The sequence below is a fragment of the Salvelinus sp. IW2-2015 genome, linkage group LG18 (assembly GCF_002910315.2).
Source record: "Salvelinus sp. IW2-2015 linkage group LG18, ASM291031v2, whole genome shotgun sequence".
Taxonomy (NCBI): Eukaryota; Metazoa; Chordata; class Actinopteri; order Salmoniformes; family Salmonidae; genus Salvelinus; species Salvelinus sp. IW2-2015.
Window position 1 is genome coordinate 47,466,248 of NC_036858.1, and position 72,089 is coordinate 47,538,336.

Here is a 72,089-nt window from a genome sequence, read left to right on the forward strand (position 1 = left end):
TCCTCCAGTATTTTCCCTTACACCTCCTCTGCCCTTCAAGAATAAGTGCAAATAGGGGTTAGGCCTACCTGTAGATGCAGTTTATCCCAGTGATGCCACAAGAGGATGTGAGGATGTGCAGCTGTTGTCAGTGGGGTTGGAGGGGGGGGGGGAATACAGGGCATTAACACAAGGCTCTTTGTCATTAGAGCAGTGTGTATCGATTGGTTTTCCTTTAACTATTTTGGCTATTAATTCATCACAATTGATTTTATCAAATGTGCTCAGGATATATTTTGTTGTCACTTATCTTCATCATCATTTCTTATTATACATATAACCTGTAAGTGCCACTGTTGTCGCACAGTAGGCCTATCAGTAGGCAGATCATTTCTTAAGATGATACTATATTTTTTATCACAGATATTCCCTCTAGCCTCTTATGCCTTAGATGAACAGTCAACCAGGGTAATTGTCAGCCAGTAAAAAGCAACAACAATCAAGCCACACAAAGCTGTATGCCTTTACCCACTGGGCACAGACATCAATTCAACATCTATTCCACGTTGGTTCAATGTAATTTCATAGAAATGTTGGGGAAACACCACTGATTCAAGCAGTATGTGCCCAGTGGGTAGGGTGTAGAATGCAGGTTCAGAACACTATTGTATTTAGAACTGCTTGGGGTGGAACTCAGAACACTTGACTGGAGGGCTCTAAGTTTATGGTTCCAAGGCAGGAACACAAGCTTGGGCGGATAGAGAGAGCAAGTTGTTGTCAGAAGCCTAGGATTCTCACCTCTATCTATTGCTGTATACACACAACCGTTGGTTTATCCCATTTCTCTACGATTAGACTTAATTGGGTGAGTGTGATTGAAGTGACACAACACCAAGCATCAGCTTTTAAATACAGCCCAATGTTTATCTGTCACAGTTTGGTGCCGGTTTCTAGATAATGTCATTTTATTTTTGACGTCACAGGTAATCCAGGCGTGTAAATGGGAGAGGTAATTTATATGGTTGTTGGGGTGAACGTTTCCCAAATGTAGACCTCTCATTAAATATTTAATTAATTAATTAGACGAGGTCTAATCGCATTCCATAGGGAACGCGTTCTGAATAATTCACACTGAAATGACTGTTTAGCAACACGTGTTCCATGTCGTAAGGTATGGTATATCCATAAACCGTAGACCGTTCTTATTAAAAAGGTCTCCCTTACACCACATACCCATTGCACACAATCATACATATTCACAATATTTACAATTCCAACGCAATAAAAACACAATATTTACAAGCAATTTAATAAAAGTAACTTACAAAACATGATCATGAAAACAAACACATTCTTCAGTAAAAAAAAAAAGAAGGTAATCACCCAGCGGTCTAACTGCTCTAGCAGCACCAAAACGTCTAACTTAAGAGAGTTCTGGAGATCATTCCCCAAGTAAGGTGCAAGAAAACTACACGCAGATCTACCTAACTCAGTGGCAAACGAAGGGATCTCCAGAGTTAGTCATCTCTGAGACAGGGTCTGGTAGCTCGTACTTTACATATGTAGGTTAACAATGAAGGAAGGTATGGTGGAAATTTGTGCAAGAGGGCTTTATAAATAAAACAAGTGCAATGCCTCGATCTACGAGACTTCCACAAGAGCCAAACTACTTCCTGATACAGAAAGAAGTAATGTGTACCTGTCGCCCGTAATAAAGTGCAGTGTGCTATGATAAACTGCGACCAATGGTTTCAATATAGCGGCAGCCGCATCATTCAGATGATATCACCATAATCTATAGCCTGTAATATCGTCGGAATGATTTGTTTTCTGCTTTTTAACGAAATGCATGAACTTTTCCTGTAAAGGAAGCCCATTTTAATTCTTTACTTTTTAACTAACTCATCAATATGCTTTTTGAAATACTAAACTTTTCGTCAATCCAGATATTTATAAACGGGGACACGATTATTAATGTGGACACCGTCCAATCCTATATATGCATAATTCATCAGATACATTTTGAAGCTTTTTGGAAAATAAAATGTAATTAGTTTTACCTGCATTAAGTACCAATTTCAGTTCAACCAAGGCGATCTGGAAAGCAAAAAAGGCAGATTGTAGTTCTGAAAGCGCCGTGTCAACACAAGGGGCAACAGAATACACAACAGTAGGGTAGTATTTTCAATTGTTTTATTTAACCTTTTTTTAACTAGGCAAGCCAGTTAAGAACAGATTCTTATTTACAATGACGGCCTACCAGAAGGCCAAAGCCCTCTACTGGGACGAGGGCTAGCGACTGGTATGAGCTGCAACAAACACTCAAACTGGACAGTTTTATCTCAGTCTCTCCATTCAAAGACTCAATCATGGACACTCTTACTAACAGTTGTGGCTGCTTTGCGATGTATTGTTGTCCCTACCTTATTGCCCTTTGTGCTGTTGTCTGTGCCAAATAATGTTTGTACCATATTTTGTGCTGCTACCATGTTGTTTTACTACCAGGTTGTTGTCATGTTGTGTTGCTACCATGCTGTGTTTTCATGTGTTGCTGCCTTGCTATGTTGTTGTCTTATGTAGTGTTGTGTTGTCTCTTGTCATGTTGTGTGTTTTGTCCTATATTCATATATACACTACTGTTCAAACGTTTGGGGTCACTTAGAAATGTCCTTGTTTTTGAAAGAACATTTTAAAAAAGTGTCCATTAAAATAACATCAAATTGATCAGGAATACAGTGTAGACATTGTTAATGTTGTAAATTACTATTGTAGCTGGAAACGGGTGATTGTTTATGGAATATCTACATAGGCGTACAGAGGCCCATTATCAGCAATCATCACTCCCGTGTTCCAATGGCACGTTGTGCTAGCTAAGTTTATAATTTTAAAAGGCTAATTGATCATTAGAAAATCCTTTTGCAATTATGTTAGCACAGCTAAAAACTGTCGTTCTGATTAAACAAGCAGTAAAACTGGCCTTTAGACTAGTTGAGTATCTGGAGCATCAGCATTTGTGGGTTCGATTACAGGCTCAAAATGGCCAGAAACAAATAACTTTCTTCTGAAACTCGTCAGTCTATTCTTGTTCTGAAAAATGAAGGCTATTCCATGCGCGAAATTGCCAAGAAACTGAAGATCTTGTACAGCTCTGTGTACTACTCCCTTCATTGAGCGCAAACTGGCTCTAACCAGAATAGAAAGAGGAATGGGAGGCCCCGGTGCACAACTGAGCAAGAGGACAAGTACATTAGAGTGTCTAGTTTGAGAAACAGGCGCCTCACAAGTCCTCAACTGGCAGCTTCATTAAATAGTACCCGCAAAACATCCGTCTCAACGTCAACAGTGAAGAGGCGACTCCGGGATGCTGGTCAACAACATACCATCTCAGCAACACATGAAACACAGCATGGTAGCAACACAACATGACAACAACATGGTAGCAACACAACATGGCAGCAGCACAACATGGTAGCAGCACAAAACATGTTACAAACATTATTGGGCACAGACAACAGCACGAAGGGCAAGAAGGATAGGATGGTCATCTGAATCAGGGTTAGTTTGGCAACTGTGGTGAAAGCGATTTCGATAGAGGAAACCGAGTCTAGATTTAACCTTAGCCTGCAACGTTGATATGTGCTGAGAGAAGGACAGTGTGCCGACTAGCCATACTCCCAAGTACTTGTATGAGGTGACTTCCCCCTGTAATTCAGATAAAGACCACAAGATGTCTCAATTATTTTCCCAGCACTGTCCTTGGCTGTCCTTCTTGGTGAACAAAACTTTTCTTCTGTGTCAGTCACAACTTTGAGAAATTTCAACAAAATTATTTTGTGTAAGTTGATCTAATTTATTGAACATTTGAAAAAGTTGTAGATATATTCTAATGAAGTTAGATCTATAATATATTTTTTTAAATATACAGTAGGAAAGCCTTAAGATAAATTATCAAATTGTTTAGAGACAGAAATGTAGCTACTCTTTTAGTAAAGTAATACTATAATATGTTGGATGAGTGTGTTGGGGGCTAGTTACCTCTTTATGTCGATGAATGTGTATCTACCTGTCATTTAGACAATGACTCACCCAGTTAGCACTTGTTTATGCTAACTTGATAGCTAGCAACTTCACTAGCAGTAAATGCTAGCCAGCTAGCTAGTTAGCATAAGCTGCTAGGAGTACTAGGTAGCAACCTTACTACCAGATCGTCTGAGGTAAAATACATTAAGATAAGATAACTTAATTTCAGTTGTAAATGTTTCCACTAGTGACTGATAGCTTTACAGTTAATGCAACTTTATAGCCTTTTAGCTATTTTATACAGCATTTTATGTCATATACAGTTGAAGTCGGAAGTTAACATACACCTTAGCCAAATACATTTAAGCAGTGTTTCACAATTCCTGACATTTAATCCTAGTAAAAATGTTCTGTCTTAAGTCAGTTAGTGTCACGTTCGTTAGACTGATTGGACCAAGGCGCAGCGTGCGTAGAGTTCCACATGTTTTAATCAAAGAAACTCACCAAAACAAATACAGAAAACAAACGAACCGTGAAGAAATTGCAGTGTTAACAAGCACTACACAAAAACAAGATCCCACAAAGCACAAAGGGGAAATGGCTGCCTAAATATGATCCCCAATCAGAGACAACGATAAACAGCTGCCTCTGATTGGGAACCATACCCGGCCAACATAGAAATATAAATCACCTAGATGACCCACCCTAGTCACAGCCCAACCTAACCAACATAGAGAATAAAAAGCTCTCTATGGTCAGGGCGTGACAGTTAGGATCACCACTTTATTTTAAGAATGTGAAATGTCAGAATAATAGTAGAGAGAATGATTTATTTCAGCTTTTATTTATTTTATTATCACATTCCCACTGGGTCAGAAGTTTACATACACTCAATTAGTATTTGGTAGCATTGCCTTAATTGTTTAACTTGGGTCAAACGTTTTGGGTAGCCTTCAACAAGCTTCCCACAATAAGTTGGGTGAATGTTGGCCCATTCCTCCTGACAGAGCTGGTGTAACTGAGTCAGGTTTGTAGGCCGCCCTGCTCACGCACGCTTTTTCAGTTCTGCCCACAAATGTTCTATGGGATTGAGGTCAGGGCTTTGTGATGGCCACTCCAATACCTTGACTTTGTTGTCCAGAGGAACCGGACCGTGGGTCGTCGCCATAGGAACCGGACCGTGAATCGTCGCCGGATGCTCCGGACCGTGGATCGTCGCCGGAGGAACTGGACCGTGGATCGTTGCCGAGGACTCCGGACTGGGAACCGTCGCTGGAGGCTCTGGACTGCATATCGTTGCTGGAGGCTCCGGACCGCCGACCGTCGCTGGAGGCTCCGAACCGCCGACCGGAAGAATGCTTGGGGTCATTGTCCACTTGGAAGAGCCATTTGCGACCAAGCTTTAACTTCCTGACTGATGTCTTGATATGTTGCTTCAATTTTCCTGCCTCCTGATACCATCTATTTTGTGAAGTGCACACGTCCCTCCTGCAGCAAAGCAGCATGATGCTGCTACCCCCGTGCTTCACTGTTGGGATGATGTTCTTCAGCTTGCAAGCCTCCCCCTTTTTCCTCCAAACATAATGATGGTCATTATGGCCAAACAGTTCTATTTTTGTTTCATCAGACCAGAGGACATTTCACCAAAAAGTACGATCTTTGTCCCCATGKGCGGTTGCAAACCGTAGTCTGGCTTTTTTATGGAGGTTTTGGAACAGTGACTTCTTCCTTGCTGAGCGGCCTTTCAGGTTGTGTCGATATAGGACTCGTTTTACTGTGGATATAAATACTTTTGCACCTGTTTCCTCCAGCATCTTCACAAGGTCCTTCGCTGTTGTTCTGGGATTGATTTGCACTTTTCGCACCAAAGTATGTTCATCTCGAGGAGACAGAACGCGTCTCCTTCTTGAGCGGTATGATGGCTGCGTGGTCCCATATACTTGCATACTATTGTTTGTACAGATGAACGCGGAACCTTCAGGTGTTTGGAAATTGCTCCCAAGGATGAACCAAACTTGTGGAAGTCTACAATTCATTTTCTGAGGTCTTGGCTGATTTCTTTAGATTTTTCCATGATGTCAAGCAAGGTAGGCCTTGAAATACATCCACAGGTACACCTCCAATTGACTCAAATTATGTCAATTAACCTATCAGAAGCTTCTAAAGCCATGACATAATTTTCTGGAATTTTCCAAGTTGTTTAAAGGCACAGTCAACTTAGTGTATGTAAACTTCTGACCCACTGGAATTGTGATACAGTGAATTGTTGGAAAAATGACTTGTGTCATGCACAAAGTAGATGTCCTAACCGACTTGCCAAAACTATAGTTTGTTAACAAGAAATTGGTGGAGTGGTTGAAAAACGAGTTTTAATGACTCCAACCTAGTGTATGTAAACTTCTTACTTCAACTGTAACTACATAGCAATCTACATTTTTAAGAGAGAGATTTTCAATTGGCATCTCCCCCTGTTTTCAGTCACAGGTGGGGACTGGATTAGGTATGAGCAGTGCATGTGGTTTGCTCATGAGTTGTGATCCAGCAGTGCAGGAGGTGGGCTCATTAGTTGTGCCTCAATTTGACTGGGGATAGCTTTGTTTGTGACCTACAGGTACAAATTAGAATCGTGCAATAGCAGAGCATAAGAGAGTTACCACATCAATGTTACACTAAGTTAATTAGTTAAGTCATTGTTATTTAATGTTATATTCCAATGTTATTTTAATGTTATTATTTATATTCCATTCCAATATTATATTCCAAATAATATTTTTTTAATGAATTAGACACAACTATTGAAAACCTTTTGCTCCTGAATATAATTTTAAAGACTGCTGGGATTTAAAATCTTGCATTATTCAAATAATATTTAGTGTAATTTACATAATGGATTGTATGGAAAGGAACCACAAAGAAAGAACAAATAAAATTCATGTGCAGATAAGTCAAAAAGAGGGACTTTACATCACATCTCCTCACAAAGAATTTAGAATAAAACTGATTAAATGGATTTGAACACACTTGTGTGAAGCCCTATGCCATAGTTACCCTGGTACTTTAAAAAAAATCCCCTTTTCTAAAAACTACATTTCATGAAATAACAAAAAGTGTAAACTGTAGCCATTTAGTTCCCATTATAGCTATTCGCCTAAGTATGACCTTCATCCACATAGCAATTCTTCCCCAAACGTTGCTTTTTTGTGTCAGCAATTAGACATTGTTCTTAGGGGGGGGGCTAGTTACCCCTTTGTACCCTATCTATGTCTGCAAGTGGAGGTTATCATTTCTTACAGCCAAACCCATATTGTTTATATAGATAGTAAAAAGAGCAGAGCCCAAAATCGACCTTTGGGGTGGACACCTTTAGACAGTAATATCAAGGAAACCTGACTTAATTAACACCATAGGAAGAAACACATTGTGTCAAGTCTTAGCCAGCAGCATACCACCCTGCATACCACTGCTGGCTTGCTTCTGAAGCTAAGCAGGGTTGGTCCTGGTCAGTCCCTGGATGGGAGACCAGGTGCTGCTGGAAGTGGTGTTGGAGGGCCAGTAGGAGGCACTCTTTCCTCTGGTCTAAAACAAAGATCCCAATGCCCCAGGGCAGTGATTGGGGACACTGCTCTGTGTAGGGTGCCGTCTTTCGGATGGGACGATAAACGGGTGTCCTGACTCTCTGAGGTCATTAAAGATCCCATGGCACTTATCGTAAGAGTAGGGGTGTTAACCCCGGTGTCCTGGCTAAATTCCCAATCTGGCCCTCTACCATCACGGTCACCTAATAATCCCCAGTTTACAATTGGCTCATTCATCCCCCTCCTTTCCCCTGTAACTATTCCCCAGGTCGTTGCTGCAAATGAGAACGTGTTCTCAGTCAACTTACCTGGTAAAATAACGGTAAAAAAAAAAAAAAAAAAAAAAAAGTCTGTCAGTTAGTTTCAAACCAATTGCAGGCTGCCTGACCCAGGCCACTTTCAGAAAGTCTACAATTAATAATGAATGGTCAACAGAGTGAAAGCCTTCAAAAGGTCTGTGAAAAGGGCAGCACAATGCTGCCTTTGTCCATACCATTTACAATGCCATTTAACACCAAAGAAGCAGCAGAAATAGTGCTACAGTATGATCTGGCCTGAAGCCAGACTGATGGACACTTATACCTTTTTGAAGCTAGAAAATATCTAAGCTAATAAGCCTAGGCTACGTACAAAATCCCAGCAACTCATTTGCGTCAATTAATATTAATAATTAATATATAAACCAATGAAATTCCTGGTTAAAGATCCAATAACGAACCAGGTAACAAAGCATCTAACAGAAAAGTTAAATACTTTTTCAAATAAATTAAAACTCTAACTTTTTTATTTTGATACAAAATATTTTATTTCACAGTATCAAAGGTCAACAGTGAACCCTACAGAGATTCAAAAGGCATCAAGTAAACAAGATAGAGAGCGAGAGAAAAAAACGGTTTTGTTCGTAGTGAATTAAAACCCTCATTCGCTTGCGTGCCTCATGACGCACCCCAGTGTGCGTTGCATATCCAATGAGACTCTGGGTGGTTGTCCCACTGCAAATAAAGGGAGATAACGGGCTCTTAGTAGCGGCGGAAAACTTTTTATACTGACATGTTAGAGCAATGACTTTTGCGTAACGGTAAAAACTGGGACTAAGCTCCCAGCATGATATAGGGTTCTTACGGGAAGAGGAATAAGGAACGATTGCCACGGCCTGGTGGGGGTAAAGAAAGCAGTGAATCCGTTGAAGTTCAGAAAGAGAGAAAGAGCGAGCAAGATTTCCGAAAGTTGAGAGTAATCCAGAAACACAGCGGCGGTGGAAGAGCTAGTGTACCCATTTGAAAGATGAGCTTGATGTCTGCCATAGACACCAGTGCCTCCGTGTACCAGCCTGCGCAGCTACTGAATTGGGTCTATCTCTCTTTGCAAGACACCCACCAAACTAGCGCGTTTGACGCCTTTAGACCCGAACCCAACTCGTCCCACCCGGAGTTGAACTACTGCAAGACTCCCGCCGCGGACTTGAGCTCGTCCCTCAACTCCAATTATCTCAACAACTTTTTTCAGCTCCAGCGGAATGAGGTTAGAGACTGAACCGTCTGTTTGTTAAATGTTTAGTCTATTGCCACGTTAAGTAAATAGTTAATAGCCTACGATCTGTTTTTATTTGCATACATCCCATCGTATGTTGAACGCTGTTTTGCTAAATGTTTGAGGGTTTGCAACATTGACTATTCTGGTAGCCTACATAAAACCGCCATGGATATTACGAATATAGACAGAAATACGTGCTCATCAAGTTGTCAGACATATTACGGCAATATCTGATTCGATCATATTCAAACAGAAATAACGTCCATTTAGTAACAGACCTGAGTGCAACATGGATAATTCAGCATGCACAATTTTAGCAGAACTGGTTTTCTATTGCGCACAATTAATACTAGACTATGGCAACAAAACCAAAAAAGTAGACTATTTATTAAATGAATGCAATAACCAGGGATGGAATGACAAGAAGCACCGGTTCTAGTTCTTGAAGTGTAAAACACGGACTATAACCGTTTTAAACGCCTCAAAGCAAGCAGAATCAGTCCATCAAAGTTATATGTGCCTTTCAATTGGCTGTTAAGATGTTGAGTTAACACTTTGAGAGAAGTGTCTGACTCGGTTTAGGCGGTTTTAAAGGCGATTGTTTTGACTCAATGTTCAGTGCAGGCAAGGCCAGACTCGAGCGTGCCACACGTAGGAGCGTGACGCATCTGGGTCTGTGGTCTGCATGCTGATGTGAGAGAGAGAGAGATCGTAATTTCGGAGCGATGGACGGCTGACACGGAGAGAGATCCAGAGTAGAGAGTGTGGAAACAGTTCGTAGTGTACGGAGGCGACTAGGGTGATTCCGAGAGATGAGAGAGAGAGATGAGACGAGAAAGAGAGAAGAGAGTGGTAGAGAGATGACCGATGACGAGACGAGAGGGAGAGAGACGAGAGATGAGAGAGTTTAATGAGGAGGAGAGACGAGGAGAAGACAGAGAGAAGAGGAGGAGACAGAGACGGTGTTAGAGAAGGAGAGAAAGAGAGAGAGAGAGAGAGGAGGAGAGAGAGAGAAGAGGAAGATGAGAGAGAGAAGAGAGAGGATGAGAGACAGAGAGAAAGAAAGGAGAGAGAGAGAGAGAGAGAGGAGAGAGAGAGAGAGAGATGTATCTGTACATACAGTTGTATAGGTTAACCCACTTCTACCCTACAGGTTTGACTAGTTGTTTTACATTACAAGGATCTATTTCCTCGACTTATGCAAATAGATCAGGTTGTGCAAACAAACACAATACTTGTTTAAACACTTTCTATATTTATGGCATCATGGATATTTACAGGAAAACATGCCTTCAATGCAACTGATGGTCCAGACCATATGTGACTGCAAATGGCACCCTACTCCCTACATAGTGCAGAGAGAGAGCGAGAGAGAGAGAGAGAGAAAGTCGACAAAGACCATCAACAAAGTCGACAAAGACCATCAACAAAGTCGACAAAGACCATCAACAGAGTTAAAGAATTCTGTAGTAAACTGTAGAATACTATACTACACATTGTAGTATCCCTCGATAATGTGTAGTACTTAGAATAGCATTTTGTAGTATACTGTAGAATACTATAATAAATACTATTGTATTATGCACAAAAAAACACTACATTATTTTATATATAGTAAATACTACAGCATTTCATTTGCAAATACCTTGCCCATTCCCCTTCCCCATATCCCAATTTGTGCCACCAGTAAGTGACAAACCTACATGCCAAGTATAGACCATATATTGTGTTCCCTACAGGTTATAGAAAATAGCAGAAGCTCTGAAGTCTCCGTTCAGAACCGAATCCTAGTTACCTACAGGTTATGGAAAATGTGCTCTTTTAATATTTCACCAGTAAGGTTTCTTAAGGAGAAAGCCCCCCACTTATATTTCAAAGATAATAAACAAAAGCACTGTACTAAATATTACAGTAATGTCCCCAAAAAGTAAATACTACAGTATACTACAGGTCTGCAAAAACACTACAGTAAATACTACAGTATACCATACTACAATCTGAAAAAACACTACAATACTACAGTCTGCAAAAACACTGCAGTAAATATTACAGTACACTACTGTCCTCAAAAACACTACAGTAAATATTACAGTGCACTATTGTCCTCAAAAACACTACAGTAAATATTACAGNTATTACAGTGCACTATTGTCCTCAAAAACACTACAGTAAATATTACAGTGCACTACTGTCCTCAAAAACACTACAGTAAATATTACAGTACACTAATGTCCTCAAAAACACTACAGTAAATATTACAGTGCACTATTGTCCTCAAAAACACTACAGTAAATATTACAGTGCACTAGCGTCCTCAAAAACACTACAGTAAATACTACAGTATACTGTACTACAGTCTGAAAAAACACTACAGTAAATACTACAGTCTGCAAAAACACTACAGTAAATATTACAGTACACTACAGTAAATATTACAGTGCACTACTGTCATCAAAAACACTACAGTACATTTTACAGTACACTACTGTCCTCAAAAACACTACAGTAATTGCTACAGTATTTATAGTATAGTCAACTGTAAATACTACAGTATACTGCTGTAAATACTACAGTGAATACTACATTAATACTTCTATTCCTACCATTGTATACTTTTTATAGAGGCTTTTCAGCCATTTAACATAAACCAGGCCTCTGAAATATGGGTGTGGTTTTCATACATTAAAACCCATTGTGTAATGTCATACAATCCTACGATCCCCCTTGAGTAATGTCTTGCACACACACACACACACACACACACACACACACATACACCTATGCATGCAAGTGTGTGCACACACACAGATGCAATCACAATGCACACACGCATGCATGCGCGTGCACACACACACAGTCTGGAAACAGTTGAAGCAGAGGGGGATTTTTTTCTCCACCTCAATGCAACGCCAAGTACAACAACCCATTCCAGAGGCTTGATATGTTGGGATGAGTAATGTGCATTTGTTTTTGTTGTTGTTGTTGTCACTGACTTAAATGTAGTTGTTTTTTATCAGGTTTCCATCCAACCTTTTTAAAAGCACATGTCAAACAGCAAATTTGTCGGTAAACTTTCCAAGTGTCGACAAAACCAAATATGCTAGACAAGGTGGGATCTTTTTGTGTCTATAAAATGTAATATGCGAGAAATGTCGGTGGAAACACCTTTATGGACAAATATTGATATAATAACCATCATATTGAAGTAAACTTGAATCACGAGATGATATGGTGTGTGGTCCTCCCAAAACGACTCGGGAAAGCATACAGTTTATTAGGTTACAGATTAAATAAGTTATGATGAACTTCACAGGGTGGTGAAAGTGCACAGGGAAATGATGATCAATGTTCTGATCCAGAGCAAATAGGGTAAAGCCTTGCTCAAGGGCACATCGGCAGATTTCTTTCACCTAATTCACCTAGGGATTTGAACCAGCAACTTTTCGGTTACTGGCCCAATGCTCTTAACCGCTTGGCTACGTGCCACGCTATAAATCAGAAATGTTTCTGACAAAACCATCAGTAGATTTGAAAATCCGATGAAAACCAATTTAACTATATTTTTTATTCGGTACATGAGAATTTAAACGCAAAATGTATTTTTATGTGCACTACGTCAGCACGCAAAGCTTTTTTATCCGCAAAAGGACAATTTGATGGAAGCATCTCTGGTTGGAAAATGAGCATATTATTTTCATGCATATTTTAGAATATTCGCATGAAAATCTGTCGCAAATTGGATAGAAACCTAGCTAGTGTCTCATCAAATAAAATAAGTAATAAATTAAAGGCCCAGTGCTGTCAAAATTCAGTTTTTTCTGTGTTTATATCATATTGTACAACAGCTGATGAAACTAACACTGTAAACATACAGTTGAAGTTGGAAGTTTACATAAACCTTAGCCAAATACATTTAAACTCAGTTTTTCACAATTCCTGACATTTAATCAGAGTAAAAATTCCCTGTCTTAGGTCAGATAGGATCACCACTTTATTTTAAGAATGTGAAATGTCAGAATAATAGTAGAGAGAATGATTTATTTCAGCTGTTATTTCTTTCATCGCATTCCAGTGGGTCAGAAGTTTACATACATCAACTAGTATTTGATAGCATTTAAATTGTTTAACTTGGGTCAAATGTTTTGGGTAGCCTTCCACAAGCTCCCCACAATAAGTTGGGTGAATTTTGGCCCATTCCTCCTGACAAAGCTTGTGTAACTTTGTTGGGTTTGTAGGCCTCCTACCTTTCACACGCTTTTTCAGTTCTGCCCACACATTTTCTATAGGCTTGAGGTCAGGGCTTTGTGATGGCCACTCCAATACCTTGACTTTGTTGTCCTTAAGCCATTTTGCCACAACTTTGAAAGAATGCTTGGGGTCATTGTCCATTTGGAAGACCCATTTCGACCAAGCTATAACTTCCTGACTGATGTCTTGAGATGTTGTTTCAACATATCCACATAATTGTCCTGCCTCATGATGCCATCTATTTTGTGAAGTGCACCAGCCCCTCCTGCAGCAAAGCACCCCACAACATGATGCTGCCACCCCCGTGCTTCACGGTTGGGATGGTGTTCTTCGGCTTGCAAGCCTCCCCCTTTTTCCTCCAAACATAACGATGGTCATTATGGCTAAACAGTTCTATTTTTGTTTCATCAGACCAGAGGACATTTCTCCAAAAATAACGATCTTTGTCCCCATGTGCAGTTGCAAACCGTAGTCTGGCTTTTGGATGGCGGTTTTGGAGCAGTCGCCTCTTCCTTGCTGAGCGGGCTTTCAGGTTATGTCGATATAGGACTCGTTTTACTGTGGATATAGATACTTTTGTACCTGTTTCCTCCAGCATCTTCACAAGGTCCTTTGCTGTTTTTCTGGGATTGATTTGCACTTTTCGCACCAAAGTACGTTCATCTCTAGGAAACAGAACGCGTCTCCTTCCTGAGCAGTATGACTGCTGCGTGGTCCCGTGGTGTTTATACTTGCGTACTATTGTTTGTAAAGATGAACGTGGTACCTTCAGGCATTTGGAAATTGCTCCCAAGGATGAATCAGACTTGTGGAGGTCTCCCCAAAAATTTCTGAGGTCTTGGCTGATTTCTTTTGATTTTCCCATGATGTCAAGCAAAGAGGCACTGAGTTTGAAGGTAGGCTTTGAAATACATCCACAGGTACACCTCCAATTAACTCAAATTTTGTCAATTAGCCTATCAGAAGCTTCTAGATCCATAACATAATTTTCTGGAATTTTCCAAACTGTTTAAAGGCACAGTCAACTTAGTGTATGTAAACTTCTGACCCACTGGAATTGTGATACAGTAGATTATAAGTGAAATAATCTGTCTGTAAACAATTGTTGGCAAAATTATTTGTGTCATGCACAAAGTAGATGTCCTAACCGACTTGAAAAAACTATAGTTTGTTAACAAGACATTTGTGGAGTGGCTGAAAAACAAGTTTTAATGACTCCAACCATAAGTGTATGTAAACTTCCGACTTCAACTGTATGATATAAAAAAAATCTATGTTATTTCCTGATAGTTGCTGGTTCAAAATACAATTCACACAGGATCTTCTAATCAGCAGGTTGGCATGGACAGGATTTTCGTCTTTCCATGGTGACATCACCATGCGGTAAATTGGTTAATAGACCACTCCTAAAGAGTCATTGCTAAATTCTTGCTTGAGAAATAGTATTTTGCTAGGGGGGGGGCAACTTGGCCACTCGCTGCCTCATAGTATATGAGGCAGGAGAGGGGAAGAGAGGGCCTCTATGGTCACTTTATATAATGGCTAATGTACTGTATGGTTGACCTGTCTTCACTGATTTGATAGTAAGGCATATCAAGGCACAGAAATCTATATATAGAGTGTACACTATCTATACTATTCTGTGTCTATAGGGCCAGGAGTTTTTTCCCACCACTTGACCATGGCCCTTTTTCCTGATCGGGTCACTTTGTCAGTAAACACTCCTGGCCCTAGATAATGTGGCATAATATGTTTGTCAGATAGAACTGGCAACTTCCACAAGGAAGAACAATAGCAGAATATCAACAGGCAGTAGATAAAATCAATGGCAGATGGAAAGCCATGGAAAACATAAAGAAAGAAAGCTAATATTTTATTTATCCAGGGTAGAATCTAGTAAATGAACACGCACACACAAACGGATGCACGCACGCACACACACACACAGGAGCTGATAAGAGTTGATTTGAGCTGCCTCCCGGGCTGGTTAGGTAAAGACTAGGACCGACCTCTGCTACACTGTTGCCAAGTGTAAGATTTCTGTGCTATGCAACATAAGACATCAACAATAACAACATAGGTTCTCCCAAGGAGAGATATCATTCACAAAGACTCCAGTAACTTTCCATAACTCTGACAGTGTTGCCATATAGCTTGGATTCCTTCCATGTCTCAGTTTTAACAATGGACTATTAGGGCTATACATTGAAGAGGAGAGGTCATCATAACTAGGACCTGGAGTTTGTCTTAGGAAAAGCTATAAATAGGCCTAGAAATTAGGGTTAGGTCTCATGGTCATGAAAAACTATGGGCCCTATTACAAGGGTCATGTCACATACAGGAAAAACTCCTGTCCCTCACCGTAAACAGAGGTTGAACCTACTTACCTAATTCATTGTCACTTCTATGCCAATATTTCAATGGAGGACAAAGTGAATAAAAAGGTTTTTAAAAATGTATTCTCTCCTTCAGTTTGCTAATGGAAATTGATATTCAGAGTGCGTTAAGCAGACACTGGAGCACCAATCTCACGCAACAATTGACTGGCACAACTTCTCAGAGTGAGCCACAAACCATCCTCATGGCGTGATACTTCAAACAGATCTGGGAACATAATAGCCTGGTCTCAGATCTGTTTATGCTGTCTTGCCAACTCCTATCTAGCCATTGTCACGCAATACAACATAAACAGATCTGGGACCAGGCTATGAACACCATGTCTCTCTCTCTCTCTCTCTCTCTCTCTCTCTCTCTCTCTCTCTCTCTCTCTCTCGCCTCTTCTCTCTCTCTCTCTCTCTCTCTCTCTCTCTCTCTCTCTCTCTCCTCTCTCTCTCTCTCTCTCTCTCTCCTCTCTTCTCTCTTCTCTTCTCTCTCTCTCTCTCTCTCTCTGTCTGACTGTAAGTCATCCTTCTCTAAAGTCCTGTCTTCCTTTGTGACATCCCCAGTACTTTTCCAGTTCATAAGCAACAGCTGGACTGAGCGCCAGATGTGCTGAATTTAATGAGAGAAAAGACGGAGGGCATAGGACAGTCAACGGAAATTGGTGATTAAACTCAACAGCATCGCAAATGAAAAAATATCCATATTGTTTCATTAGTGGTATCATGTATCCATAGGTTGTCAAACTACTCTGTAAGCATGATAGAGGGGAGTTGCAGGTGTTCTTCAGAAACATACTCATAAAGCTCGGTGCTCTGCCACAAAAGTAATGATGGAATAAGAAATCCTTAAAATCCTGACATTAGGAAGAACAGGCGGCACTTCAAACTTTGCATTAAGTTACTACAATAAAGGCATCATCACCTCATTTTCATATCTTCCTTTATTCTACATTTCTTGTCATGTTTTTTTCCCTGCATAATATGCCAACCATGTTTTCCTGTCTCTCCTTGTTCCAGGCATTGAATAACAGGGTATATAAAAATGTCTCACCATACGACTCGCTCAACAACATTGTTGATGGACTCAACTCCTTGACGGACCACTTCTCCGACCTCTCCCTCTCCTCAGAGCCCCGCAAGCCCAGCAAAAGACCCCCGCCCAACTACCTATGCCACCTCTGCTTCAACAAGGGCCACTACATCAAAGACTGCCCCCAGGTAGGACACAGACAGTCCTTATTCATTCACATGCATGTTTGTTTGTTCATTCATTCATCCATCAATCCATTTTTTGGAGTCCTACCTCTAATTCTATTGTTTCAGTATCTTTTGATTTCAAAATGCTACTGGCTGCACTCGAGAGTCAACATGGCGTCCTTTGAGTCATGTGACCATATTTCCAGCCAATCATGTCACTATTTAAGTTGACCAATGGCTGTGCGGCGGTGGCATCTGTGTGATGCTCTGACCTAATTGTCAGACAGACATTCCTATGTCCTCTGTGATCATGAGTGTGTGTTAGTTGCGCAGACGGACAGACTACTGAACTTCACTATGAGGGAGGAAGAGTAGGGTGAAGTTTGCCCCTAGTTGCTGATCTTGGGTCAGTTTAGCATTTCCCCCACTAATGGTTAATGTTAGGATTGGGGGAGGGGAGGGTGATCCTAGATCTGTACCTAGGGGAAACCAATCAGAGTAAGGAACCAGCAGGGAAGGTAGGTTATATAACGTATGTTGTATGTATACAAAATACATTTTATCATCAGCAGAATTCATTGAATCATTAGCCAGGAGATTTCATTTGTTAAATTTCTTCTGTCATAAAGCTAATCGACCTGGCCCGGGTATCTTGGAAGGATATTGACCTCATCCCGTCAGTCGAGGATGCCTGGTCATTCTTTAAAAGTAATTTCCTCACCATCTTAGATAAGCATGCCCCGTTCAAAAAATGCAGAACTAAGAACAGATATAGCCCTTGGTTCACTCCAGACCTGACTGCCCTTGACCAGCACAGAAACATCCTGTGGCGGACTGCAATAGCATCGAATAGTTCCCGTGATATGCAACTGTTCAGGGAAGTCAGGAACCAATACATGGAGTCAGTCAGGAAAGCAAAGGCTAGCTATTTCAAGCAGAAATTTGCATCCTGTAGCTCTAACTCCAAAACGTTTTGGGACACTGTAAAGTCCATGGAGAACAAGACCACCTCCTCCCAGCTGCCCACTGCACTGAGGCTAGGTAACACGGTCACCACCGATAAATCCATGATAATCGGAAATTTCAATAAGCATTTCTCAACGGCTGGCCATGCCCTCCTCCTGGCTATTCCTTCACCCAAATCCAGATAGCAGATGTTCTGAAAGAGCTGCAAAACCTGGACCTGTACAAATCAGCTGGGCTAGACAATCTGGACCCTCTCTTTCTAAAACTATCCGCCGCCATTGTTGCAACCCCTATTACCAGCCTGTTTAACCTCTCTTTCGTATCGTCCGAGATCCCTAAAGATTGGAAAGCTGCCGCGGTCATCCCCCTCTTCAAAGGGGGTGACACCCGAGACCCAAACTGTTACAGACCTATATCCATCCTGCCCTGCCTTTCTAAAGTCTTCGAAAGCTAAGTTAATAAACAGATCACTGACCATTTCGAATCCCACCGTACCTTCTCCGCTGTGCAATACGGTTTCCGAGCCTTTCACGGGTGCACCTCAGCCACGCTCAAGGTACTGAACGATATCATAACCGCCATCGATAAAAGACADTACTGTGCAGCCGTCTTCATCGACCTGGCCAAGGCTTTCGACTCTGTCAATCACCTTATTCTTATTGGCAGACTCAATAGCCTTGATTTTTCTAATGACTGCCTCGCCTGGTTCACCAACTACTTTGCAGACAGAGATCAGTGTGTCAAATCGGAGGGCATGTTGTCCGGACCTCTGGCAGTCTCTATGGGGGTACTACAGGGTTCAATTCTTGGGCCGACTCTTTTCTCTGTATATATCAATGATGTCGCTCTTGCTGCGGGCGATTCCCTGATCCACCTCTACGCAAACGACACCATTCTGTATACTTCTGGCCCTTCCTTGGACACTGTGCTAACTAACCTCCAAACGATCTTCAATGCCATACAACACTCTTTCCGTGGCCTCCAACTGCTCTTAAACGCTAGTAAAACCAAAGGCATGCTTTTCAACCGTTCGCTGGCCGCACCCGCCCGCCCGACTAGCATCACCACCCTGGACGGTTCTGACCTAGAATATGTGGACAACTATAAATACCTAGGTGTCTGGTTAGACTGCAAACTCTCCTTCCAGACTCATATTAAACATCTCCAATCCAAAATAAAATCTAGAATTGGCGTTCTATTTCGCCTCAAAGCCTTCTTCACTCACGCCGCCAAACTTACCCTAGTAAAACTGACTATCCTACCGATACTCGACTTCGGCGAGGTCATCTACAAAATAGCTTCCAATACTGTACTCAGCAAACTGGATGCAGTCTATCACAGTGCCATCCATTTTGTTACCAAATCATCTTATACCACCCACCACTGCGACCTGTATGCTCTAGTCGGCTGACCCTCGCTACATATTCGTCGCCAGACCCACTGGCTCCAGGTCATCTATAAGTCTATGCTAGGTAAAGCTCCGCCTTATCTCAGTTCACTGGTCACGATAACAATACCCACCCGTAGCACACGTTCCAGCAGGTATATCTCACTGATCATCTCCAAAGCCAACACCTCATTTGGCCGCCTTTCCTTCCAGTTCTCTGCTACCAGTGACTGGAACGAATTGCAAAAATCGCTGAAGTTGGAGACTTTTATTTCTCTCACCAACTTTAAACATCAGCTATCTGAGCAGCTAACCGATCGCTGCAGCTGTACATAGTCCATCTGTAAATAGCCCACCCAATCTACCTACCTCATCCCCATATTGTTCTTATTTACTTTTCTGCTCTTTTGCACACCAGTATCTCTACTTGCACATCATCATCTGCTCATTTATCCATCCAGTGTTAATCTGCTAAATTGTAATTATTTGCTCCTATGGCCTATTTATTGCCTACCTCCTCATGCCTTTTGCACACACGTATATAGACTTTCTTTTTTTTCTACTGTGTCATTGACTTGTTTATTGTGTTATTGGCTTGTTTATTGTTTATTCCATGTTTAACTCTGTGTTGTTGTCTGTGTCACACTGCTTTGCTTTATCTTGGCCAGGTCGCAGTTGTAAATGTCAACTAGCCTACCTGGTTAAATAAAGGTGAAATAAATCAAAAATAAGGTATTTGTAACTGCTTAAACGTCAGACATAAGATGTCTATTGGTCACATCGGTGTGTTGTGTAACTATAGAGGCGATCAGGTTGGTAGTATGCACAACTTTCAAAGAAAAACATTCCTTTGTATCTGTTTGAGTGTGTAATCTTGTTGAAACAGCTTTGAATGCATAATCAAAGTGGCTAGTGTTTCAACGGCAAGGTTTGGACCAAAAAAATTGTTTGATGGGAAGAATATCCCATAGTTCATACTTTTCCCCTCTCGGTTTTCAAATATTTTAGTATTTTATGACGCAGGTCTCTCTGTAAAGAAGACAAGTCTAACCATGGCAAATTAGCAGCGAGTTCCAGCTGTGAGGTCCCATGGGTAACAGAGTGTGACCAATGGGGTCCAAGCTGAGCTCTCCTCTGTTTAACAGAATCAGTACCGGAGTGAATTCATCACAGAAAACGTTTACCGTTTAAGAACCAAACGGAAGCAAACAGAGCAAAACAAGTGTTTCTATTGGACAAATTCAGATAGGTCCCTCCCTGTTTCATTCTGTTTGCTTTTTTTGCAACAGAATAATTTTTTTTTAAATACAAATATTTCACCTTTATTTAACCAGGTAGGCCAGTTGAGAACAAGTTCTCATTTACAACTGCGACCTGGCCAAGATAAAGCAAAGCAGTGCGACAAAAGCAACAACACAGAGTTACACATGGGATAAACAAACGTACAGTCAATAACACAATAAAAAAATATATGTACAGTGTGTGCAAATGTAGTAAGGTTAGGGAGGTAAGGCAATAAATAGGCCATAGTGGCGAAATAATTACAATTTAGATAAAAATAGCAGATTCGTACCACCGACTATTTACATGGGACAAGACGGGACAAGACAAACATGCTCCTACACCTGCATTGCTTGCGGTTTGGGGTTTTAGGCTGGGTTTCTGTACAGCACTTTGAGATATCAGCTGATGTAAGAAGGGCTATATAAATACATTTGATTTGATTTGATTTGAAACACATGTCTGACTGCTACGCCATCTTGGATTTGTGTCAGCATAATGAAAACACCCAGGACTCTATGTTACTAATGTTACTGATATACCCCTAGAAATAGAATGTGTGGAACAGGCTTGGAACATCTGACATTGGCAATTTGACTAGTAAACTCATTCTAGTTTTGTGGATCTACTGACCTATTGATTGGATGATGTACTGTATGTATGCGAGACATCGATTTATGTTTTTTAGTATCCAAAACTACCACAATATATGATAGCCTACTTCTAGTAATGATACATGTGTAAATGCACCCTAAAATACAGTATAAATAATTGTACATGGATATGACGCAAGCATTACAATATTGACATCATGCCACATTATGCACACTATGATGGCGAAACATGTCACAATAGTACAACTGAAATAGCATTCGGAAATGCTAGTGATACTGAGATAGAGATTATGGACCACAAAATGACTATTGTGGTTTTCACATACGGGCACTTTGAGGAACGTTCGGTCTCCCTTTACGACGTCTTGTAGAGTAAAAGCAAACTGCATGGACTGGGTTTAAAATATGTTATTTTGAAACAGGGACACTCAATGGTAGTTTTTCTCTGAATTGTGGTGTGGAAATGCTGTTGTTAGAGAGGTCCGTAGTGATGACAGATATTCTTTCTCTTTCGCTCACCCTCTCTTGCTCTTATTGTGTGTGTATTGTAGAGCTTTCTAGTTGTTTAGACCTGACCGAATCAACGCTAATCCTTGTATTAGGAATGACTTCATGAATTACGTTGAAGTTTATTGTGTTGATGTTGTAAATCTGTGCTTAATGGTTATCACTGTGTATTTAAAGCATTGAACCGGTCGGTTGGAGGGCAGCAGTTGCAGGGCACTAATTGCAGTATAGTTTAGTGAGTCAATGGAAATGTTAAGCTTTTGTTTTATTACGACCAAACCCCCTCGACATTAGACTGCTATTAAACCAATCTGTCAGCAGGACAGCTAGCCTACAAGGGCAGAACTCAAATGTGTGTGTGTGTGTGCGTGTGCGTGTGTGTGAATGGGTGTAACTCAAATCACAGCGGTTCTGTCAGGTCTCCCCAACTGTTTGTTAAACTGCCAACGGATACACGGAAAACATCAGATCTCCTGTGTGTGTGTGTGTGTGTGTGCGTGTGTGTGTGCGCGTGTGTGCGCGCTCTCGCGTGTTGTGTGTGTGTGGTGTGTGGTGGTGTGGTGTGTGGTGTGGTGTGTCTGTTGTGTGTGTGTGTGTGTGTGTGTGTGTGTGTGTGGGGGGGGGGGTTTCAACCACTTCGTCACAAATGGCACCCTATTTGCCGCCATTTGGAACACAGACCATATCTTTGTTACATAGCCCTCTCCTGGGCTTTATCTACTATTATTCACCCCCCTACACGTGGCTACACTGACACCCATCAACGCACACATACATCATATATATTGAAGACACTCCAAACACAATGCGTATGTCCAATACTTGAAAATATTTGAGGTGTGCTTGATTTAGCATGTAGTTTACACATTGGGGACTACTCCATTGGTTCCATTGTACCAAGTGAACTAAATCATAATTTGATCAACTAAATCAAATGATATGTCCATGAATCAAGCATAGCTCAAGTATTTCAATATCGAATCACATTTTATTTGTCACATGCGCCCGAATACAACAGGTGTAGACTTTACCTTGAAATGCTTACGAGCCCTTTCCAACTATGCAGTTAAAAAAAAAAAAAAAAAAAAAATAGTAACACAAGAGAAATAAAACACACAAGAATGGCGCTATATACAGGGAGCACCGGTCCCAGATCAATGTGGAGCCTCCTCCCTTTAGGCTGTCTCATCGCCGCCAGTGATCAGGCCTACCACCGTCGTGTGGTCAGCAAACTTGATGATGGTGTTCGAGTCGTGCGTGGCCATGCAGTCGTGGGTGAACAGGGAGTACAGGAGGGGACTAAGCACACCCCTGAGGGCCTCATGTTGAGGGTCAGCGTGGTGGAGGTGTTGTTGCCTACCCTTACCACCTGGGGCCGGCCCGTCAGGAAGTCCAGGATCCAATTGCAGAGGGAGGTGTTCAGGTGTTAATTTGAAAGTATTAGACGGACGTATTTATTTGACCCAGGTCTGAATGAGTGTCCCCTTCCTGTGTGATGTTTATCAAGCGGACACACTTAAGGCGCAGGACCTGACTTCACAGGCCTCCCGCTGCTGGGTTTTTGATCATATTATTATGACTCTCTCTATCTCTCTCTCTCTCCTACTCTACATCTTGCAACCTCGCTTTCCCCCCCCCCCCCTCCCCCTGCCCCGTAATTCTGGGAGATCGATCTATGTAATATCCTCCTAGGTACAGTGTTGTAGTCTCCCCCAGAGTGGCCTTTCTCTTTCTGTTTTTCTCCGCCCTCTGTAGTTATTGAGGGGCTGGAGTGGAGACCAAAGCCTCACTATTCCTGTTCTCTTCCCCCCAGAGAGGGCTGCCCTTGTGGGGTCTTGGTTAGTGTGGATCAACAGGGTCCTGGTTGGTTGGTGTGGCTGAGAGGGAGGGGGCTCCAACAGGAAACAGAGAATGACACAGCTGAGTGGAGCTGCAGAGAGACACAGGAAGGGGCTCTGTGATATGTCTTCCTGTGGTGTGTGTGTGTGAGGAGGATGGGCTGTTTGTGTCGGGGGGGTGGGCTGTTTGAGGCATGTTTATGTATGTGAGTGCATGCGTTTTTGTGTGTGTATTGCAATGGTATAACTAATCTCTTTGTTCCTTTATCCTTCTCTGGTTTGACGAAAGAGGAAACGCTGGTGGCATTTTCATAGGACTTGTCCTCCGGGGGCAGCCATATCTCTCTCTTCTCTCTGCTCACTCCTCCTCTCCTCCTCTTCTCCTCTCTGCCTGCTGTCACAGGGCAACCGAGGTGTTATGTAAACAGGCTTTTATTTGGAGAATGAGGTCGCTCCCCGGGTTATGACCAGAATGCCCCCTTCACTGGGGCCTGGCTGCCCCATCTGGTGCACAGCCAAGATGTCTTCCACTTGTGTTTATGATTTGTTTGGTGGCCTCAATCGCCAGCTCCGCCTCGCATGTTTCCCTAATGAAAATGATGCATTGATTGACGTCCACTCGCCATGTTTCCCCCCTGTACAGGGATTAACACATGGAAAATGTCTTCGCTGGAATTTGATGTGTGTGTCTGGGGGGGTTCTGTAAAAGCCAAACCGCTGAACCACTATACCTCATCCAGTGCCCACCCCCCAGCTCCCCCCTCTTCTCCCGCTTATCCCCCTCTCCCCTCCCTGGCCAATGCCTTCAAGCTCTGTGCGCTGCTCTACACACTGACATCAGCCCACTCCTACACCTAGCATTGTATTCTCATGACCAGCACTCTAGAATCTAGAGAGGGTGGTGAGTACGGCCCAGTACATCACTGGGGCCGAGCTCCCTGCCATCCAGGACCTCTATACCAGGTGGTGTCAGAGGAAGGCCCTAAAAATGGTCAACCACACACATACTTACACTGACACACCAATACACACATCTATCATGACACAAGGCGAGACCCAGATGCAGACACAGGAGGCAGATGGTTGGAGTCTTCTAGGGTAAGGCAAGAGAATGGTCGTGGACAGGCAAAAGGGTCAAAACCAGTTCAGAGTCCAAAAGGTACTGAAGGGCAGGCAGAATAAAGGTCAGGACAGGCAGGATGATCAGGCAGGCGGGAAAGTAGCCCAGAGTACGGCAGGGGTAAAAACCGGAAAGAGTATCAAAAAGAGAATAGCAAACAGGAACAGGTGAAACAGATCAGGGCGTGACACATACGCCCACACACACATAACACATGTACACATGCATACTGATGCCACACACACTTACACACACACACACACACCCTTTCACACTCACCACATACGCTGCTGCTGCTGTCTATTTTCTATCCTGTTGCCTAGTCACTTTACCCCTACCTATATGTACATAGCTACCTCAATTACCTCGTACCCCTGCACATTGACTCGGTGCTGCTACTCCCTGCATATAACCATGTTAATTTTACTAGTTATCGTCATTCGTTATTTACTGTGTATTTATTCATCGTGTCACTATTTTTAAAAAATGTATTCGATTTTTTTTATCTTATCTTCAACTCTGCATTATTGGAAAAGGACCCACAAGTAACCATTTCGTTGTTAGGCTACACCTGTTGTTGAAGAAGCATGTGACAAAACATTTTATCTGGTTTTATTTAGATTGGCTAGACAGAGAGGGCAAACATTTTGAAATGTGGGCAATGCAGTACCACTGTAGACTGTGAAATGGTTGGCATCACATTTTTTTGTCTAACCTCACATCTGTAATATTTGGGGTCAGTTAAGGTTTGGGGTCAATTCCATTTGAATTCACTCAGTTCAGGGAATGATGATTTAAATAATTTACCATGCAGACTTTTCAACTGATGAATTGAATTGAAATGGTCCTCACATTTTGAAATGGAATTGACCTCAACCCTGGTTGGTATAGCATTGATGCTAATGTTTCAAAAGTTTTGCTGGTCTTTTACTGCTTTCTGAGAGGATGTCTCAAAACATTCTGTGACGTAGGCACTGAACATACAGTGCCTTTGGTAGGGAATAGGGTGCCATTTGGGACGTAGTAAATCTCCCTCTAAAACTATTTCCTAGGGCAGCAAATGCTGCCGGTCGGATCTGCTGTCGGAGAGAAATAAAGTATGAAACCACAACAGTGGAAGCTATACACTGAGTATACCAAACATTAGGAACACCTTCCTAATATTGAGTTGCATCCCGCCTTTTTCCCCTCAGAACAGCTTCAATCCGTAAAGGTCATGGACTCTACAAGGTGTGGAAAGCGTTCCACAGGGATGCTGGCCCATGTTGACTCCAATGCTTCCCACAGTTGTGTCAAGTTAGCTGGATGTCCTTTGGGTAGTGGACCATTCTCGATACACACGGGAAACCCAGCAGTGCTGCAGTTCTTTACGCAAACCGGTGCGCCTGGCACCTACTACCATACTGTCATGACTTCCGCCGAAGTCGGCTCCTCTCCTTGTTCGGGCGGCGGTCGACGTCACCGGTGACCCCATCAAATGCACATAGAATGTGTTATAGATCTGTCATTCTCATTGAAAGCAACTCTAAGACGTGGTAGATCTGTTCTATGTGCACTATTTCTATGCTTCCCATTTTTAAGTATCGATTTTGCGTCTTTTACTTTCGGTTTTGCACACGAGCTTTTAAACAGCTGAAAATACAATATTTTTGATTATGGAAAATATGTTTCGCAGGGGTTTAGATGGCACAAAGATACTCTACACGTTTTGTCACAAACTGAAATTAGCAACCAGGAAATGGCGGAGCGATTTCTGCATAGTGCATCTTTAACCTGTCTACTCACCTTCATCTACACTGATTGAAGTAGATGTAATAAGTGACCTCAATAAGGGATCATAGCTTTCATCTGGTCAGTCTATGTCATGGAAAGAGCAGGTGTTCTTAATGTTTTGTACGCTCAGTGTATTTCGACACAGTCCAGTGCCGTGATCACTATTTGAGCAAAAGGCATATTATCCCGGCTGGATAAAGAGAGCTTTGTGTGTGTGTCAGATCAATGAGCTTCATGTGATTTCTTTATCAACACTGACACTGATGCTCGTCTTGGCCTTGTTCCTTTTCTCTTCTTTGATATCTGTCTCACTGATCAACCTTCATCCTATTCAGAGCTAGATAGATTAAGATAGGAAGAGTTTCTTGGTTTAGTTTATTAGGATCCCATTAGCTATTGCTCATGCAGCAGCTAATCTTCCTGGGGTCCACAACAATAGTAGTCTACATGGTATCTGTGTAACTTTTGGTAATAAAGTTGACCCTCTTATGGCCAAGTCACTACCACGCGGGTGAAGACGTCTCCAAACATCATGGTATCTGTTACCGAATGTGGAATGTGACCACATTAAGCAATAATATCTCCTATTCTCAACACCCCTGATGTTGAGCATACATCAGGCACGCCACACCACACACACACACACACACGCACGCACACAAACACACACGCACACCTCAGATTACTTTGTTCTCTCTGTTATGGGGGTGATGATGGCAGCCATTTTTCCACCTGGGTGTGTGTGTGTGCGCGTGCGTTGGTGTGCGTTGGTGTGTGTATACCACTGTGAAGGGATCCTGGGATCATTACATCACACCACAAGGCTGTTTGAACAGTCTTTAATATGGCAGTGTAATTTCTCTTACCTGCCCTGGGACAAGGGTGCAAATGAGCTTTTGGCTAACCCTGGCACATTTACATGGATGCTGCATTATTGTAATATTGATGTTGATTAATGTGCACTGTCCCTATAAATAAATCAAATAAAGAACTTTCTTCTGGGGATAAACATTTAAAGAGTCCAATGCTGTCACTACTGGCAGGGTTGTCCAATGCTGTCACTACTGGCAGGGTTGCTTGTGTATAATGGAAACTCCTTCCTAACGGTTGCGTAAACGTTACTAGAAAAAAACTTGGTGGTTGAAAAAGAAAATGCTTCAATTACAGATTTCTGGCATTCGACAATAGAGCAAATGCAGAGATCTCTCCAAAAACAAGAGTGGAAATGCTCATTTTTCTCTGTCTTACTGTGGTGATTGTGTAAACAGTTGTGTTCGAATAATTCTGTTTGCTGTTGTATTGGTTGGATAGAAGAGTTGGGGAGCTGGCCTACATAATCAAATACACATTATATGTAATTGGATGACTCTGTGTTGCACGGTTGGAAAACAGTTAGTCTGGCCCCTAGTGTGGTTACACTCATTTTCCTAACGTGTGTGTCTGTGTGTGTGTGTCTGTGTGTATGTGTGTGTCTGTGTGTGTCTGTGTGCACACGTGCTCCTTTTGTTATTACCATAACCTCCTACCTACATTAATATACACACAGATTTGATTTTGTGTGTACCTTGAAGTAGTTTGGCTACTCTTCGTTGGCAAGACGACCACTAGTTGGCTAAAGTAGAAAGCTGACTGGCACCCAAGGCTGTTATGATGTAGCCCAGTGAAGCCCACCCCTGATTAGGCAATTTTGTGCAATCGTGACATGCCTGGATTCTAACCTTTATTTAAAGCTTTTTCATCAAACTCTCACTTTTCTTTTCATGTCAGATGGTCCAGCACCATCCTCAGACATTTGCTTTTCATTTTGGTGTAATTCTCTTATGTCACATGATTGCACAAAACGCAGGGCCCTACGATGATGAAGGCAATAGAGGCACACACAAGGGGACGTAGCTATATACTGTAGCTATCCCTGGGGGTGATGTTAACTGCTTGGAGTCTATCTCTCTCTCTCTCTGTCTCTCTCTGTCTCTGTCTCTGTCTCTCTCTTTCTGTGTGTCTCTCTCTCTCTCTCTCTCTATCTTTCTCTTGTTTTGATATGGACAGACAATTTGATACAGACAGAAGGTAAACATTACATCTGCCTCCCTCAACAGTACTGTAGTGAGAAATGAAGACAGACTTTAGGTCGTATTCTGGTGGTGTGAAGCCAAGTTGAGTTTGTTTGCCGGCCCGGTTGACAAGCCAGTGGATAGATAGGGACTATGCTACACCCTAACTGTACATCCCAAATGGCACCATATTCCCTATACAGTGCACGACTTTTGACCAGACCCCTGTGGGCCAAGGTACTATATAGAGAATAGGGTGCCATTTGGGACAGACCTGAGAGGAGATAGAGTCAGAGAAAGCACACACAGTGAGAGCAACTTCCTCCAAGAGGAAATCATAGTTAAAAGAATGATAAAAGTCGGGTTTCCTGCCTCCCGGTACAGCTGGTTTGGCTCTGTACAGGAATCCCACTCTTCCTCTGTGTGTGTGCGTATGTGTGTGCTAGTCTCCCAGTCTTCCTCTGGGTTTTGCTGAGACAACAGTCCGTCTGTCCACTTCCTGCTGCCTAACAGTCTGCCTCTATCTCAATTTGTCTTTCCACGATTGCTCACATCCTATCTCCCCACCTCCTTCTCAACTGTATTGTGAATTATGTTTGGTTCTCAGAAAATACTGAAATGTAACTTCTCACATACTCTACGCTCTGATTTTGTTTACACACTCACCTCAGCCTCAATCCATTGCATATATCAGGAGTCAACTGTATTAAACTGACTTCGTGAGAGAGAGCAGAAGCTATACCCTTCAATCTGTTCTGTACTGTATTCTCTCCCCAAACACATCCCAAGGATTTTCAAAGGCAATTATGTATTAACCTGAGATTATTATTTTTCCACTCACTTTTATTTGGATAGAAACTTTAATATTCTGTACTGTAGTCGATCCCAATCCCGCTCTCAGTCGTTATACTAGGGCTGTGTCTCAAATGGCACCCTATTCCATATATAGTGCCTTACTTTTTACCAAGGCCCATAGGGAATAGGGTGCCATTTGGGTTGCAGACTAAGTCTACAGTAACAGAACAGTGGGACGGACAGGAATTAAAACACAGGAGAATAAACAGCAGAATAAAGATGGGCCAGTACCTCCTCTTTTAACCTTATGTAATAAGCTTATAAAAGGAACAGGGGGAAGCTGGTTTGTGGACCTTTCCAATTTATTAGTGTGTGCTATTGTCCTAAGACTTTATGCACGATATCTCATTCTCTCTGTCTCTCTGCCTCTCTCTCTCTCTCGCCTTTCACAAATAGGACGCTTAACATAGGAGCAGTACTTTTTAGACTACGACCACAGTGAAGCTGAAGGCTCATGTAACAGATGTGTAAGTCTGTGTTGTGTTGTCAAAGAAGTCATTTTCAGTGGAGTTAAATTCCACAACTAAGCTATGCCATTCTTTTCTGATCAAACACAAGACAAGGCATGTTTTAGACTACATCCGCGCTGTGGAACGTTCATGAGGAATCAGCATACTAACAGCCAAATACACTGTACATATTGTCAAAGAAGATTTCTGGTTGGCTTTTTTAGAAGTCCTCATAATTTATCTCTGATCAAAGACTAGACAATGTCAGTCTTTTTTCTGGACATGGCGATGGCGTGTTAATGTATAGGCTCAGCATACCCGAGAAAATAAATGTACAGGATGAATGTTCACACATACGGAAAATAACATTCCAGGTAATGTGTGGAGAGGGAGGAGTCACAGGTCAGGGTTAGAGGTCAGGGTTCAGGTAATAACAGCAACACAATGTCCATTTAGGGTACTTTATTTTACTTTATTTTATTTGACTTTACTTTGCTCTACTTTACTTTAAACTTGTCTTGTCTTGACATTACTTGACTTGTACCAGTACATACTGTATATCACAACATTACTGTATGACTTGACTGTGTGTGTGCCACGCCCTTGAATGTGTGTGTGTGTGTGTGTGTGTGTGTGTGTGTGTGTGTGTGTTTGTGTGCTGTGTGTTGTGTGTGTGTGTGGTGTGTGTGTGTGTGTGTGTGTGTGTGTGTGTCTACAATCTTGTCCCTGACATCTTTGGGAGAGCTCTTTGGTCTTGGCCATGGTGGACAGTTTGGAATCTGATTGATTGATTGCTTCTGTGGACAGTCTTTTACTACAGGTAACAAACTGAGATTAGGAGCACTCCTTTAAGAGTGTGTCCTAATCTCAGCTCGTTACCTGTATAAAAAGCACCTGGGAGCCAGAAATCTTTCTGATTGAGAGGGGTCAAATACTTATTTCCCTCATTAAAATGCAAATAAATTTTTGACATGCGTTTTTTCTGGATTTTTTTGTTGTTATTCTGTCTCTCACTGTTCCAATAACACCTACCATTAAAATTATAGACTGATCATTTCTTTGTCAGTGGGGAAATGTACAAAATCAGCAGGGGATCAAACTACATTTTTTTCCCTCCGCACATTTATACATTTTTCTGCTTTCGAGCTGTAACCCCTGCAACAAGTGAAGTGCAGTGCATGAGAAGTAGTTTGAATTCAAAACAGATTGCCATCAAAATTGAGAAGTGGCCTGAGATGTGACTAGACATCTTAATGACATATGCGCCGCATGCTGTATTAACTAGCATTTCTCTCCTCTCTCCTTCTCTCTCTCTCTCTCTCTCCTCTCCTCTCTCTCTCTCTCCTCTCTCTCTCTCTCTCTTCTCTCCTCTCTCTCTCTCTCTCTTCTCTCTCTCTCTCTCCTCTCTCTCCTCTCTCTCTCTCTCCTCCTCTCTCCAATAAACTTGGGGGAAAGTGACCGTGCTCTGTCTCTGGCTGGCTGGCTGGGGCTCGAGTGAAAGTGAGGCAGGGAGAGATCACTGAAGGTCGTATTTAGCTGAGAGTAATCAACACAATGTTTAGCATATTTACAGTTTCTGTAATACACATGGTTCACATTCTTGTCAATTCAGTGGCCTAATTTAGACACTCAAGGTGGGGGTTGATGGTCACTCGACTTGATGCTGAATGTTATGAATAGACAAATACAAATACAAATTGACAGCCAGCCGCTAGACTCCCACTATTGCCTCTAGACTGTCTCTGTCACACAGCTGATGACACCATAGAAATACTATTACTAGAACTGGGGAAAGCCTCTCAGACCATAGCAATTTGACTGAGACACTCATGGATGCACTCAATATGGCCGCCGGTCCACCCATCAGACCCATTAACTTGAATAGGAATAGGTATTCTATTCATTCGATTTCTATGTCTGGCACTGCCTCTACATGGGTGGTTATTTCGTTTTTTCATAGACATAAAGTACAGTGAAAGGGCCTTTATAGCCGTACATCGAGAAACCATATTGGGCAACACCCTCAGATTTAGATGCAAACAGGACATGCAGAGGCATACATGCATATATATACACACACACACACGCACACACACACACAAACACACACACACACACACACACACACACTGAGGACAATACCATGTAACAGTTTCTCCAGTCGTCCACTCTTAACTCCCTCCCTGTACTTTGAAATAAGATAGGTATTTGTGCACCTCTGTCTGTCTCTGTGTTTCAGCCCAGCCACTCAACCTGCCCTTGTCATTCACTGGCCTGGCAACCTAATGCTGTATGCTGCTGTAGGGTGAAGCTGCCCATCGATGCTGATCTTGATTAAGTTTAGCATTTTCCGCACTAATGGTCGTAAGGATTGCAGGAGGGGAAGCTGATCCTAGATCTGTACATATGGGAAACTTCACCCCGGAGCCCATATGCTGCTGATGTACAGCTGTTGACCTCATCACAGCTGATCTATAGTCAGTTTAGGTTCTTAGGTTCTTGAATGGGGGTAAGTGTATGGGATGAGGTAAGCTGATCCTAGATCTGTGAATAGAGTAAGGCTAGTGTGTGGGTATGGAGTACGGCCTGCTGGGATTAAGATTTTGGTACTTTCAGTTTATCAGTGGATAATTTGGTTGCAGAATTATAACACCAAGTTAGTTTTTAAAATGATCAAATTTACTTTAACATTTTCAGAAGACACTATGAAAGCCATTTTCAAAGCACAAGTAAAAACACTCTATGTGAACAGCAACAGTTCCCCAAAACACTGTCATTCAGGATTGTGTCAGGATTAGGGAATTTGGAAATCTGAGAATGTGGGAAACTGGGAAGAGGGTTTGGCAAACAAGGAGCTTGACGGGAGAGAAGTCTCTGCAGCTGTCTGGGGCAGGGCTTGTTACTAAGGAGAAAAGCATGGTGCACACACATACACACACACACACGCAAACAAGCACGCGTTGAACACACACATAGGGCATGCACGCATGCACACAGACACAGACAGTGGATCAACATTACAAAGCAAAGTGTCCTCGATGAAGAAAACGTGTGGTAGTCTCTTAGTATGTTTTACTGTGAAACTACTAGCAGACTTGTCTTAGTTGTTGTGTGTCAGCCGACCAAGAATGTCGGCATTCTCTGAATGGTTGTCTGTCTCATAGGGGACTAGTGAAACTCTATGTGGAAACTTTATTATTGTAGGAATCAACTCTGAAGTGACTCTCTCTCTTTACTAGTTGCAGCGTACATTTAAATGTTGATATTCCACATGTCAGAGTGTCATCTCAACTAGCCTGGTCCCAGATCGGTTTGTGCCATCTTGCCAACTCCTATGGTCATTTTTGGTGTAAAACAAACAGATCTGGGACTAGGCTATAATCAAACTCCCCTAAAGCATTTCTGATCCCATCTGTCCAGAGGGCTATCAGCTGTCTTAAATAACACTAGAACACTATACACATTCATACCAGAGTCCCACACACCACCCCACCCCCCCCCCAACCCATAACCATAGCCAAACAACAAACAGATCAGCAACTCAAAAATTCAGATTTGAAAATATTTATATTATGGCAAGAACAACATTATTCAATGGGATTTAGGCTCTATCTAGACAAACAGATATATATAATATAATATAATTATATGGGCTTCTTATTGGTTGGCTAAGGATATGTAAAGACTACTGTTTCTCCTTTTGATTGGTCGGCTTAGCTGTCTAGTCAAATCAAATCAAGCTTTATTTAAATTATATAGCACATTTCAGACACATTTCAGACAACGCAAGTGAAAATAAAAGCTGAAATATTTACTACACAACAAACATAAGATAAAAAAACAAAACAAGGACAAACTGAACAACTAAAATGCAAAGCAAAAAATATGTCTTTCAAGATCTCTTTTAAATATGTCCACAGTTATATGTCCCCCCCACACCTCGCCCTCTGGCTATTCCAGAGGCTAAGGGCATAATAACTAAAGGCTGCCTCTCCATGTCTATTGGTCTTAGGCTTTGGTGAGGGTTCATTGGTTGTTTTATCTGTCTAGTGAGGATTGATTGGTTGGCTTACCTGTCTAGCACCACACATGACCGGTCCCATTCCATGCTCTTGACTTGCTGTCTAGATCAGCTCTATAAAGTGCAACCACTTAGTCATCCCTGACCTTCTTGGGTGAAGTCCCAAATGCCACTATATTCCCTATATATATAGTGTACTACTTTTGACCAGAGCTCTATGGGCCCTGGTCAAAAGTAGCCCACTCTATAGGAAATTGGGTGCCATTTGGGACAACCCTGCTGTAAAATCTCAATGAGAGGCTGTTTTATGAGATCTCCCCATCCCAATGCCTGGAAATAGACTAAACACAAGTGGCATACTAGGACACTACAAAGTATACTCAACCCCCCCCCCCCTGTTCTCAGACCATTACATTAAACAGACCTCGGAGAAGCTGTGGTGTAATATCAGAAACACACACAGACACCATTCGCTAAGAGGAGGCCATGTTACTATTTGCATCACTGTTTGCGGATAGGAAAATGCACTTATCCTGTACTTATTTCTGGAAGGGTTGTCTTCTGAAGGCCCATGGCTGTATCACAGTGTAATAGATAACAACAAACTCAGTTACAGTTAGATATGGCCTCGTCTTAGATAAATTAGCCCTGTATCCCAACAGTGAGTAATGTGAGTAATTTCAAAAGTTTGTGTTCTTAAAAATACATACAGTATCATGATTTAATTTTTGTTATTGTCTCATACTTTTGTGTTTGCATTTGTCGCTTTGTGGGATTTTCTTGCTGAGTTTTCAGCTGTTATCGTGACTGTTGTATATGTTGACACTTAACGAACTGTACAAGGCTATAAACAAACAGGAAAACTTACATCCGGAGTCTGCTTTTCTGGTTGTCGGCGATTTTAATTCTGCATCATTAAGACACGTGATGCCCAACGTCCATCAACAGGTCTCCCTCGCCACTAAGGGCGATAAAGTCCTAGAACACTGTTACTCTACCCACCAGCAAGCATACAAGGCCCTCCCTCGTCCGTCATTTGGCAAATCAGATCATGACTCCGTACCCCTGCTTCCTGTTTACAAGCAGAAGCTTAAATAGAAAGTAACCATGACTCGCTCCATTGAGAAATGGTCCCCAGAATCAGAGATTATGCTATAGTACTGCTGTGCTAGCGTTGATTGGATTCGAGACCACCGAAAACATCGACAAGCTAACCACCCCCGTCACCGGCTTCGTCAGGAAATGCATCAGCGACATTGTCCTCACAGTGAAGGTTTTCTGCTTCCCCAATCAAAAGCCCTGGATTAACACCAAGGTTGGTGCTAAACTTAAGGACAGGGCTACCACACATAGGGCCATTGCATACAACCCTGAGGCTATGGCTGAGGACAGGAACAAGTACAATAAGTTCTGCTATGAACTCTGCAGAGTCATCAAATGAGCAAAAGGACAATATAGGAATAAGGTGGAATCATGTTACACAGGCTCCCTACGCCCGCCGCATGTGGCAGGAGCTACAGTCCATTCCGGATTACAAAGAAAGCCCCAACTGTGATCTGCCCAATGATGCCTCTCTACCAGATGAACTCAATGTATTTTATGTACGCTTTGACAATAACAACATGGTGCCGGGTGTGAGGGCCGCCACCGACCCAGAGGACTGGGTGATCTCGCTCTCCGAGGAGGACGTGAGTAAAGTCTTTAATTACCTGTAAGGCCACGGGGCCCAACGATACTCCAGGGTGCATTCTCAGAGGATGCACAGAACAGCTGGCAGACAGTCACAGTTATTTTCAACCTCTTCTTGTCCCAGTCTGTAATCCCCACATGTTTTAACATGACCATCATCATTCCTATTCCCAAGAACTCTAAGGCTTCATGCCACAATGACTACTGCCCTGTAGCACTCACTTCTGTAATCATGAAGTGCTTTGAGGCTGGTTATGGCACACATCTACTCCATCATCCCAGACACGCTAGACCAACTCCAATTTCCATACCGCCCCAAAAGACCCATATACAACGCAATCTCAATTAAACTCCACACTGCCCTCATCCACCTACATAGAGGAATACCTATGTGAGAATGCTGTTCATTAACTACAGCTCAGCGTTCAACACCATTGTCCCCCCCAAGCTCGTCACCAAGTTTGGGACCCTGGGACCGAACACCTCCCTCTGCAACTGGATCCTGGACTTCCTGACGAGCCAACCCCAAGTGGTGAGGGTAGGCAACATCGCCTCTGCCACACTTACCCTTAACACGGGGGACCCACAGGGGTGTGTGCTTAGTCCCCTCTTGTACTCCCTGTTCACCCATGACTGTGTGGCCACGCATGACTCCAACACCATCATCAAGTTTGCTGATGACACGATGGTGGTAGGCCTGATCACCGGCGACGATGAGACAGCCTATAGGGAGGAGGTCAGTGACCTGGCAGTGTGGTGCCGGAACAACAACCTCTCCCTCAATGTCAGTAAGACCAAGGAGCTGATCGTGGACTATAGGAGAAAGAGGGGAGAGCACACCCCTATCCATATCGACAGGGATACAGTGGAGCGGGTCGAGAGCTTCAAGTTCCTCGATGTCCAAATCACTAAGGACTTAAAATGGTCCACTCACGCACACAGTCCTGAAGAAGGCGCGACAGTGCCTCTTCCCCCTCAGGAGGTTAAAAATGTTTGGCATGGGCCCTCAAATCCTCAAAACGTTATTCAGCTGTACCATTGAGAACATATTGATTGGCTGCATCACCGCTTGATATGGCAATAGCACTGCCCTCGATTGCATGGCGCTACAGAGGGTGGTGCGGACAGCCCAGTACATTTCTGGGGCCGAGCTCCCTGCCATCTAGGACCTCTATATCAAGCGGTGTGAATGGAAAGTCCGGAAAATCGTTAAAGACTCCAACCAACGATAGACTGTTCTTTCTGCTTCCGCATGGCAACCGGTACCGGTGCATCAAGTCTGACACCAACAGGCTCCTGAACAGCTTCTATCCCCAAGCCATAGCACTGCTAAATAGCTAACAAAATGGCAACATGGACTATCTGAGTTGGGTCTTATTTTTGCACTGTCTCTATGCACACGCACAAGGCCTTACACACTCACTTATTTGCTCACACATACATAATATGCCCATACTGACTCTACACACACGCACACCCACTCACATACAATCATCATAGACGTTGCTACTCTGTTAATCATATATCTTGATGCCTAGTCACCTTATCCCTATACATATCTACCTCTATCACTCCAGTATCCAACACATTGTAAATATGGTATTGGAACTGACTGTAACGGTCGTCTGTTGAAGAAGGTGTGGACCAAAGCGCAGTGTGGTAAGTGTTCATGCTTTTATTATTAAAACTGAACACTGAGACAAAATAACCAAAAAATTAACAACACGAAACAGTTCTGTCTGGTGCAGACACAAAACAGAAAACAACTACCCACAAAACACAGGTGGGAAAAGGCTACCTAAGTATGGTTCTCAATCAGAGACAACGATAGACAGCTGCCTCTGATTGAGAACCACACCCGGCCAAATACAACGAAATAGAAAACATAGAAAAATGAACATAGAATGCCCACCCAAATCACACCCTGACCAAACCAAAATAGAGACATAAAAAGATCTCTACGGTCAGGGCGTGACACTGACCCTGTATGTACAGTTGAAGTCGGAAGTTTACATACACCTTAGCCAAATACATTTAAACTCAGTTTTTCACAATTCCTGATATTTAATCCTAGTAAAAATTCCCCCGTCTTAGGTCAGTTAGGATCACCACTTTATTTTAAGAATGTGAAATTTCAGAATAATAGTAGAGAGAATGATTTATTTCAGATTTTATTTCTTTCATCACATTCCCAGTGGGTCAGAAGTTTACATACACTCAACTAGTATTTGGTAGCATTGCCTTTACATTGTTTAACTTGGGTCAAACGTTTTGGGTAGCCTTCCACAAGCTTTCCACAATAAGTTGGGTGAATTTTGGCCCATTCCTCCTGACAGAGCTGGTGTAACTGAGTCAGGTTTTTAGGCCTCCTTGCTCGCACACACTTTTTCAGTTCTGCCCACACATTTTCTATAGGATTGAGGTCAGGGCTTTGTGATGGCCTCTCCAATATCTTGACTTTGTTGTCCTTAAGCCATTTTGCCACAACTTTGGAAGAATGCTTGGGGTCATTGTCCATTTGGAAGACCCATTTGCAACCAAGCTTTAACTTCCTGACTGATGTCTTGAGATGTTGCTTCAATATATCCACATAATTTTCCTCCCTCATAATGCCATCTATTTTGTGAAGTGCACCAGTCCCTCCTGCAGCAAAGCACCCCCACAACATGATGCTGCCACCCCCGTGCTTCGTGGGTGTTCTTCGGCTTGCAAACATCCCCCTTTTTCCTCCAAACATAACGATGGTCATTATGGCCAAACAGTTCTATTTTTGTTTCATCAGACCAGAGGACATTTCTCCAAAAAGTATGAACTTTGTCCCCATGTGCAGTTGCAAACCGTAGTTTGTCTTTTTGATGCCGGCTTTGGAGCAGTGGCTTCTTCCTTGCTGAGCGGCCTTTCAGGTTATGTTGATATAGGACTCGTTTTACTGTGGATATTGATACTTTTGTACCTGTTTCCTCCAGCGTTTTCACAAGGTCCTTTGCTGTGTTTCTGGGATTGATTTGCACTTTTTGCACCAAAGTACGTTCATCTCTAGTAGACAGAACGCGTCTCCTTCCTGAGAAGTATGACGGCTGCGTGGTCCCATGGTGTTTATACTTGCGTACTATTGTTTGTACAGATGAACGTGGTACCTTCAGGTGTTTGGAAATTGCTCCCAAGGATGAATCAGACTACTGGAGGTCTACAATTGTTTTTCTGAGGTCTTGGCTGATTTCCTTTACCATGATTTCAAGCAAAGAGGCACTGAGTTTCAAGGTAGGTCTTGAAATACATCCACAGGTACATCTCCAATTGACTCAAATTATGTCAATTAGCCTATCAGAAGCTTCTTAAGCCATGACATCATTTTCTGGAATTTTCCAGGCTTTTTAAAGGCACAGTCAAATTAGTGTATGTTAACTTCTGACCCACTGGAATTGTGATACAGTGAATTATAAGTGAAATAATCTGTCTGTAAACAATTGTTGGAAAAATTACTTGTGTCAAGCGCAAGGTAGATGTCCTAACCGACTTGCCAAAACTATAGTTTGTTAACAAGAAATTGGTGGAGTGGTTGAAAACGAGTTTTAATGACTCCAACCTAAGTGTATGTAAACTTCCGACTTCATCTGTAGCTCCTTACTTTCTCCTGTTCTTCTTATTTCTTCTAGTTTTTGTTCTACCTTATGTTATTTTTTAGTTCTACATTGATATTGATTACTGCATTGTTGGGTTTAGAGCTTGCAAGAAAGGCATTTCACTTTAATTGTGCATGTGATATTATAAACTTGAAACTTGAAATGTATGCACGTGACCATCCCTTATAGGGCATATAGACATACATGTCTGTGTCAGTAGTACATGTCTGTATGTCTGTATTACAGTACATGTCTGTATGACTACTCCCATGAATGTCTACTAACTTATTTAGACATGAAACCCACTGGGGAGAGGTGTTATTGTAAGTAAGCTGCTTTTTATAGGGGGAATTGAATACCGAGAACATAGCTACTACAGCTAAAATAAAGGGCTCTCTGAACATGAAACCTATGTAAGAACAGCATGCTGACCCAGTTCAGAGTGGTAGGCCTATAGGACACCTACCGGGTCAGACTGTGTGCGTGTGTCTGTGTGTGTCTGTCTGTGTCTGTGTCTGTGTCTGTGTCTGTGTCTGTGTCTGTGTGTGTGTGTGTGTGTGTGTGTGTGTGTGTGTGTGAGTAAGTGAATAACAAGTTGAGCCAGGTCACTGTGGTAGGCCTGGAGGTCCAGACTAGGGTTTTTGGGTGAGTGAGTGATGTAAGTAGGTGATAGGGAAGTCATATCATGCATGTCTGCCATAACTACATAAAGAATATAGATGTGGTAGAGATATTCATAATGGTCCCACTTTAGATGATGTACAACTGATAACATACGTATTACATTGTTGTACCAAATCAATGAATATACAGTGTAATAGTCATGTAATCGTATGTTAGTACATTGTACCCACCACTTCCAGTCCATAGACCTATAGTTTGAGCTGTGTTGGTTTGGAGGGGAGTTGTTTTGGCAGAATAGAATAGAAGATGAGAATAGAATTATGTGGATATACTACATACAAAATAGCTCTATACAGAGTAAGTACATCACAGTATAAATGCACATATCAAGACGGTACCACATAAAGAGTTAGTGAAATGCTCTGTAAGCTATATTATTGCACATGGCCTCCTGAAAGTCGCAGTGTAATGCCATCTTGTCACCAGGCTTGTATGAGGAGAGTGATTCATGTTAGTGGTCCGGGTTGCCTAATTGTAAACGTCATGTCATTGGTTTGTGATTTTTGGTGGTGGTCCTGTGTTTCTCAGTTGGTAGGAACGTGGCTCTAGCCATGCCAGGGTTATGATTTTGATTCCTACTGGGGTCACACACTAAAATGTGTGCACTCACTGTGACTATAAATCTATCCATTTTCTGTTCATGATAACTCTGATAATGAATGAGATCATTGATTGTTGTAGTCAATAAGTGTCAGTTAGCCTACTCTTTCAATGTACTTTAAGACAGCAGTGTTTTTAGTTTTTTTTGGTTATGAAAATAAGTTTCCTGAAATCTAGGACATGCACGGATACACACACACCATTATGCAATATACTCTATCTTAATAACATTTCCATTTGTTACTGTGACTAGATGGGATTTTATTGTCCATAAATCAGAGAACATCGCCCACATCCAGGAACTGTGATTTACTGCCTGTTATGTTCTTGAGCATTCAGTGTAGGCCTACATCCCAAATGGCACCCTATTCCCTATATAGTGTACTACTTTTAGCTAGAGCCCTATGGACCCACATCCCTACATAGGGAATTGGGTGTTTAAACAGAATTTTCAATAACATAATAGGCAGTAAATCAAGTCCATATTGAGGTCTATAACCATTGTTGTGAACTTCAGCTGTTTCAGCAGACAGGCCCTGGTTTATTGGACCATTACTTCAAATTGCATGACTGAGAAGAGGTTTGGAAGTGTTTCATAAATATACACCCTTTGGTGAGGATCCAATTTCTCTTCAAAACTAAAAGTACACTTGATGACCCTCAATGGCTGTGTGTGTGAGTTTGCGTGTGTGTGTGTGTGTGTGTCTCTGCGTGCGTGCACACACACAATCTTAATAATTTTTCCATAAATGTTTAATTAAGATTGATTGGAAAGTTTAGTAGCCAAAGCACCAATCGCCTCAAAATGTAATATGTAACCTCCACTTACACAACATCAATCTTTTTAACTTTACTTTGGCAGCTGGCTTACTCATTCCAAGTTATGGTAATAGCAATGAACTGCTCAGATGCTGTTTCCATGGTCGCACACGGGAGCAAGTGTGTGTGTGTGTGTGTGTGTGTGTGTGTGTGTGTGTGTGTGGTGTTGTGTGTGTGTGTGTGTACGCCTGCCTGCATCCAGTGACTGTTGCTACTGATTGTCCAATGTTTATGTTTATATTTAGCCACATTGTACAAGATAAGAATGCTTATCTCATCACTTATAGCTACTGCAGCTGCCTGTTGACTGAATAAGAAGCCAATGCAAAGCTTGCCACTCGTCAGCGTCAAATCATCACTGCATGCACTGTGTACTGTATATATTGAATATTCATGCATCAAATCTATTTTTGTGCGGGGTTGACTTGGTTGGAGGTCATTTTCAGCGTTTGTCTTTTGTGTCTGTTCAGTCATGCATAACATCAGGAGATGTAATCAGACTCAGAGACACACATAACATCAGGAGACATAATCAGACTCAGAGACACACAGAAACACACATTGCCACGGCTCAGTTTCACAAATTATACCATACAGTTGAATGTCTTATAGACAGCCTTATTTCGGGGCTGTATCTATATTTGGAGGCTGGAGGTCGGATGTGAGCCGGCTATATTGGTCAGTAATCCATCACATGCTAGCTTTGACTAGCAGTGAACTTGAAATGCCCAAGCAAGTCTCTGCCCGGCAGCAGTAGGCTACATGCTGGTAACTGGTGGTGGACCAGTTTATTTATTGTGAATTGTGAGATTTGTCATTCACACCTCTATCGCCTCAGAGATGCCTGAGGTTGTACAGTTTTACTCTGTGGCACTATTTTGTAAACTATTTGACATTATTTTAGTTGTTTAACATACACTCTTATGCAAAGCGACGTACAGTCAGTGAGTGTATTGAAATAAAAAATCTGATATACAACAACCATATTTTATTGTCTCATGTAAAAACCTTCTTCCAAAATGTGTGTTGAATTGTACCACTACAATCTTAGTATAAGAGTCAAATGCAAAGTTACAAAAAAATCCCATAACCACTTTGGAAGGATATCACTCAGCAATAGAGAAACAAACCACATGATTTATACCAAATGGCACCCTATTACCTAAATAGTGCAATACTTTTGACCAGACCTCTATGGGTCCTGTAGTTCTAGGCTACTATTACTACGGGACTATTATGATTACGGTTCTACTATTACAAAAATACCTATTATGTAAAAGTGCAGGAAATATCTTCTTGTCCTGTCTTTAAAGGAGGATCAACTTGATATACGCTTTGATCTTTGCTGATATTTCACTGAGAAGAACCAGTTCTCAGGTTTAAACCGCATCCAGATTCCTGTGTTTTCCTTGTAGCCTCCACTATACTGGCACTAGCTTAGCATGTAATACTATAATTATGTTAGCATGCTAATATGCTAACGAGCTAATATGCCGGCATTGTAATATACCAGCACGCTTATATGCAAACACGCTAGCTAAACTCACATTACAGTTATTAGCTGTCTTATCACAAGTGCTACGGCGAATCAGCTAGCCAAACAAAAACACAAAAGACTAACTCAGAGAGAGGGGACTGAACTGGATCTGTGTGTCTTTTGAAACGTATCTTTGACTGTTACTGGGCCAAACTAAATACAGATTGTGAGAAGAAGGGGGGAGGAGGGGACAGAAGCGGGGTCTTGTCTCTCTATGTTAGGTAATTGAACACATGCACATACAGAAATACTGTACATACGCACACAAGTACACACATACACACACACTCTCTGAGTCACCACTGTTCCTTTGTTTACTCTGATGGTTTCCAGATGCGAGCAAGGCCAGGGAGACCTCTGATCCCAACGCGTGCGTGTGTGTGTGCGCGCGAGTGTGTGTGTGGGGGGAGGGGGAGACTGCCCAGACAGTTCCTCAGTGAATTACATCTGACTCTGTCTCTATATCTGTCTCTGACTCTGACTCTCATACTCTGCCTGCCTTCCCAGCTAGTTCCCCAGTGTAATATATGTGGGGGTCTCTCTGTCTCTCGGCCTGTCTGGCCAGTCAGTTCCATAGTGTGGGTGTCTTTGCCTCCCCAGCCAGCCCACTTCAGGGGGGATTGTTTTTATAAAACAGAGCAGCATTGTTGTGGAGGTGGTAGATTTATCATTCTATCACACCTGTTCCTCTCCTCTCTCTTACAGCCAGAACTGCTTCTCTTCACAGCCATTAAAAAGGGACAGCTGCAAAGGACAGGGAGAGAGGGAGATAATTTATCTGGCAGTGCATTGGGGAATTTATGAATAACCTCCCAGAATGCACCTGGCTGAGGTTCTGGAATGGGATTGGGCCGTCGACCAGGGCACCGGAAACATCCAATAAAAAAGGCTGTTTTTGTGGCCACGGTTACACAGCTGAGGAAAAGACAGTGTCATTCTGTGTGTGTGTGTGAGACTGAAAGAAAGGCCATCTGCAGACTCTGTGTTGGCCCTGAGTCCTGATTGGCTAACTCTCTATTGAGCCCTCAGACAGAGATGCACTTTATTACTCTGTGTGTGTTGTGGTTAGGACCAGGAGTTTTCCCTACCCATGTTACCTGAACATGAAAAACATAGTCAATTTGCTCCTTGTATTGAACGTTTTTACATTAACCGGTGTTATTAAGTTATCCGTTGTTACACTCTTCATCCGGCCATCAGTGCTCTCTCAAAATAATGAAATACCTCTTTGCACCCCATTACATCCTCAAATCTGTATGTAGGTAACTGAAGCCTGAAGGGCGTAGTTGCCGTTTTTCACGCACTGTACAAAAATAACAAATGCATGACGACAGCATCTTATTTATTTACTATTTATTAAACTTATTTATTATTTACTAGTTAGTGACTGGCATGTTCATGTTCGTGTCTCCAGTCATGATGGACTTCAGGGATGGTCTAATCCAGTCATCAGCGCAGCATATGATAGGAGTATGTAACCAATGATAGCACATTTAAGTGTTACAATAGTGGAGTTATGTAGGCCTACCAGTTTGTCATAGTTTGAGTTTGGTGTTTTAATCAGTAATATAGGACTGTTTTGTGAGTTCTGATGTATTGTCTGAACTGAAGTAACGAAGCAGAAGGAAGTTGTTTTCTTTCTGTTGGTGTTTAGGATATTGTTTTCTTTATATTGTTGAGATGTGGACAGAGGAATGGTATATATATATTCAGTGGCCTTTTTTTTATTACCCGCCTCTATGGCTGAGTTGCATTTCCTAACTTAACCAATAATATTGGTATAATATTTCCAAATTGCAACCAGAAAAGTGGTTTGTGCAATTACTACTACTGACCATTGGAATCCCCCCCCCCCCCTCTCTTTTTGTCCCTTTTTTAAAATCCCTTTCTTTCTTCTTACAATCACAGAAACCACAGTCTGTTAGTTTGGTGAATACACATGCCTTTCAAACATGTCCTTTTTTGACAGGCCTAGTTATACTGTATGTGACTGAGAGCTAGCCTCTCTAGGTCTAGGGAATACTGGTCCAAGGTCAGATATTAGCTAATTTCCCTAAAGCGAAGGGTTCGAATTAGGTCTAGTAATCTGATCCCAGATTTGCTACATTTATTTTAGGAACTGGGGTCAGAGATGGGGCTAGAGGGCCTTTGAAAATATACAGTCTTATAATGATAATACATTAATTATCTCATAAGAACATTTGGTAATACTGCATAAGGCCTTATAAATGTGCTTATAAGGCAGTCTTTAGATTGTATTCATTGGAAGTGAAACTGTACTTTTCAAAGTTAGGTTTAGAGAGCTAAATGTACACAGTCCTTTTCCATCAGCATGTTATAGTGTATATGAGATGTGAAGGTCTGTGGTGTGGCGCTCTGGCCTGGGTTTCTATAGTGGTCAATAACGGGCATCTTTTCCATGACTTCCTCTCTCTCTCTTTCTTTCTCTCCAACTCTCTGTCTGTCTCTTTCACTTTCTCTCTCACTCTCTGTCTTTCTTGGCGCCACCCAATACCTCTTCAACCTCAGAGTACCATGAGTTCAATGCCTGGTCGGAATACCTCTTCAACCTCAGAGTACCATGAGTTCAATGCCTGGTCGGAATACCTCTTCATCTTCTAAAAAGTCAGAGTTTAATGTGTGGTCCAAATACAATCTGAACTGTACAAATGTTGAGAGCTGAATTTACTCATCTGAACCTAAAAGTATGAGTTAATTAAATCTCTCAACATCCCTATTAGTAATATATTTTAATGAGTGGTCTAAATCAGTGTTTCTCAATGCATTTCTGAGTAATGCACATTTTAGTTCTAGCCCAGCTCCATCACACCTGATTTAACCACTAGGAGTCAGGCCAAACACTTGGCCCTATCTTTTCCTAGTCAGGTCACATAGTTTGGCAGAAACTCCTGACACTAAGGTGGATGTGAAAACATTATCGTGTGCAGAACTCCGGATACAATTTGTATGTTCTATTGGCTTTCTCACTATTTTCTTTCTCTCTGTCATCTAACTATAGACAGTATTAATGATACTCAAACGCAGGGGCGCAACTTTGGTTTTAGAAGTGGAGGGGACATAATTATTTATATTTATTTTTTTATCCAGTCGGATAAACACTCCAAACAGCCTACCCGACCACACGGAGGCATCTTGTTTTGTATCACATTCCAATGATAAAACTGTGGGGGACAAAAATGCAATTTCAGAATGTGGGGGGGACATGTTTTCTACATTCCTCCACATCGCAATGACTCCGATTTACTCCACTTGTGGCCACAGCTAAAGTTGTTGGTTGTTTAGCACTATTTTATCTTTCTCTCTGTAACTTAATGGCTTAATTCAAAGCAGAGCAGCGATTTTTACAACAAATCTGTGTTTTTCTCTCATGTTCTGCCCCTATGGTGGCCATCTGCTTTCAATTTCCCACCCCTCCTTCCTCGCTCCACTTCCCTCCCCCTCGGCAGTCCGGGAGGGCTTGATTGTTGGGCCTCTCTTCTACCCAGCTGGCACTGATGACTGTAGGCCTGTGGTATTTGTCCAGTTTGTGTGGGGGGGGGGCTAGTACATCTGCAGGACCCCTTAGGGAACACAGCTGGAAGGAAAGCAGTGAGTTTTAAATCTACATCTCTCTCACCCGTCTCTTTCTATCTATACTGAACAAAAATATAAACGCAGAAACATGCAACAATTTCAAGGATTTTATTGAGTTACAGTTAAAATAAGGAAATCAGTCAATTGAAATAAATTCATTAGGCCCTAATCTATGGATTTCACATGACCGAGAATGCAGAATTGGTCACGGATACCCCACCAAAAAAAGATATGGGCGTGGATCAGAAAACCAGTCAGTATCTGGTGTGACCACCATTTGCCTCAAGCAGCGCGACACATCTCCTTCTCATAGAGTTCATCAGGCTGTTAATTGTGGCCTGTTGAATGTTGTCCCACTCCTCTTCAATGGCTGTGTGAAGTTCCTGTATATTGGTGGGAACGTGAACACACTGTCGTACACATCGATCCAGAGCATCCCAAACTTGCTCATTGGGTGACATGTCTGGTGAGTATGCAGGCCATGGAAGAAGTGGGACATTTTCTGCTTTTGTGTACAGATTCTTGCGACATGGGGCCGTGCATGATCATGCTGAAACATGAGGTGATGGCGGCAGATCAATGGCACGACAATGGGCCTCAGGATCTCGCCATGGTATCTCTGTGCGTTCAAATTGCCATCGATAAAATGCAATTGTGTTCGTTGTCTGTAGCTTATGCCTGCCCATTCCATAACCCCACTGCCACCATGGAGCACTCTGTTCACAACGTTGATATCAGCAAGCTGTTCGCCCACCTGACGCCATACACGCTGTCTGCCATCTGCCCGGGAAAGAATTAATGTGCCAGTGGCCATCGATGGTGAGCATTTTCCCACTGAAGTCGGTTACGATGCCAAACTGCAGTCAGGTCAATACCTTGGTGAGGATGACGAGCACGCAGATGAGCTTCCCTGAGACGGTTTGTGACAGTTTGTGCAGAAATTCCTCGGTTGTGCAAACCCACAGTTTCATCAGCTGTCCAGTTGACTGGCCTCAGATGATCCAGCAGGTGAAGAAGCTGGATGTGGAGGTCCTTGGCTGGGGGGGTTGCACATGGTCTGCGGTTGTGAGGCCGGTTGGACGTACTGCCAGTTTCTCTAAAACCAAGTTGAAAGCGGCTTATGGTAAAGAAATGAACATTCAACATTCAATCTGGCAACAGCTCTGGTGGATATTTCTGCAGACAGCATGGAAATTGCACGTTCCCTCAACTTGAGACATCTGTGTCATTGTGTTGTGTGACAAAACTGAGCATTTTAGCGTAATTTTATTGTCCCCACACAAGATGCACCTGTGTAAAGATCAGATGTTTAATCAGCTTCTTGATATGCCACGCCTGTCAAGTGGATGGATTATCTTGGCAAAGGAGAAATATTCACTAACAGGGATGTAAACAAATGTGTGCACAAAATTTTAGAAAAAGTAGCTTTTTGTGTATATGGAACATTTCGGGGATCTTTTATTTCAGCTCATGAAACATGGGACCAACACTTTACATGTTGTATTCATATTTTTGTTTAGTATACCTATCACTCACTCTCTCAACTTCAATCCTTCTCTGTCCTTTGCTTTTTTCTTTACTCATCTGTCTCTATCTGTCCCTCTCTCCTTCTCTCACTCTCTCAACCACTATCCTTCTTTGTCTTACTCTCATTACATCTGTGTTAACTGTATTTCTACCTCTGTCACTCTCTCCTTCTCTCTTTCTCTCTTTAGCCTACCATTTACTGTCTGATCTCAATGTTCTATTTCTGTTCATTAGTCCTGTGCTGTTATGGAAGTCTATCTGTAGGAACTGTGAGTAGAAGTACAGGGGAGTGTATGAAAACCTGTGTATGTGTAAGGTAATGGGGATATGTGTGTGTCTCTGTGTGTGCTTGCCTGCATGTGTGTGTTCCTGAAGAATGCGTGCTGATGGGGATGTGTGTGTGATGAGTCACAGCCCTGCCTGCTGTGTTGTGGTTCTCAGGATGTGGCTGACTGCACAGCCCACTGGTTGTAATAGTGTTGCGTAAGTCCCACCCCTGTGGACACACAGAAACACACGCGGTCTGTTCCATCTAAACACACTGGCCGTTATCTTTGCCCACCAAGGTCAGAGCAGTGACATAAACAAACATATCTGACCGTACAGGACACACCACACACACACACACACACACACACACACACACACACACACACACACACACACACACACACACACACACACGTCTTTAAGTACTTTTGATCATTTGCAAACCCCATATTATTATACACAAAGTCCCTACTCTCAGTTTTCTTGTATTATTGATGGAAAAAACAGTAACAACTGATCAGAGTATTGTCCTCTGCTGACGCTAGTGGAATGGTCCTATGGTACCTAACTAACTGACACTAAATGTTTTTAGTACATTCATCCCCTAGTGTTTGTGTGCTCAAGTGACCACTGGAATGCAGGAATATGCGTCCCAAATGGCACCCTATTCCGTACATAGTGCACTGCTTTTGACCCGAGCACTATAGGCCCTGGTCAAAAGTAGTTCACTATATAGGGAATAGGGTGCATTTGGGACGCAGCCTAAACCTATGGTCCTCCGTGGTCTCAGACCTCCGTGTCAGGCTTGGTGTGTTAGAGAGACTCTAACGACATCCTCCCACTGTGTTGATTGACACCAGCACTGCAAAGACAGGGCCCAGGGGTCTTACTGAGGTCTGCAGTCTTCGTGCCAATTTGACAGTTGTTCACGACCCAACATTTGACCATGTGTTTGTCATTGTATGGAAGTATCAGGAGTTTATGTTGACCATGTGACCTGAAGAGGAGAAATAGAAACTCTGAGCTCTAGTTCTGTCACGTGGTCAGGAAAAAGTCCTAGAACTACTTCTAAACATCCACCTTTTGTTCCGACATGGTTGTGGTTCTTCACTCGTTGTCCCTGATCACTGAACAAGGAGTTACCTTGGCCATGTGACCAGACTAGGAATAACTCCAAGCCCTAGTTATGTATAAAATCTGGTCTGGCACCATCGGCTGTGTGTCTCTGCCTTTCCCACCTGTAGCTCCTAACGGAGGATGTCTTGATGTTGAACAGGGAGTCTGTTGTACGGGTGTTTTTGAGTTGATCTGAAACCTGGTCAGAGTGTAGCCAATCCAGGTCAGGCTGTCTGTGCTGTAAACACAGTATCATGTGCATCTACTGGCCCAGAAACAGAGCTATAGATACAGCTCTACATGGAGAATAAAGACATTAGAACATAGAGAAATCTACTGCATGGAGCACCGAGGAGTGATGAGTAGTGGGGTTTCTACGGTGCTCAATAAAGCGCCTACATGAGGATCTCATAACACATTCATAACACATACATACATTCAGGGGTGGTCTGTTGTAGCTCAGTTGATAGAGCATGGCGCTTATAATGCCAGGGTAGTGGGTTTTATTCCCGGGACCACCCATAGGTAAAATGAATGCATGCATGACTGTAAATTGCTTTGGATTAAAGCTTCTGCTAAATGGCATATATTATTATATACTGTAAGCAGTATAGCAGTACATAGCCAGTGATAGAGCTACAGCTCTGCAAGGAGAGTAGAAGGATGATCAGTCTACTACATGGAGCATTGACAGATAACTTGTGATGGTCAGGAGTAGGGTTCCAAAATTCTGGGAACTTTCAATAAATTCCCTGTTTTTCGCCAAATCCCAGATTGGAGGAAAAAGCAGGATGTTCTTGAATCCCCCAACTAGTATTTCTGGAGAACCAGAGAATTTATTGAAGGTTCCCAGAATTTTGCAACTCTAGTCAGGAGAGGACATCAGAGTTTTCACAAAGCATCTCAGAGTAGGAGTGTTGATTTAGGATAAGTTTAGCCTTTTAGATTACAATGATACCATGAAATGTAAAAAAACAAAAACACACCATGCAGTGAAATGTGTTGTTTTACAGGGTCAGTCATAGTAGTACAGCAACCCTGAAGCAAATTAGGGTTAAGTGGACAAAGGACACAGATTTTTCACCTTGTCGGCTCGGGTATTCAAACCTTTCGGTTACTGGCCCAATATGTTGCAAATAGCAGATTACATTTGACAAATATCTGACAGCCTCTGCTTACTGTAGTTGGTTAAAACATTCCTTGTTAGATCGTTTGGAGGGGACGGTTCGGGGCTGGCTCCAGGCATAAGCGACAGAAGCGACATAAGCGACATAAGCGCTCATATCTCTTAGGTTCCCCGGGGTCTCAACTTACTGTTGAGAGTTAGAATAATAGGTGCAAGTTTGAAATTTGGTTGTGCATCAGCAGTTTTTCTCTTGTTTTGACAGTCACTCACAGCCACTCAATTAGCCATGACCTCCAGGGGGCCCCCATTGATTTTGTTAGTCACTCTCACTCAGATATCATGCGTATGGACTGCCGGTCTTAGAGCCAGGCCATGTCACCGTTTCCAGCTGTTCTCTCTCGCTCGCTCGCTCGCTCTCTCTCTCTCTCTCTCTTTCTCACTCCTCATTCCCTCCCTTCTTCCATCTGCTCTCTCTCTCCTTCTCTGTCACAGAGGGAGATGTTGTGGTGACGGTGGTTAGGTCAATGTCATGTTGTTGCTGAACACCTGGACAGTAACAGCCTATCATAGTGAGCTGCTGGACAGTGGCGGCCTATCATAGTGAGGCCTTGGCTGCTCGTCCTCAATGACGCAAGGCGCTGGCGTAGGTTTACACTGGACCAGATGCTGATGATTAGGCTTTGCATTACTCACACTGGACGGACGGGACCAGAGGTATACATCTACCACCTCTCTCAACCCCTCTACACTCCTATACATACACGCATGCACACAAACACACACACACATATCTTTCCACCTCCCTACAGACCTCTACACCTCTTTATAACACTGTCTACCCCCTGAATTCTCTCGCCTTTCTGCCCTCACGCTGAAATCTGGGACCAGCTTTGGGCAATTCCCTCCGCCTTGTAAGAAAACAAGCTTGAACAACTAATCATGGGCTTGGTGGTTAGTTGACTAGTTGAATCAGGTGTGCTAGTGCTGGGCTGGAACAAAAAAGTGCATTCTTAGGGATCCTTGAAAATAAGTATTTGTTTTATTAGACTAGAGTAGGTTGTAGTATACAGGGATTTGCATCTGATGGGTGGGGTTCAGAATCCAACATGACATCAGCCGAACACATCAGCCAACGCCAGTCAAGCTCCCTAATTAGTTCGTTTTGGCAGGACATACACACGCATAGTGATTTATCCCCGCAATGACATCAATCGTGCTTTTGTTTGCGACACTCTAGGGGGAAAAGGAGACTTTTACCCCTTGTTGCTGTTGTAGTAGCCTGGCCTAGATGAACCACTGCCAGTATGGATGTGCGTCACAAATGGCACCCTATTCCCTATATAGTGCACTACTTTTGACCAGAGCCATTTGGGCCCTGGTTAAAAGTAGTGCGCTATATAGAGACTATGGTGTTATTTGGGACGTAGACCGTATGAACTCGGTAGTATGATGAGGAGGAGCCCCTCCCAGGGATATTAGCCTCTCGCAAGCTTTATTTCATGGCTGGCGGAGTGTGTGTGTGTGTCTATGTGTGTGAGACAGAGTGTGGCCGAAAAGCCTTCTCCTCGCTCAGTCTCAGTTTCTCAACTCTCCAAATGTTACAATATGCTACATGCATAGGAAAAATATAAGCACCCCCCCAAAAAATAAAGAACAAAAAGTGTAGCATTAGTTAAGTAAACTTTTTGCATCAGTCTTTATCTCTTTTGTGTTCTCACCATCTCTTTCAGGGACCTTGACCTTCTGTATACTGAGATTCACCCACATGATATACACTACATGGCCAAAAGTATGTGGACACGCTTCAAATGAGTGGGTTCTGCTATTTCAGCCACAACTGTTGCTCACAGGTGTATAAAATGGAGCACACAGCCATACAATCTCCATAGACAAACATTGGCAGCATAATGGCTCGTACTAAAGAGCTCAGTGACTTTCAACATGGCGCAGTCAAAGGATGCAACCTTTCCAACAAGTCAGTTTGTCAAATGTCTGCCCTGTTAGAGCTTCCCCGGTCAACTGTAACTGCTATTATTGTGAAGTGGAAACATCTAGGAGCAACAATGGCTCAGTCGCAAAGTGGTAGTCCACACAAGCTCACAGAATGGTGGGGCCAAGTTCTGAAGCGCTCAGCGCATAAAAATTACGCTTCACCATCTGTCAGTCCGACGGACGAATCGGAGTCTGGCGGATGCCAGGAGAACGCTATCTGCCAGAATGCATAGTGCCAACTGAAAAGTTTGGTGGAGGAGGAATAATGGTCTGGGGCTATTTGTCATGGTTCGGGCTAGGCCCCTTAGTTCCAGTGAAGGGAAATCTTAACACTACAGCATACAATGACATTCTAGACGATTCTGTGCTTCCAGGTTTGTGGCAACAGTTTGGGGAAAGCCATTTCCTGTTTCAGCATGACAATGCCTCCGTGCACAAAGCAAAGTCCATACAGAAATTGTTTGTCGAGATAGGTGTGGAAGAACTTAACTGGCCTGCACAGAGCCCTGACCTTAACCCCATCAAACACCTTTGGGATAAATTGGAACACTGACTGCAAGCCAGGCCTAATCGCCCAACATCAGTGCCGACCTCACTAATGCTCTCTATTTTGTCCTCCCAGGCACGGCCTAAAGGTGAGGGTCTAACTCCATACCAGGGGAAGAAGAGGTGTTTCGGAGAGTACAAATGTCCCAAGTGTAAGAGGAAGTGGATGAGCGGTAACTCCTGGGCCAACATGGGACAAGAATGTATCAAGTGCCATATCAACGTCTACCCACACAAGCAGGTAGGACAACGTATGTGTGTGCACGTGCGCATATGTGTGCAGTTGTGCATGGGGTGTTTGTGGGTGTTTCTGTGTGTGCGCTCGTGTGTGTGTGTGTGTGTGTGTGTGCGTGCGTGCGTGCGTGCGTGTGTGCGTGCGATGGAGTAATTTTGTATGTTGTAGAAAAAATATGCAAAGTGTTCTTAATCATTATTACAAAACTCTCAGAATATGGTTTGACAACTCAACCTCTTTAGTCAGGGGTTTGTGTATAAACGGAGGGGTGTGTTGAAGCTACATTTGTTTTAATGGTGAAATAACAGGCCTCAGCCGAGGTTAATAAGGTCCAGATACAGGGAGGGAAATGTGGTCACATTAGTGGTCTCAGAGGATGCATCCCAAATGGCTTCCTATTCCCTATGCAGTACACTAGTTTTGACTATGGTATAGGGTGCTATTTTGGATGCAACCTGTGGCTGCTTACATTTTTAAGGCTGTTCCCAACTTGCCTGAATAAAATATAGTAAAAAAAAATTGTGCTTCAGTGTAAAGTAGGAGTGCTGATCTAGAATCAGTTTGCCTTTAGGATTACAATGATTTAGATTATATGGACGGCTGGGACCTGATCCTAGATATAAATGCTCCTAAATAATCTTAGGTTGTGTCGTGTCTACACTTGACACTTACATGCGACTTTTGCTATCCGATCGCATTGAAAAGATGGGTGGCTTTGTGGTCTGATTGTGTTTAGATCTGGCTCACCACTTCAGGAGGTGGTCAGGGATGCATTGTGTGCGAATTTCTCCTCAGTCTGGACCAGAGTATGTGAGCAGAGCTGGAGAGGAGCAAGGAGCAGAGCGTGCCCAATTTGAGTGGAGGGTGGGTCGAGATTCCCAAAGGCTTGAGCATCGGTCTTCTCGCCCGCTCCAATTTCGCTCCAGTAGCACCCCACGAGCTCAGGGCATGCCCGGCCCAGTATGCATTTGTAGTCTACTTGTGGGCTGCGGTAACCCCTTGCTTTACCTACTGTCATGGAGTTTGCTAAATATTTTCATATAGAAACTGATCAAATGCACAGGAGGAAAATCAAGGGGACTTACAAGATGAGGACCAAGAGCAAGAGAGGGAGTGTGGTGATGAAGAATCTTTGTGGAATCTGAAAAGACACGTATCTCGAAGCATGATTGTGTACTTACTACGTGCACATGCTAAAAGAAAGGAACGAGTTGGGTAGATAACTAAGTGTGTCATTGTAGAAAAGTATTTATAAACCAAATATCTGATCTCTTAAACGTTTTGTTCATTTTTGTTCTATTATCTATGCAATAGGCCATCATTGATTTTGGACCAATAGGCTTGGCATATTCTCACGTTCAAGGAGCTTTCTGTTTTGATTTGGGTTATTTTACCTAAAAACCTTAGGCCTACCTATAGAAAAATAAAATATATAACTCTGCATCTCTGCCCAGCCTGGCAAGAGTGGCCAAACGGGTGTTTAGCATCCCCAGTGGTTCTGCAAGTGTGGAGAGGATATTCTCCGTTATTCTCTGTTGGTTAAATTGTGATGTTAATGAATGGAGCGAATTTGGAGTGGTATTTGTTTTTTTCTAGGAGCGCTGAGCGGTTCTTAGCAGAGTGGTTGGAAAGTACATGGAGCGCTGGAACGGGATTTCCAACCACTCAACTCTGCTCACATGCTCTGGTCTGGACGCATTCAGGCTACCGAAAGCGCATACAGTTGGTGACACATTTTCATTATAATGTTGGAGGAAATACGTTGCTAACATGCGAGGAACGTGTTTGCTGGCCTCATAAATGCATGCCAGCTAGCTAATATTTATTTAAAAAAATAATTGTTTGGGTAGTTATGCAAACCCGTATGCAATCCCTTTAGCTTTGCTTGCTGGCTAGCTACAGAGGTTAGTAGCTACAGTAGTTCGCTACTGGCATCTGTTGTTGTTGAGTTATTAACATATTTGACCTATTCTACCGTTTGTAGAATGCATACTAGCATTTTAATATAGCGCAGGATAAGGGAATCCGGACACAGTAGACACATTTAAATGTAGGTATAGATGCATGACATGTTCGGAATTCCATGATCAGAAATCTATCATCAGAATACTAAAGCTGCATGAACTGTCAAGTCTAGGCACGGCCTTACACTACTCTGAGACACTTTGTGAATATGGGCCCAGAGCTCTGTCACTTAAACTATTAATCTCTCAAAAGCAATAAACTCCAAGAAACAGTTTAACTAGATGTTATAAGTAACTGTCCAAATATGTGACATCCAGAATTGTATTATCATTATCGCTGTCATTAAATATTTCTTCATTCAATTAACTTGAAAATTTGTAAATGTTTTGTTTGTAGAATTGAAAGAGCTTTAGACGTAATTCCCCGGTTCCAAACATTACATGTAAATAACACACTCAATCTAATCATATTTTCATTTCAACAAATTCAGTCAATTCCACCACTTAAAATACAGTTTTGGCTGCAGGGGACCCAACTTGTAGTTCCCTGGGCCCTGGTCAAAAGTAATGCACTATATAGGGAATAGGGTACCATTTGGGACATAGACCTACCCCGCATACTATGGAAAGAGTATGCACGATTCGCTCTGCTAGCAATAATGCTAAATTGGACAGAAAGGAGATGCCTTTTCTCAAGGAGGCTACGTCTTCACTCGCTCTGATATTAAAGGGGAAACCTGGTATTGCATTTCTGCAGCCCAATCCCGCCAAGTGGCGAGGTGACTGCTTTGTTATTGTTGTTGCTTGAATGCCAGATTGCCCCTTTAAACCATTATTGAAAGAGTGCAAGAAAACTTTATGGGAAAGTGAAAGTAGCTGTTGGGCTCTGTACAGTACATTCTATTGTATTTCTCAATAGTGATGATTGGCCACTTTAGCGATTTCTCCCTTCCAGAGTTTGGGATAATCGCCCAAACTCAAATGTACCTCTAGTCCCTACCCACAATTCGTGCACTTTTTGAGATCTGAGAGGGTTGGATAGCAATTTGATGAACGGTTATACAGTGTCCGACATAATTATTGGGACAGTGAAGCGTTTTTTTCTTCTTTTGGCTCTATACTCCCCACATTTGGATTTGAAATCAAACAATGACTATGAGGTTGAAGTACAGATTGTCAGCTTTAATTTCATGGTATTTACATCCATATCAGGTGAACTGTTTAGAATTTACAGCACTTTTTGTACATAGTCCACCCATTTTAGGGGAGCAAAGGTATTGGGACAAATTCATTTATATGTGTATTACATCAAGCTTGTGACTTTACAAATATGTTGGATTATTTGGCTGTTTGTATTGGTTGTGTTTCAGATTATTTTGTGCCCAATAGAAATGAATGGTAAATAATGTATTGTGTCATTTTGGAGTCACTTTTATGGTAAATAAAAATATAATATGTTTCTAAGCACTTCAACATGAATGTGGTTGCTACCATGATTTCAGACAATCCTGAATGAATCGCGAATAATGATGGGTAAAGAAAGGTACAGATGCACAAATATCATACCCCCCCATAAATACTAACATATTTTAACCCGCAAAACACCAGTCTCAACGTCAACAGTGAAGAGCCGACTCCGAGATGCTGGCCTTCTAGGCAGAGTTGCAAAGAAAAAGCCATATCTCAGACTGGCCCATAAAAATAAAATATTAAGATGGGCAAAATATCAGAGACACTGGACAGAGGAACTCTGCCTAGAAGGCCAGCATCCCAGAGTCTCCTCTTCACTGTTGACGTTGAGACTGGTGTTTTGCGGGTACTATTTAATGAAGCTGCCAGTTGAGAACTTGTGAGGCGTCTGTTTCTCAAACTAGACACTAATGTACTTGTCCTCTTGCTCAGTTGTGCACCAGGGCCTCCCACTCCTTTTCTATTCTGGTTAGAGCCAGTTTGCGCTGTTCTCTGAAGGGAGTAGTACACAGCGCTGTACGAGATCTTCAGTTTCTTGGCAATTTCTCACATGGAATAGCCTTCATTTCTTAGAACAAGAATAGACTGAGTTTCAGAAGAAAGTCCTTTGTTTCTGGCCACAAATGCTGATGCTCCAGATACTCAACTCGTCTAAAGAAGGCCAGTTTTCAGCTGTGCTAACATAATTGCAAAAGGGTTTTCTAATGATCAATTAGCCTTTTAAAATGATAAACTTGAATTAGCAAACATAATGTGCCATTGGAACACAGGAGTAATGGTTGCTGATAATGGGCCTCTGTACGTTCCATTCAAAATCAGACGTTTCCAGCTACAATAGTCATTTGCAACATTAACAATGTTTACACTGTATTTCTGATCAATTTGATGTTATTTTAATGGACAGAAAATTTGTTTTTCTTTCAAAAACAAGGACATTTCTAAGTGACCTCAAACTTTTGAACGGTAGTGTACGTTTTTTCAAGTCATGTTTAAAAAATGATCTGAGCGGTAGATCTCGGCCTGCATTTTGAATCAGAAAGTGATCTTGGCTCATAAAATGTAGGTTACCACTGGTGTAGGGGACTAGGGGCACAAGTGCATAGGGCGTAGGAGATAGAGGATAGGGCATAGGGTCTAGGGGTTGCTTGCTGCTTTGGATTTGGACATACAGCTACACTAGGATTTGCATGGATCTTCATCCACTCTTCAATGCCATTGAGGGTTCTACTAAACTGTAGCTATGGTCACGGTCACAACACCATAGATATTCATATAATGATGGAATGCTTCAAGCAATATCAGGCGACTTCATCAGATCAAACCGATGATTAAATGTATTAAGTCACCATTAAGCGCAGCATTCACAGTGATTATTCTCACCAAAGTCAGTCTTTTAAAACGGCAGAGAAAAGTCTCTGTTCAATGGAAACAGCTTGTGGGGAAAGCATTCTCAAACGCTCTTTTCTGTGTGTGTGTGTGTGTGCTTGCGTTCTTGTCTGTGTGTGTTGTGGCTAGCACCACACTCGCAGGCAAATTCCACACATTTGCAATGTCACCCACTTCACATATTTCCCCCTGTCAGCGTTTGAGAATGAACCACTGACCCCCAGGTACTGCAGACACACACACGCACGCACGCACGCACGCACGCACGCACGCACACACACACACACACACACACACACACACACACACACACCCACAGCTTGGCTCCAACAGAAAGGACTGAGGGAAATGAATTAAACATTGTGTATTTTTCTTATCTTCCGACGTTGGTATCTGATTCCCAGATACGCTTTAAACTGCAAGTCTTCATGTCCTCGACAGTTCCTGTTAGGTGGTGAGGTAAAAAGCTATCCTGACCTGAGCCCTGACCTTCTAAATAGCATCAAATAGCACATTAGTCCCAGGAGTCTTTGACTGATTCAGGCTCAAGATCAGAGTGAAACAATAAGATCAACCATCCAGATGAGTTACCTTACATTATAGTATTCTAGACCGTCTGTGTGCTTCTATAGTTTTCACATTTCATGACTTTAAGACAGGCATCCGGATATCTATGGCCGGATGGAATCTGGTTTTGGATTGAAAAATATGTGTGGCATTCATTCAAAATAAACTAATCATGAAAACAGTTTTATCCATTTAATAAATACACAGACAAACCGGACAGATGCAGTCCTTCAGTCCAAAACCCAAGATGTTTAACTATCAGATACTTTTTCCTACGAAACATATACTTTGTCATCAAGTACATCATATTTTGGAAGCCAAACTTAACATTGTGGGTTTGTTTGATATGTATTTCATGTTATTATCAATAAGCCTTTAAAGCTAGTGGCAGACAGTCAAGGCGAAGGCTGTCTGCATTGTCTTCTTGCTCTGGTCCTTGGCAACCTGGGCCTTTATCCATAAAGTGTCTCAGAGTAGGAATGCTGATCTAGGATCAGATCCGCTCTGTGCATATCATCATATTCATTGTGATCTAATAGGCAATACTGAGCTTAGATCAAAGACACTTTATGAATACGGGCTCTGGTTTTGACAAGTTATAGAATCAGTCTGAGACTGTCTGTCTGGAAAAAATAACAGTATCATAAAAAAACTCTGTAACAACAATGGGTGGGAAAGCAAATGATTGCTGAGGGATTGTATGTGATCGACATCCAACAAACCGTTGGCGCTGAACGATACCCTCTGTTGTCCTTCATATACTTTCCAACAAACCATTACTCCCAGTGGTGTAGCTGGTATTTTCATGCAGGTTTATATCAGCAAACATGTGCCTTGGACCTCTTTCTGGAATTATAGCATGTAGGAGGGGGCTCTGGTCAAAGGTAGTGCACTACATGGTTACCATTTGGAACGCAGCCTCTGTCATTATATCGTGTTAGCGAGAGAAGGAGATCTGTTAGGGTTATTTGCCTCAGCTCTGAAACCAATAACAGAAAGTACACTGACTCCAGGTCAGAAAAAATCCAGGGTTAGTTCTTGTGGCCTGAGATTTTGGAATATAACAGAGCTGGTTTGAGTCCCAAACAAACTGCTGGCAGATTGAAGGCTTTGTGTTGGGTGTGTGTGTGTGTTTGTTTGTGTGAGTGTGGGGTGAATTGTCAGTGTGTGGTTAGCACCCAGTATACTGTAGAACTGAGGTTAACTCTTCCCCCTGCCATGTTTTCACCATTGCAAACGGTTTATATAGTGTGTATACTTGTACGTGATGAGTCTCACTCTTCTCTTTCTCTACCTCCCTCCCTCCCTCTCTGCCATCCATCTTTCTCTACCCCCTCTCCCCATCTCTCTCCCTCTCTCCCTACGTAACTCTCCTCCCTGTTAGCGTCCATTGGAGAAGCCTGATGGCCTGGACGTCTCAGACCAGAGTAAGGAGCACCCTCAGCACCTGTGTGAGAAATGCAAAGTCCTGGGCTACTACTGCCGACGCGTGCAATAACACCTTAATATATACCCCCCCCTTGCTTCACTCCTCCCCACCCTCTCATCCATCCTCCTTCTCCTCTCCCCATCTCCATCACCTGTTCCTCCTCCCCCTCCATTTCCCATCCCCTCTGAATTAGCCGGTAAACCTCCTTTTGGGGAGGTTTGTCACTAAACACAGTTCCTGGTCATTATCCCTACACCTACTGGCCCTTAATGGTAAAGGAGTGAGAGAAACTGATCCAAGATCTGTACTTAGTGATTAAAAGCCCACAAAGTGCTCTTTCTAAACAGTGATAAAACCCCACAAAGTGCTCTTTTTAAACAGTGAAAACTTGCCTAAATAATTGTATGTAAATATCCTCAATCATGACAGGGCCTTGTAGCCTTGTGTACCCCACGCAATGTGTGTGTATAATGTGATATTGTTCTCACTGACAGTATTGCCCTCTCTTTGGTTTCATTACCTCACTTTGGGCTCTGTTGATTTTGTGGTTACAGAAGAGTTTTCCCTGCCAAGTGAAGTGTGTGTGGATGTTCTGAGTATTAAAACAGACAGAGACAGGGCTTCTAGTGATGGTAATGTAACAAAGGTCCCTAAACCTTCTATCGTCATGGGCTCAAGTCGGGGTCAATGTCTGGTCAAAGGTCAACCTATACATTAATAACTGTGAATGAATTATGAATTGATTATTGATTGATTAACTGAGGGATACCGCACCATACATCCCTGGCTTACATGTTATATGTGGTGTATTTATTATTTGTCGTCTGTTTGTCTGTTGTGCAATTTTGAATTGATTTTAACTGGGATATATACAAGTAACTGTCAAAATCTAGGAAACACCAACATAAAGTGTCTTAACAGGGCCAGCTTCAATGAACTGTGGCATAGATTCTACAAGTGTCTGGAACTCTATTGGAGGGATGCGACACCATTCTTCCATGATAAATTCCATAATTTGGTGATCTGTTGATGGTGGTGGAAAACGCTGTCTCAGGCGCCACTCCAGAATCTCCCGTAAGTGTTCAATTGGGTTGAGATCTGGTGACTGAGACGGCCATGGCATATGGTTTTCATGCTCATCAAACCATTTAGTGACCTCTTGTGCCCTGTGGATGGGGGCATTGTCATCCTATGGGGCATAGCCATGGTAGCCAAAATAATGGCAAAAATCATGGCCTACCCAGCATTTTTATACATGACCCTAAGCATGATGGGATTTTAATTGTTTAATTAACTCAGGAACCACACCTGTGTGGAAGCTCTTGCTTTCAATATACTTTGTATCCCTCATTTACTCGTGTTTCCATTATTTTGGCAGTTACTTGTATATGAATGTGTAGTAGAATAGGTGTGTATGTTTTTATATCAAAGTATTATTGTGTAACTGCTTCTACTTGTCTATAGAAACTACTTTAGGTTGAGAATCGTTCTTCGTTTAGATGTAGTACAGTGATAATAACATTGATGTTTTGTATTTAACATGCTATGCATTTACGTCAGCAATGAAATTAGTGTTTAGGTATTAATCGAGACTTACAAATTGACCAGCTTTGAAAATTCTTGTCCAAAGCCAAATGCAATAAGAGCCGTTTCTGTTATGATAAAGACTGAATATCCAGTTCCTCTTAGCCAATATAACATTCATATTTAGACTCTCAAGTGTTAGATTGAACCTATCTGCAATGCTGTAGTCTTTTTTTGCCTACCTAATTTGACACTTTACTTCCAAATAATCATTTTATTATTGTAATGAGTTCCTTGAAAAGTAATTCCGTCCTGTACTCTATGTATGCTAACAATATTCTTATTAAGGACTCAGCTTCAGTAGTCTATTTGGTGTAGGATGCCGGTAGATTGACATGGTCGATTTTAGTTGATTAGAACTGGTATTTAATCTGGTATATACAGTAAATAAGTAATCCTTATGCATTTCAAAGTGGTTTTGTAGTATACATATTGCGTTTGCAAATTCACATATTTTGTAGGACTCACAGCTGGCCAATAGAGCTGTTCCAATCTTGTAACGCTACTTTAAGACAGCTTTATTTACCTAGAAATATGACAGTGAATCTAACTAATATCTTTTTCCAAGGGGTTTAACCCCTTCATAATGTGTCAAACAGGTGACAGGAGTAAAGGATGTCTGGGGAGAGAGATAGGTGAAGGGATGTAGGTAAGATGAATATAATGGTTGGTGAAGAAAAAATAAGTGGGAAAGTTGTCTTGTAACTGACATAGCCATGTTTTGTTTATCAGAGGACGTTTTGTAAGTGTGATGATGGATTAAGTTTACGTTTCTGTGTGTTTGATACCACATCATGATTTAAACATTAAATAATGTCTTTAATAGAGGAGGTAACTAACCATTATCTCTGTTTTCAAAGATATAGGCCTATACTTTAAACTTTATCGTTGGAGAATCTAGAGGGAAGAATATCTTTGATCTAACATTTTGTAACATTAGGTATAGTTGTATTTTAGTGATAGAGGTTATTGACACTTTTGTAACATTTATTTTGTGAGTATAGCTGAAGAGAAGTTTGCTACCAATTTTCAAAGCTGAGGTGTATTTTTCAAATCAAACACATTAGTTTCTCAAATATTTAGAATGTGTTTAATGGTTCTATAAAGGTTGAATTAATAGTTGTATATTTTATATTATCTTAAAAGTACCAATGTGCCTTGTAAAAAGAGAATAATTATTTAGAAAAATTTGAAGGAAATGAAATGAGGAGAATTTAACTTAGTTTGGAGCTGGATTAAACTAAGTAACTCTGAGGTAGTGTTTTGCCAAGTCTGATGCAAGTTCAAGATGTGAATACAAATGGGAAAACAATAACATTACCCCGTTAGAACTGAGAAGTTTCAACTGGCTAATGTCTTCCTCTACACCATTTTTTTGAGTTTGGGCGCAGTAACTAAAGCATCTGGCAAAAACAATCACACACACTGTAGCTAGTCTGTTGTCATGGAATCAACAACGATGTTATTTTGAAGTCAGTACACTAATGTGAATGAGGTTTGCACTAAAAGCTGTATACCTCATCCTCGTTCTCCGGGATTAAATCTGATCTCATTTGGGTTTTTAAAGGCGATTTCCGATTGAGACGATATGCAGTGTTTACTGTGAATGGGATCTCCACAAATGCGGGAACATTGCCTTTAAAAGCTGCAATGCCTATAACTCGTGATCGGATTGAATCCCGTCCTTGAGATGATAGTCTGTTAATGACTTAATGATTGATTTAACAAACACAAGTAGGAGTTTAGTCTGTTATCTTTCATACCATGTGTGGATACTGAACAATGCCTTATGCATAATTTGTCAAAACTTGGACATCACACTCAGTTGGTTTTAGTTATATGGGAAGGTGAATGATAGTTAGCCTGGTTCCAGATCTGTTGGTGACTCTTGACAACCCCTATAGTCATTGTGACAGCACGATCAGATCTTGAACCAGCCTACAGGATAGTAGTCTACTCATAAAATATTAGGCTTTATAATAGTGAGGAGATGCATCATAGCCATTCTATGGATATTGTATTATCATCTGAACAAAAAGGGTTTATTTAATCATATTTGATGTGAATCGTGTATTGATATTGAGGGTTTCGTTCGTTGATTACAGGTCATAGCAGATTATTATTTTCTCCCCACATAATGTTGGGATCAATTCTATATTTTCAGTACTGTAGCTAATACTATTTATCTGTTTCTCTGTCATATCTAATAAGTGTTATAAAACCAACTACAACCGAGCAGAACACTGCTGATATCCTATCTTTACAATATATTCTAGTCTTTATTCTCTTCCCAACAGTAGTGTATCAGTATATTGTATGTTTCCATTAGCCATCTCCGTTAGCTTGGGTATTAGCCAACTAAACCTAGGCCTGGATTCAATCAGATCAAGCGTTAACCAGCAATAGCCGGCAGCTGCACAGCTGATGGGTTGGAGGAGTCGGAGGTATAACTGCATTGGAGCTGTCCAATCAGTGAGCAGCTGCTCTTGATCATTGTCACGAAGCCACACCCATCCCACTTGCGTTAGAAGATCAGAACGAGAAAGTGTAGGCTATATAGATTAAATAATTATGCTCAAATTGAAAATCATTCAAAAAAATGATAAGGCCTCCTGAGTAGCGCGGTGGTCTAAGGCATTGTAGTGCTAGCTGTGCCACTAGAGATCCTGGTTCGAGTCCAGGCTCTGTCGCAGCCGGCCGCGACTGGGAGACCCATGGGGCGACGCACAATTGGCCCAGCACCGTCCGGGCAGGGTGGGCACAATGCACGCTGACACGGTCGCCAGGTATACAGTGTTTCCTCCGCGGTTGGCTTCTGGGTTAAGCGGGCATTGTGTCAAGAAGCAGTGCGGCTTGGCTGGGTTGTGTTTTGGAGGACGCATGGCTCTCGACCTTTGCCTCTCCCGAGTCCGTACAGGAGTTGCTGCGATGGGACAAGTCTGTAACTACCAATTGGACACCACGAAATTGGGGAGAAAAAGGGGTAATAAAAAATGAATAAAACTAAAAAAGATTTCTATCAGCCTAATCGAGGTGTAGATTTCATCTCACATTCCAGTCAACGAACTTGTGAACAATGCTGCATCTCTTACTGCGACTCCTTGAAGCCAATGGCAATGCCATTCTCCACTTTAGGTACAGTACAATGTCATTCTCCACTTTAGGTACAGTACAATGCCAGGAGCGGCTTGTGAATTTGACAACTCTACCTCAGTTCCACCTCCGACACCGCTAAAACAATCGCTATGCAGATCTAATTGAATAGAACCCCTAAAGTGCTAATACTGATCAAAATCGATATGCATTAGGCTTATGAGTGCTCTGACTTTTAAGGAATATAAGGATAAGAATATCCTTAAGAATATAAGGAATATCATGAAGAATATAAAGAAAATATAAAATTGCCCAATATATTTTTGTGGGATAGTCTGATTCCGTCCAGACAAGTTTGTGAAGAAGAAGCCATGTGTTTGAGATGGCATAACGAGCCAATGGAAGCAGTTCATACAACGTGTTTATGTATTTTTAACGTATACAAATGCATTTTCAGATGTGTTTTTTGTCTTGAATTTAGGGCTGGATTCAATCGGTATCGCCGAAGTATCGTAGAAGATCAGCGTAAAAATGTAAAGGTCATTTCTGATTGAGCCGACATAATCAGAGTGTAACGTGAATGCAGTCTCCACGAACAGGGGAACATTACCTTTTAAATGTAATCTGCGCCATAATGCAGAGCTTCCATGATGCTTCTGCGATACTGATTTAATCCAGCCCTGACATATACTTGACTTTTAAAGTTCCTTTTCAGTATGTTATTTTCTATGAAAGATTTGTGTATTTTGGAAAAAATACTTTATAGATGTAAAAAAACAAACAAAAAAAACGTTATTTTCCCTGGAAAAATACATTTTACAACTGACTGTTTTATGTATATATTAGATGGCCATAATTTTTAAGGATCTTAGCTCCTCTGAAATGTAATGCAATTTTGAAGCTTTCTATGTGAAAAGGGGCCTATATTGCTGAGAAACAAATAAAGCTGGGAGTTTTTTGTTGATGTTTTACAATGACCTGAGGGGTTTATCCTACAGAAATATTTATGAAAAGATTTTTACAACACTTTAAAAAATATATAAAATAAGCAACAGTTACACCAAGAAGGAAATATTGAAATACATAGATTTAAAAAGTTGGTACATAATTATGAATACACTTTACTCAATTATAAGCCATTGTGTGTGTTTTTTTGCGGTTAGAAACGTTATCAGTATTGCATAACCCAGAATGATACCCAAGTGCTTTAACTAATATGTCAATGAGTTACAATTTGTGTCCTTTGAATAGCATGCATTCATGTTGTATTACGAGTATTGCATTATTATGAAAATGGCAGACATAATTACCAATGTTTTGTTATTAAAATTCTATATCATTGATTAAGATGTTACTAGGTTAAGCAATAATACTGTTTTGTTAACATGCAGAAGAAATCATCTTTATGTTTGAATGACTGATACTCGCCACTATATAAGCACATTCAACTGTGAGTTCTAGTTTGCCAAAGCAGCTACAACAAGGAACTATTGTGAAATAATAAATTTTATTCATAGTGTAGTTAAACCTGGACTCAGGGGTAGACGTAACATAGTAAACATAAATCTGTCTCCCTCCGTGTAGTATAATATGTTATGTTTCGAATGGTATGTTATGAATTCCAATTTGTTGTGGGTAACGTTAGCTAGGTGGCTAACTGGCTATAGTTAGCTAGGCTAGGGGTTATGTTTAAGGTTAGGGGTTAGGTTAAAGGGTTAAGGGAAGGGGTAGCTAACATGCTAAGTAGTTGCAAAGTTGATAATTAGCTAAAACTGTCCATGATGAGAGTCGAACACGCAACTTTTGGGTTGCTAGACGTTCACGTTATACGCCTGCCCATCCACCCCGACCAACCACCCTACTTTCGTTTTTGCCTTAAGTAACTTTCTGTCTCATGTAGCCATACCAAACGTAACATGTCATACTAATTTGAGTGTCCTGAATTTATATTTAATATGTTACGTCTAGTCTATGAGACCAGGCTGTAGTTCAGAGTGTAACTTACTTCTGTTAATCAAGTTTGTGAGACAAAATTACTATTATAGAGTTTGCATGTGCATGTGTTTTGATTTTAAATGAAAAATGTGTATTACTTTGTGCAATGTATTTAATTTTAGCACTGTAACGTAGTTGGCTACATACTGTAGTGGGCTATATAGTGTCGGTCCTTAATAGCACCCTATTCATTTTATAGTGCACTACTTTTGACCCAGCACATAGGGCTCTGGTCAAAAGTAGTGCACTATTTAGAGAATAGGGTGCCATTTGGGATGTACAATAGTCTCAGCATTCTCAACAACTTCAAATTGATTGTTACTAGTCATAAAAATGTATCGTTCACTGATAGTGTATACCAATTTATACATACTAACTGAATGTAGTGTTTTAACACTTAAGTGGTCGATTAGACATTCATGTTTGTTCTTTGGCGTCTGTAACGTTTTGAGATTGTATGCTATAATTGGATTGAGTGAGTTAGGATGATGAGTGAGAAGTTGTTGTGGAAAATGAAAATAACACTTCTGTTGCAACACGTCCCTGAAATGGCATTCCCAAATGTGCCTTATTTGTTAGTTAAGAAAACAACAAACTACTTTCCCACTGGGCACAGACGTCAATTCAACGTCTATTCCACGTTGGTTCAGCGTAATTTCATTGAAATTACATGGAAACAACGTTTATTCAACCAGTGTGTGCCCAATGGGTTAGTGCTTTAGTGCTATTAGGAATTTTGATGAATAAAATAAATGTTAAATTCGAAACATCTGGATAGTGTTATTTTTCAGTGCATTGTTGAATTTGTACTATTCCATATACTGGCGTTCCTTCTTAGTTCACCTCGCCCACTGAAAAGCTAGATAGAATTTCACCAAATTGCTTAAATACAACTATCCAATCCTCGCAGATCTACACAAGTACCCAGGGGTTAGGGATCAGGGGCTACAATACAGCTTTAGGGCTCTATGCAATCCGTAGGGCTGAAGATCCGCTTTATAGCACAATTGACAATTATGTTCCCGTGGTCACGGAGACTGTATTCATGGTAAACACTGCATACTGTATGTCGGCTCAATTGAAAATTACCTTTACATTTTAACGTAGATCTTCCACGATACTTTGGCGATACGGATTGAATCCATCCCTTATTGTCCATATGTTACAACGAATAAAAATAAATTTGTTGTTTACTCAATTCTACTCAATGGTGGGGCTCAGGGCTGGTTCAATTACTGTTTAAAATACTTCAAACACTTTGAGTGTTTGCTCTAGCCTGCCTCGAGTGTCGATGGACATGGTTTGATGGGACTATTCGTTGGTCCATTAAGCCAGGCAAGCTCAATAAAGCACAGATCAAGTATTTCAAATGATTTCAAATAGTATTTGAACCTAGGTTTGGTCTGCACTGCGGAGGTCCGCTGGTTGTGTAAAGGAGAAATTAGGACGATGCCTCAGGAAGCTGTTGTCAAGTCCTGGAGGTCCCATTCTAGTTCAGGCTAGTGTTGAAAAGATCAGGGGTAGGGAAAGTGACTGGTTTATTTCAACACTTATACTATTACATTGTCATTTGTATGAGTTATCAAGACTTCCAGCTCTGTACTTATAAAAACCTTTTCTCTAAACTTTGTTTCTCTGGGTCATTTACTCTAAATTTGTGAATATAGACTAGATAATAAAATACAAATAGTTTTACCAAAGCTGTGGATAGGTTTTTTAACTAAGCCTACAGACTAGATCAAAGCACACATTCATGCTCGCTTCATGATATACACTGAGTTTACAAAACATTAAGGACATCTGCTCTTTCTATTACATAGACTGACTAGGTGAATCCAGTTGAAAGCTATCCCTTATTAATGTCACTTGTTAAATCCACTTCAATCAGTGTAGATGAAGGGGAGGAGACAGGTTAAATAATCATTTTTAAGCCTTGAGACAATTGAGACATGGATTGTTTATGTGTGCCATTCAGAGGGTGAATGGGCAATACAAAGATTTAAGTGCCTTTGAACGTGGTATGGTAGTAGGCGCCAGGCGCACCAGTTTGTGTCAAGAACTGCAACGCTGCTGGGTTTTTCACACTCAACAGTTTCCTGTGTGTATCAAGAATGGTCCACCCAAAAGACATCCAGCCAACTTGACACAGCTGTGGGAGGCATTGGAGTCAACATGGGCCAGCATCCCTGTGGAACGCTTTCGACACCTTGTAGAGTCCATTCCTGACGAATTGAGGCTGTTCTGAGGGCTAAAGGGAGGCTGCAACTCAATGTTAAAAGGTGTTCCTAATGTTTGGTATAGTCAGTGGAGACGCATGTGATACAAGAACTTAATTGCTTGTAATGATTGTAAACATCTTATTATTTAACATGAGTATATAAGTACACTCTTAGAAAAAAAAGGTGCTATCTAGAACCTAAAATGGTTATTCAGCTGTCCCCATAGAACCCTTTGAAGGACCCGTTTTGGTTCCAGGTAGAACCCTTTTGAGTTCCATTTAGAACTTTTTACATAGAGGGTTCTACATGTAACCCAAAATAATTCTACATGGAACCAAAAAGTGTTCTCCTTTGGGGACAGCCAAAGAACCCTTTTGGAACCCTTTTTTCTAAGAGTGTAGGGCTAGGGCACTGGCCGTAGTCTGTCAAGCCAAGTTTCCATGCACGGGCTTGGACACACATTCCAAATAGCAAACACTTCACAAGAGGGTGGGGACCCAAATTATATTAAGTTTGTTATAACATCCCTAGCTCAAACATAGAAGCGGGGATAAAGTGTCTCTATGGCAACAATGTAACTGGAGAATTCAAACAAACGGTTGGAAAGTCAGAGCGCATGGTTTCGTTTAAGAGCCAGGGTAGCTTTTTCACATTCGGTTCATTATTTACTTTCATAAAGTATTAGCTTGATAAGCATCACCACCACCCAGACACATAGGTTGCATTTAGACAGGAAGCCCAATTCTGATCATTGTTTCACCAGCTCTGAAAAATATCTTAAGTGATTGGTCAAAAGACCAATTGGTGGAAGAAATATCAGTATTGGGCTGCCTGTCTAAATGCAGCCATAGTCTGGTTTTTCACTCTCTGCCCTGGTCACTCACTGAATTTCACCGGGGGAGAATTGTTCCGTTTACAATAAAGACATTAGAGCTAGAATAGAGGGAAGAACTGAACCATAGAAATATAGTAACTACAATCATAAATAGAATGTTTACATCCTATTTATATGGCAAGAACGCACACAAAAGAAAGTTGGTGTACTGTACATCAAACTAAATGTGGTTTTGGGAAAATATTTTACAACACACAAAGTTGATAAAATGTTGTATCTGCATTCTTAACAACTAATTGCTCATTCACTACTAATGATTGTAGCATTCGTCACTAACTGTTTTCCTGTATACTACTGCGGTATAACTGTAGATTGACTTGTATTGACTTGCATTCTGCACACACATTCAAATCACAAATAGTCAATGCACTTCTACTATAGAATCATTGCTCTCTTTTCTAATAAGAGTACTTTACTTCCAGTATGTTGGCCTTCTCAGCTTTGTTCCAAGCCAAGTGAGATGAAACAGATGATATCCCAGTATAGGGAGGTTTCATGGACAAATAGAAGCCAAAGGCGTGATGTCACATCCTGCACTGAAGGACAGGAAGTCGTGCTGGTTGTCTGGCTGTCTAAAAAAAGACATTGGCTCCTTACCAGGAAGTGTTAAAGGCAGGAATAATTAGTGATGGTGGCACACAGGGCACAATGAGCAACGGAGTAAAATCTAAAAACATGGATTTTTTGGGCAATAAATGTACAACATTATTTTATACATTCTATATGTCTCAGGTCCATCTTCCATGCCTAAATAGTTTATAGATGATTTTCTCTACAAAAATATTACAGCGACATCCAGAGAGATGGAAAGAGGTCTCATAATTTTATACATGCCATTATGGCGTCTGTGACAGCATTGGCAGCGCCATTGTGGCTATCTCCATTTTAAAATAGTCATTTGTCTTTTTCTTTTGTTTTGAAAAAAGTTTCAGGCTTATGTTGGTGATTTACCGCCACCTGCAGTGCTGGAGTCCTGAACCAAATCTTTTGTCATTCATTTATTATAGCCACTAGATGGTGGGGTTGAAGCCATTTACAAACCATAGCACCCAATTTGAAGAAGACAATGTTCTGATCATTGGCTGATTGCTCCCAACCCATAGGAATCCACACCCAGTTGACTACTTTAAAATGGTGGATGACCTCAATGGCCATGCTAAAATGGGTTACATCCATGTCGAGTCCTCTATCCATCTCTATGGGGACATGTAGGATACTGTAGTATTTAGTACAGTATTTTTGTTCTATTATCTTTGACATAGAAGTGCAGGCTTTCTCCTTGAGGAAAGATACTGGAGAAATACTAAAATAGCACATTTTTCATAACCTGTAGGTAGGTAGGACTGGGGTCTGAACAGATAGTTTCTATAACCTGTAGGGAACGCAATATATGGTCTATACTTGGCATGTAGGTTTCTCACTTATGGGTAGCACAAATTTGGATATGGTGGGTATATGCAAATTAAACTGAAGTACTTACTGTAGTTCAAAAAGTGTAGTATTTTTGCAGACTGCAATGTTTCTGCAGGCATTACTGTAGTATTTATATAGTATTCTACAGCAGTAGTTCCTAAAAGTAGAATGCACATGGTGCAATTTTGAAAGTGGGTAGGTAGTGCATCATCAGTTTTCCTCATGTCAGTCATTGCAGACCTTAGAGAGCTATTTATAACTTGGCAGAAATCTCCAGATCAACTAGCCCATGTCGGCTAATGTTTTTAATCACTCAAATATCACATGAACACACATAAGACATGGCAAAACTTGTAGAATTGCAGGAAATGTGCTTTAAAACTGCAAAATTGTCTCTGCACCCACTGAAAAAAGGTGTAGATAGCTATAAAATGGCAAAAAAAAGTCTCCTATGACATGGCAAAATGTATAGAATTGCAGGAAATAAGCTTTAAACCTGCAACATTTTCTCTCTGCCAAGAAGAGGGGTGTGAACAGTGTGTCATGAACAATAATTGTACCCATAGAATTAGACGAGGCATGCACGCGTGTACAGGGGGGTTGTTCCCCAATGCTGGAAGGGGGGCATGAGTGAAAAAGTTTGGGAACCCTTGTTCTACAGTATAGTACAACATTCTATATTAAGTACTACACATGATCGAGGGATACTACAGTGTGTAGTATAGTATTATACAGTATACTACACAATTATATAGTAAGCACTACACGATTGAGGGATACTACGGTGTGTATTATACTATTCTAGAGTATACCTACAGTTTGCTACAGAATTCTATAGTAAGTACGGGAGTATTCTATACTAAACTGTAGTCTTTTTTTATGTGGGTACATGCAGAGAAAACCTATTTCTCCAAACTTTGT

General features: G+C 41.7%; 1 protein-coding gene across 1 annotated transcript; it reads left to right on the forward strand.

Moving 5' to 3' along the window:
• Nucleotides 1-8,568: 8,568 nt before the first annotated feature.
• zcchc24 (zinc finger, CCHC domain containing 24) lies at nucleotides 8,569-60,296 on the forward strand. Its single transcript, XM_024009021.2, has 4 exons — nucleotides 8,569-9,095; nucleotides 16,754-16,954; nucleotides 52,995-53,159; nucleotides 59,925-60,296. Exons 1-4 carry the CDS (start codon nucleotides 8,859-8,861, stop codon nucleotides 60,036-60,038), a joined length of 717 nt encoding a protein of 238 aa, XP_023864789.1. The 5' UTR covers nucleotides 8,569-8,858; the 3' UTR covers nucleotides 60,039-60,296.
• Nucleotides 60,297-72,089: the final 11,793 nt, after the last annotated feature.

Excerpts from the sequence above, each read along its gene's own strand:
- zcchc24 (XM_024009021.2), top strand. The coding sequence starts at position 8,859 with ATGAGCTTGATGTCTGCCATAGACACCAGTGCCTCCGTGTACCAGCCT. Across the intron at positions 9,096-16,753 it reads TTCAGCTCCAGCGGAATGAG|GCATTGAATAACAGGGTATA; the intron begins GTTAGAGACTGA and ends TCCTTGTTCCAG. Across the intron at positions 53,160-59,924 it reads ACGTCTACCCACACAAGCAG|CGTCCATTGGAGAAGCCTGA; the intron begins GTAGGACAACGT and ends CCTCCCTGTTAG.